The following is a 69929-nucleotide window of genomic DNA, read 5'->3' on the forward strand; positions in this document are numbered from 1 at the left end:
CCCACAGGGCCAATAAGTCTGGGCAGAGTCAGGTACAAGGGGTGGGGGTGGTGAGCAGAGACAGAGCACCCCAGCTGGCCTTGCTCCGACCTACCTCACCCCACACTCTCAGACTGGTTGAGAGAGTGACCCTCAAGATCCATGGCCACCGCCCCCTTCCCCCATGAGAGCGATGTCTATAGGATTGAAGACCCTGTCCGTCTGGAGTTGAGTGGGATTGAGATGTAGCCCCTGGGGTTTGGGGCACGATACCCAAGGATGCTATAAAATCATTGCCATTGATCGAATGGGCCTATGGTCCTGTGATGGATCATGAAGTTCACCAAAGTGTGGTGAAAGGAGGGGGGCAAATGGAGGGGGTGAAGGGAGGCTTATCTTCCCTTCACCTAATATCTGGGTGGGTGGGGTGGCACTTAGAGAGAAGAACTAGAACTCTGTGCTCAGTTTCCAGAGAAGGCCAGGAAAATGGGCTGAAACAGCTGACCCACATCAGCCGCAAACACCTGTTGAGGACAAGCTTGGACCCCATCACTGGGGACCGTGGGTCCTCAGCTCAGAAAAGCAATCTGTGTCTCTCCCTAAGACTTACTCTTTACAGGCCCGGTGCCCCTTCCAGCTGGTGGAAAGGAATGGAAGATCTCCCTGCTTTCTTCCTCTTTTTCCTGGAGCTCTCCTATCTGAGAAAGTGGCTTCTTTCCCCCTTTCTCCCACACACGGAGCCTGACTGCTGGCTTGCCTCTCAGTGGGATGGTTAATAAGCCCTTGGGTGACATTAATTGCTATCAGGCATTAGGGGCTTAATGAGAATCATCTTCCTTGACGACCAGCACCTTCCATCCCGAGGTCCTCCCAGAGCCCGGCCAGCCCTCCCTAGCTGCACCTCAGAGCTCCAGACAGATGTGGGGGTGGGGGAGGGGCGCGAGAGGTTCTCCACAGGCCCCAGTTCTAAGCTGAGGCAGCAACAGCCAGCAGCCAGGGAGGAGGGAGGCTTCCAGGAACGGTCCAAGCCTATTTTCCAAAAAGAAAATGTCACTTTCCTGGATGAAAAGGAAACGCACAGGGCCAATAAGTCTGGGGCAGAGTCAGGTACAAGGGGGGGGGGCAGAGACAGAGCACCCCAGCTGGCCTTGCTCCGACCTACCTCACCCCACACTCTCAGACTGGTTGAGAGAGTGACCCTCAAGATCCATGGCCACCGCCCCCTTCCCACATGAGAGCGATGTCTATAGGATTGAAGACCCTGTCCGTCCGGAGTTGAGTGGGATTGAGATGTGGCCCCTGGGGTTTGGGGCACGATACCCAAGGATGCTATAAAATCATTGCCATTGATCGAACGCCTGGCTGACGGTTGACGGTTGACTTGTCGGGTCTGATCTGGGTTGCGCTCTAATGGAACCGGCCTGACGGTGGGAAAGAACGCCACCCCAGCCACCCCTCCCCCTCGTCAGCAGGTGCCTGGGTGAGTGTGCAGGAGGGGCAGTTCTCCGCCCCCCATATCCCTTTAAAGGCTTGCAAAACAACCTGTAGGAAGGCGCGTCCCTCCCTCTCCGCCCCCCACCCCCACCAACGGACGGGTTTTTCCCCAGCTGCCCCGGGATCCATCCCAAAAGAAGCCGAGAGGGCGAGCTCCCGCGCGCCGGAAGGGCTGGGCGTGACAGCTCGGCGGATTCCCAGCCAGTACCCCCAGAGAGACTCTGGGGGTGGGGGTAGGGTGCCCCCTACCCGCGCCTCTGGCAGAGCGGCTGTAAAGCACCGCCCGCGCCTGGCGAGGAGTGTGCTTCCTTTGAAAAGGGACATCGGTGGCTGCGGTGGCGTCTACCCCGGGGGAAATGCAGCCACCGCAGCCGGCCGGCCCTACTCGGGCCCCAGCGCTAGCCTACAATGGGGAAGAAAAATAAAACATAAAAGAGAGGCGAACAGAATCGCGAGGTCTGCCGCGGCCCGAGTCTCATTAAGGAGCCGCGCGCGCCCCCAGGCTGGGAATGCGGAATGGACACGTGGACCGGGGAGGGGGAAATGGCGTGGGAGGGGGGTCTCCGAAGCGCGCGAGTCGTGGGCCGCGCGCTCCAGGCCCACGTGACCACGGGGAATCTGGGAGGGGAGGGGAGGGAAGGGAGCGAGCGCGCCCCGCTCGGCGCCCGCTACTGCCGGGGTGGGCGCTGAATCCCGGACGGGGGAGGAGGGCGGGCGGGCGCGAGTGTGTGTGTCTCTCTCGAGTCATTTACGGCGGAGCAGCCGGCGCGAGCGCCGAGGAGGCAGCGGCGGCGGCGGCTTCGTGCAACTGTGGCTCCCTCCACCTCCTCTCGCTTTTTGCTCCTTGATTCTTCGCCCCCCACACACGTCCATGGGGAGCCGGCCCCCCTGCCGGCACCTCCTCTCGGCTCGGCCCCCTAGGAACCAGCTGCCGCCTCCCTGGCCGCGGGCTGCGCGGGCGCCCGGTGCCCCGGCCCCGGCCCCTGGCGTGGCGCCCAGGTCTCGCCGTCCGCAGCCCGGGCTGGCGCGGCGCTCCGCTCTCCCAAACTGACTCGGAGAAAGAGGAAACCGATGCTCAGCTGCACCAAGACAGCGGGCGAGCGGGCGTCCAGGGGCAGGGCGGGGGCGGCAGGGAGACGGAGACGTCGGAGACTCTGAACCCCGCAAAAGTTCAAGGTTTGTGCAGGTTCCCCCCGGGGGAGGCGAGGAGCGAGGCGGAGCTGCGCGCCCCTCTGCTGAGACAGCGAGACCTGGGAGGAGAGGGGGACGGCCGGGAGCCGCCGCGGGCTGGCCGAGCCCCCTCGCCATCCTACAACGGCTGACAGCCGGGAGGCTGGAGTCGGCGCCCAGGACAGGGAGGGCGCGGGTCCGGCGCATTAGCCGGCTGTCCCGCTCCCCCGCTTCTCCAGGCCGGGTCTCCATGGGGCAGCCGGTTCCGGCCGCACCATCCGCGCCCCAGCCGCGGAGCCGCTACCCGAGCAGGCGGCGCTGAGCCAGCTTGCGTGGAGCCCGGGCCCTGGTCGAGACTGGAGAGCGCGCTGGAGCCGTGCAGCGAGCTCTGCGAGGGGACGAGCCGCGGGCCGCCCGCCTCGGGCATTTTGTCCCGGCGTCGCCTGGGGTGGCGGCGACCCGCGTCGCCAGTCTCATCACTGCACGGAAACTTTTCCTGCTCCAGATGGATTAAAGTTGCCTGGATTTTCTCTTTCTTTGCGAAAGAAAGCATTCATTTGCTCCTAACCTGGGATTTTTATGCTGGGGCTGCTGCAGGGCGCTTGGAGGAAGGAAGCCGCGCTATCTATGTGGGGTTACTACCGACACCGAAGAAACTGGGGCTTGCGCCGGAAATCTACACCCTCGGGCGAGTTCAGATTGGAGCTGGGCCTCGGGACTGGGGGATCCAGCACTTGGCTCTAGGCAGTCTCCGAGACGCCGGTGGCCACTGGGCTCCGGGACCGCACGTGCGGCTCCCCCCTCGCCGCACAGATCCTGCAGGGGGCACCAGCCCGGGGAGGTGGAGGCTCCTCCCGCCCGGAGCTGCGCCCCTACCAGCTCCGAGGGTGTAGCCGGCGGCGCCTGGGACGCCCCCTCCCCTCAAAGTGTCCCCGAATTGCACTCCCTGGTCCCCAGAGCTACAGCAGAGACATTCGGACGCCACGGCCACCCTGAGTTGGATGTGACCGAACCCAGCCTGGGGCCAAGTCATCGACGACTATTGCCCCTTCGGCCCCTTCCCTCTCCCGCTTCGGCCATGGCCCCAAGGATGTCGGGCCGCGGCGGCGCCGCCCTGCTCTGCCTCTCGGCGCTGCTCGCCCATGGTAAGTGTCGCGGCGCGGACTCGGAAGTGGAGATGCGGCGGGCGCCTCTGGAGGGGGCACAGGGGAGACTAGAGAAAGGCGAGCCCCCACCCCGGACTCGCAGCCGCTGCTCCCAGCCTGGCATCTCGGGCTGCAGCTCGAGTTACCTCCAGCTCCCCCAGCCCTTTGGCGGGAGCGGAGGCTACGAGCCCCGCCCTGGGGACCGAGCCCGGCCCCGGAAAAGGGCGGGGGGGGGGACACTCCAGTGCTTTGCAGGTTAGGAAGAAGGGTCCAAACCCAAGAGTCTGGGGGTGTGTCCGCCCACGGAAATCTGCGGGGATCCAAGGGATCCGCTAGATCGCGTCCGGGCCGCCCCTCCTTGCACTCCCACCCCCGCAGCCGGCGGGGCTGGGGGCCGTTTGGGTCCGCGGGGATCTTGTCTTCTCCGCGCCTGGTGCGCAGGCTGGTACGGGGCCGCGCCGCCCGTCGCCTCGCTTCCTGCGGCGGTCCTCGGGAAGGGAAGTGGACTGACAGGGGCCCGGGGAGCCGCGGCGGCTCGCCGCTCGCCGCTCGCCGCTCGCCGCCCGCCGTCCTGTGAGCTGCATCTAAATGGCCGGCTTAGCTGAGCCCGGAGGGCGGGGGTCTGGGCCACGGGCGCAGGCCGGGGCGGCGGGCGGCGGGCAGCGCGCGGAGGGAGCAGGCTCCGCGCTCTCGCGTTCTGCAATCTGTTGCGTCTGCTCCCTGGGCTCGCCCCGGGCTCCGCGGGAAAGGGGGTGGGAGAGGGAGGGCCCGGGGTTGGCGCGCTCTGGCAGTGGGACAGCAGGAATACGGGTAGGGGACAGAGGGTCTCTGAACAGCCCCCCATAGTGGGAACTCCGATCCGACGGGAGGAGGCTGCAGCGGGCCTTCTGCAAGCTGGAGGCGCTCCAGGAGGCGAGGGTGCTGACCGATTGGGGAGGGCGAGAGCTGGGGCGGAGGAGGAGAATGGAGAAGAGAGGCCCTCTGCCCCCTCCCAACCTGAAGCCGGCAGACCTGGGACACATTTCCCTAACGGGCGTCGGCAAAGGAAGCTTTGTTAACCGCGTGTTGAGTGGTGAGCCTGGACAGGCTGGAGAGGGACTTAGATGGAGAGAGCAGTGGGCTCTGCGCATTGATGGAGGACCCTGGATAGGTCGCGCTCAGCTTTTGCCCACATCTGCCCAGTCCTGAGGAGCCTGCCCAAGCTCTAAGCTCCCCTTGCACAGGCCCACAGCCTCTAACCAACTGCCCCTCAACCTGACCAAGGCGCTTTCTCAAGGTGGAAGAATAAAGAAAGGAATCGGCTCCCAGAATCTAAGGTCCTGGGGCTAGGAGGGGGTGGGGAACAGGCTGACCTCCCTCTAGGGTGGATTGGTTCTTCCGGCTGGGGGTGACCCTAGAATGGGAGCGGATTTGAGTTCAGTTCACCAGACCCAGCCAAGCTCAGTTCTTTATCAGAAGAATGGGCAGGGCAGCAGGAGCGGGTGGGAGCAGGGCGAATGCAGCTGGGAACCAGAAATCTCGGCTCCCTGTGCAAGACTTAGGGCGGGGAGGAGGTGGGGTTGTGGGCTCCGCACTTCTGCGCCCTGGAGCTGCAGGGGCTACGCCTGGGACCGGGCCCTGGTCAGCAGGGTGTCTGGGTGCCTAGCTGGAGGAAACTGAGCTCCTGCGTGGGGCTAGGCGTGGTTCTGCCCCCCTCTGAGTCGTGTGCCTTGTTGCCCACTTTCTGTTCTAAACCCCAGCCATGGCCCCACTTGGGGGCAGCTCAGGGGCTCCTATTAGGTTCCCACTGCCCAGCTTCCCAACCCGTCAAGCCTGGCATTAAAGATCCTTTCTCTTCCCTCCTGTGCCAGAATCCTGCCTGCTTCCTAAGATCCAGCCCCGTAGGGCCTGGCTGTCCTTGCGCTTGCTTCTCTGGAGTGTTAGCAGTCTGCTTCATTTTCTCCTTAGATGTCTGTGTCTTCCCTGTGCCGGGTTAGTCCCGGAGTGGTGGAGGCAGACCCGTGGGCTTATTCTCCACTGTCCCTCCATGCAAACAGCTCTTAGCACGGTGCTGGTACTCACAAGACCCAGGGCTGGTCCGGCTCCCCTTCCGAGCTCCTTCCCTAAGTCCCCATCCCATGCCTCAATCTCCCCTTCCTCAAGGAATGGTACCAGCAGATGCTCAAAGCTTAGGGGATCCCCCCCCCAGAGATGGATAAGGCCAGAATCACAGAAGTTCTTCCCCTCACCCCCCAATAAAACCTATATTCCCTGGACCTTCCACCTTCAAGGCTGCCTGACAGCCACCCACCCAAACCATTCCTCTGTCAAGAAAAGGATTTTGTTACACTTCAAGCTAGCTTTTGGTTGGGATCTCTGGGCTCTTCAAAGAAGCTGGGGTTGAGGAGGGAGGAGTTGTAGGGTTTGGTTCTCCAGCAAGCTGCTGAGCCCACAGGCTTCTGACCACACAGCCAGACTGAGCCAAATAGCCTGGGTTGCTCTCTGATCGACTCTGGTGCCATCGGGCAGGGTGACCTTGGGCAGTCTCCCTCATGTCCCCCAACTTCCACAAGCCGTGTGGCCCCCCTCCGTCCCCTTTCTCACTTTCTGCTGGGACTACTGGGCAGGTACCATATGTGAACAGAGCCCTGCTACCTTTTGGGGCCCAGTTCAGCCTGTGGGGTGGGAGTCCAGACTCCCCTCTCGGTCTCCAGGCTTCTGCCAGAGAACATCTGAAAAGGCCACTTTCCTGCATCTGGTCTTTGGGAAGGCTTTCTGCTCCATTTTTAGTGTGAATGGGAGTGTAGGGGGGCAGGGTGCTGGTGAAGTCTGTGGTGGAGCCGGTAATGTCAGCCTCCTACTCGGTAACCTTCACTGGCTCTCTGCTGCCTGTAGAATCAAGGATCCATCTTTGGCCTAGAGAATCAAAGGCCCTATACAATCATATCTCGACCTGCCCTCAGGGGCGGGCACTGCCTGCCCGGCATCATCCATGCATCTTAGGAGGTATCCCTCTCCTCACCTTCCTGCTTCTCTGCTTTTGCACACAGCAACCCCACCCGCACCCCAGAATACCAGCCTCCAGTTCTTACCCAGCCATCAAAACCCAATTCCAACCTCATTCCCCCCAGGGAGTCTGACTCTCTTCCCCCTTGGCTTCCCACCAGTGGCCCCCGCCCTGTAACAGAAGCAAGTGCTCTTTGTGCCTCCTTCCCAGCACTCCCCCCCCTCCAGGGCCACAGTGTGTGCACACACGCGCGTGCAGGGTGTGCGTGGGGATATTCATGTGTGCACCCCCCTGGTGTCCACATCCTTGCATTGAGAGCAGGTGCCATGCATTCTTTATTCTTGCCCCATTCTGCAGTCTGTGACACATGGTAGGCGCTCCGAAGAAATGAATGGCGGTGGGACGACAGCTTCGTATGGAAGGAAGGGGGGCCTTCCTGTGGCAATTGAAAAGGGAGTTCTGGGACATGGGGCAGAAGTTGGGACAGGGAGGAGCTAGGGAGAGACACTGGGAAAGAGCAAAGGAATGGGGCAGAGCCATGCCACACCCTCTTGTGGGAAACATACAGGAAACGCACATCTGGAGTGACATGAGTAACATCGCTCCCCAGACGAATGTAGGGTCCCACGGCATTCTGACTACATGACCTCAGATGGATGTGTCCTTACAGGCAACCTGGCAATCTCGAGTTTCCCTGGTGGCTTGGGTCCATGCTCTCCCCACCCCACTGATGACCCAAACTCTGGGATCCTTTTGAGAGGCAGAAGGGACCACAGCAGTACAGGGTCAACACTGTCCCTTGGGACGTCCCCTCACTGCTGGGAGTGAGGAGAAACGCCCCCCCTACCCCCCGCCCCTGCAAGCACACACACCCATCTTCTCGCTGGCCACATGGAGTCCTACACCACAACACAGCCCGGTTACATTTAAGACCAGTAGGTGGGGATGTGTTATAAACTTGGTGGCAGAAGCTTTATTAGATCCTGAGGATAACTCAGTGCTTGGCTATACGGGGTAAGGCCACATTAGAACATGAGTGGAGGACGTGGCCATCTCCTAGACCCTTGCTGGGGGGCCAGTCTAGAATTGATGGCCCCCAGACCTGAGATGGGCAGTGAGTGCCCATGAGGCTGCAGAAATACAGAAGCTTAGAGGCACCAACTCCCACCACCAGGGTCCACCTGCCCACCTGGGGCAGGGACTTTGGGGGCTTACGTGGTGGGGGTAGTGGAAGGCCTGGCTTTGCTGCCCTGCATATGGTGATGTTCATCCACAATCGGAAGCTGAAAGATGCACACAGAGCCCCACCTCAACCTTCATGCAGATGAGGGTGTGGGCGCTGGGAGAGGGGAGGGGACTGGCAAGGTCACCCTGCCAGTGTGTTCTGGAATCAGAACCAGCACCAGAGCCCAGGGGTTTCCTGGATTGGTAGTCGTCTCCAGGCCACTCCGCAGACACCCCTGCCACCTCTGCTATCCCATCTCCTGAGGGCTTTGTGCAAAGATGCACTTCCGGCCTCAGGCCAGCTTCAAGTCCCAACCAGTCAGGGTAGGCAACCACCAGGGGTGGTAATAGGCCTTGGTGAGCACTACAGGGGAGAGGGTGGGGCTCCGGCCTTGGTCTTCAGCTCTCTTTCATGAGCTCAAAGTCCAGTGGAGGAGACCAGAAAAAAGCCCCGTTTCTGAAATTTGAGGCAGTTTGAAATTGGAGTCCCTAGGAGACAGAAGACAGGGGCTCAAGTCCTAACCTTGTCATCCACTTGCTGTGCAACTACGTAAAGCCATCTTCCTCTCTGAGTTCTTTCCTCCTCTGCCAAGGAGGAGACGGTGCCCAGCATGCCCCCTTTCACATCTCTTGTGATGGTCGAGCCGGCTGTTCCGTCCCTTACGTGTCTCTACCCGACGCGGGGCCCCCTCCGCGGATGCCCACAGCAGACGCTAACAAGGGAATCCGTTTCTTTCTCCCCATTCCCTCCCCAGGGTCCTCCTTACTTCTTCCTTGCCAGCACTTAGCACAGAATTTTAATAAGAGATTAATGAGCCAGTTGTGGGGCATTGTGTGTTTTTTTTTTTAAGATGAATTTCTTTTTCTAGATCCCTTTTCTGTCTTTTGACATGAAACGTGGGCCCCTGACCATCAATTCGGCCAGCTCTCCCGTACTCCAGCTGTCCCCAAGGATGGGGCAGTGTGTCAGGGAGCGCCAGCATGGGGCTAGCTACCACACTGGTCTCTGGGAGACAAACGGCCAGCCCTGGGGAGGGAGGCACCGGGCGGGGGAGGCCAGCACAGTAACAGACAGGGGACAAGCTGCTCTGAGGACACAGGCGGAGAGGCCAGAAGTCATGTTCTCCTTTCTTCGGTCATGTCTGCCCCTTTCAGCCCCACCTCTCCTGGTCCCCCATGCCCACATGTCCACCCCCATGGGCTGGATGGAGTGGGAGACAGACGTGCCTGCCTGGTACTCAGGGCTTGGGGCGGGAAGGAGTGAATGCGAGAACAAGGAACTCAGGGCAGAAAAAGGTTAAAAAAAAAAAAAAAGTAATTGAAGAAAATCACTTTTTGCCTAAATTATCTAGAGGATTACCTGCTTTTGGCAAGTTCTGCTTTTTATCAGCCCTTGAATCCCTCCTACATTCTCCTCCCACGTTCTTGCCCACACCTTTTTGGCCGGAGAGGATGGACAACGGGTTGCTGTCTTCTCTTGAGGGACTCCTCCTGTTCTGTCCACACTGGACCGGACGCAGGAAGCAGGATGTGGACTTGCTGGTGGATTCTACAGCTTGCGTCCGTGTCCTAGGCCCATACCTCGGGGCCCGCAGAACCCGGAGACCGGTGTGCCCAGGCTTACCTGGATAAGCGGGATGACAGTCACGAGAGTCGAGGCTTCCGGAGGCATCTCCACCCAAGAATCCAGGTCTGAACTGCGTCAGACCTCACACGGCAGGCCCCTGGCCGCCAGGGCCCCCGGAACCCTGAAGCCCTGCGCTGGGGCACAATCCCAGAGGGGGCCAGCCCTCACACCTAATGAGCCACAGCCACACTGAGTGCCAACCTCCCTGTTTTTCTGAGGGAGAAACAGAGAGAAGGGAGAATGGTTTCTGCCCCCCAGGAGTGCCCAGTATGACAAGGGGGACACAGTTTCATACCAGAGAGGCCCCAGTCTGATGGGAGAGGCACAGCCCCAGCCCTCAGAGGTGGCCTCTGTCCCCTTGCATGGTGACAGTCTGACAGTGAGAGACGAGAGGGCCCCCTCTGCCCAGAAGCATAGGGCCCCACCTTGCAGGCCTCGTCCTCCACTCCCCACCATCCCCGGGGCTGTTGGAGAGCATGGCGCTGGGCCAGGAGTGAGTATATTTTTGGTGGCTTGGTACAGATGATACAGCAGACCTGTCATGGCAGAGCAGTGTCACTGGGAGCTTGCGGCACAGGCACACACTCCCGTGCACACCCACACACTCATGGGCACAGCCGGACACACTTGAAAGCTTGAACGGCTCCTTGGAGTTCAGATCCACCTTTTCTCTGGATCTCCACAGCAGATCCCCATTTTACAGAGAGCAAAACCGAGGCTCCACGGAGTCCTCGCCACACCAACTCTTGAAGTCACATTTTCGGACCCTGACCACGGAAGTCTTGCCATTTACCTCCCCGTCTCACACGTACAGAGGATAAGCAGACACGGACAGACAGACACGTGGACCCATACACCCGAGTGAGTCCCTCCTCCTCTCGAGCCTCTCTCTCCCTTGCTCTCTAGGCTTCTTTCAGTCCCTTGAATGAATGGTGCCCCTCTGTGCATGGTGTGGCCTCTCACCAGAACACTGTCCCTTACCTATCTCCTAGTCAGCCTTCAGGTCTGAATGTAACCACACCTCCTCTTGGAAGCCCACCCTGATTCTCAGGTGGGCAAAGACCCACTACCTTCTGCAAATCATTGCCGATTTGCCCTATGTGCAATTGCGTTGCGTGACCTCCCTGCGGGCCACTAGCCTGAGTGGACCTGGACGGTGTGTGGCCTCCTCCCTGCTGCTGTACTCCCAGGGTCTACTGGGACATCCAGAGTAAAATAGACATCCAGTGATTTGTCAGATGGGTCAATGAGTGTACCCTTGTGCACATACTTGCACACGGAGACACCTTCCCTGTCACTCCGTGAGTATTCAGTTGGTGGTTACTGTGGACCAGGCACTGTTCCAGGCACTTCCCGTCTTCAGGGAATATAGCACATTCTCTGCATTCAGGAGCCTGTATTCTGGTGGCAGACATGGCGGAAGGCAGACAGCAAGTAATACATACATTCAGTAGGTGGATTATGTGTTAGAAGGCAAAGGAGGCTAAGGAAAATATAAACGGTAGGGTAAGGGACATTGGGAACGCCTGTGTGTTGGGAGGGGGTGTGCAGTACAGAATGAATGCTCTCACCTGATAAGTGTTATTAAGCACACTCACAGGGGTGGGGAGCACACCAAGTATACAAATATTGCCAATGGCAGCCTAGGGCAGGAGTGGGCTTGACCATTCTGACACAGCGAGGACTGCCTGAGGGAAGGAGGCTGGAGGAACTGGACCCCGTGAGAAGAGGAGGGTTGGGGAAAATGGGTGGGGGAGAGGGAGGCTCTTGTAAGAACATTGCCTTGTAGGCTCAGTGAAAGGGGGAGCCATAGCAGGGCTTAGAGCAGGGGTGACCTGAGCTGACCCACTGTTGCAAGCTTGCAGAGCTTCAGAAACTGCAGGGTCAGGGACCGCTCGCTCCCCACCCCCCAACCCAGGGCCACAGGAGGGGGCCTCTGTCTGCTCCCTTTAGCCCACTGACCCTCACTGTCCTGGCTGTGGCCTCCTTTCCCAATGCCCATGGCCCATGGGCATAAGGCCCTTTCCCAATGCCCAATGCCCATGGGCATAAGGCCCATGGCCACCCCATGGTATGGGAAAGGAGCGGGACACACCGGGGCCCAGCTGCAGCAGAGACCACCCAAGGAGAGGCCAAGTTGATGTCCAGCCCCGCCCGGCCAGTCATGTGGCTGTCCAGGCCTTTTCCAATGGGCGTGGACCGCTTGTCTATAAAACAGGGCTGCAGCCCTGGGTGCTTCCTCGGCCTCTTCTTGCCCAACCACCCCCCCCATCGCCTCCATGGTGGGAGCCAGACACCAGTGTCTTCTTCTCAGCTGGGGGATTTGGGATGCTAAGCTAGCTTTGGCTTATTTCACAGATTCTGATTTTTTTCTTTTAACTAATTATCTCCTTTTGCAAAAAAAATTCTCTTCAGGAGCAAGGGGGGTTATAGGTGCTTGTTTGGACAGCGATCTTACACCACTGATTTGGGAAGGATGACAGCCAGGATGTGTGCAGGGAAAGCAAAACCCCATTTCCCTGGATCCCTGAGTGCCCTGCAGTGATTCCAGATTACCTGTTGCTTTGACCTCTGCCTGTCCCTGTTTTATGTCTGCAAGTGCTCGGTCAGGGGCCCCCTCCCTCCACCACAAGCCCCCTGTGCACTGCAGTGCAGCCCACACCTCTTAGGCAGGGAGGTGACCTGAGCCAGGGTGGCGGGGAGGGGGAGGTGTGTGGAACCACACCCTCGCCAGCCCTGTCCTCTGGGGAGAGCGAGATGGTATGGGGCCTTTGTCCAATGGGAAGGAACTCTTGGATTGAAAATAGGAAAAAATTACCATTTTCTCAGCTGCCAACACAGCAGAGAAATGATCTCAATTTTCTGTGGCTGTTCTCGGCAGGAGAAAAACGGCCAGCCGCCTGCCCCATGCATGAGAGGTCTGAAACGCAGGAGAGGGGAGGCTGGAGCTGGCGGAGGTGACGAGGTGAGCAGTGGGGGCACTGGCATCATGCAGGAGACTAGCCTCCCCACTTGGGCCCTGCAGCCCTCCTCCAGCCCAGCCCCCACTGACCACAGGCCTATGTCAGGGCACCTATGGAATTACCTGATTACCTCACTTCTGTTAACTGAGCACCTGCTATGCACCACCCGCTATGCTGGGCACCAGGAATCTTTCCCATGGATCCAGGAGTAGACTTTGTTCTGTTTTTGTTTTAGTCCTGATGTTCATAGCTCTCCTCCTCTACCCTTACTCGTCCCTGCTCTGGACTCTATAACCACCTTGTCTGGCTTTGCCCCTTCCTGTGTGACTCTGTGCCTTGGTTTACTCATCTGCAAAGGATTATGAAAGTACCCAACTTCCAGAGTTGTAATCATAATTACATAAACGAGTCCGTGTTTCATGTCAGATACTGAGAATAGTGCCTGGCACATACTAAGTGCCCCAGAATGATGGCTGTCAATGCCACTGTTATTAATATTCCTAGTATATGCCAGGCACTGCGTTAAATGTAAAAATGAAGAAAATATGGTGCCTGTCCCTGGAGGGGCTTTTAAGGGGGCGCCCCAGGCAGATGAGCTGTGTCTGCACAGACTGTGCTACAAGGCGGTCATAGGTGCATCAGGAGGGATGAAGAGGGTCATGGAGGGAGAAATCTCATAACTATTCAAGAAATCAGGGCAGGCTTCACGGAGGAGGTACCACTTCAGGAGGCCTTAACAAGGTTTGAGTTCTGCCCCGAAAACTAATCAGTCAACATCTACTATGTGTCTGTTACCCTGAGGAGGACAGAATTGCAGGACAAAAATGGCTCTTGGCCTACAAATTCAGTCCAGCGAGGGAGAGCCAAGGCTGCCTGGGAAGGAGTAGCAAGACAGGGGCTAAATGCAGGGTATATGGTTGGTAATTCTTTACCTGGATGCTCTTTTGAGACCCCTCATAACTTTGATCCAATGTCCATGGAGCACTGGGGAGCTACTGAGTGTTCTGAAGTGAGGGAGTGATGTGATCAAAGCAGGGTTCTCTGCAATGACTCGGTTGGGGGCAATTTACAGATTGGAGCAATGCTGAAGGACACTGTCGAGTGAGGACACTGGGGATGGGAAGTAACCACTAGCCATCATAAGACCACCACCGTATGGCAAAGAGTCTACCCTTAGAACCAGAGAGACAAAGCTAAGGGCTGGCTCTGCCACTTGCCCGTGACCTGACTTCTTTCTACTCCTTGGTTGCCGCCTCTGTTGAGATCTGACAGCAGATGTGAGGTCCAAAGCCTGGAGCCTAAACCTCAGTGTTTGGAGCTACCTTGATTGTCCTGACAGCTAAGACCCAGGGAGCCAAAAGGACTCGCCTAAGACCCACAGCCATTTCTGACCTCCTGGGGGTCCAGGAGTGTCAGGAGTCCTGGGGAACTTGGCCTAGTAGGAGAAGTGAGAGAGACAAGATCTCCCTCAGTATTTTCAACAAACACCCAGCCTCCCTCCTCATTCCCCAGCCCAACTGGCAGACAGAGGCCAAGGGGTCAGATCCCAGGGGTCACTGCCAGCCCTTGGACTCCGGGAAAACCTCAGAAGAAACCACATCAGCTCAGAGACCAGTGGTAGGTTTTTAAGGTCACGCAAATGTAGGTTGGACTCTCAGCCCTGCGGCAGTACAGCTGGGTGACCCAGAAGCTTTTGCTGGCCTATCTCCCTGAGCCTCAGCTTCTCCATCTGCAGAATGGGCGTAATACTATCACTTCTCCGGGGTGGGGCTACTCCAAGGGTTCAAGCATGGAAGTGCCCAGAACAAAAGCTGTGGGCCTGCCGGAGACCTCAGTAAATGTGGTAGGCTTGGTTTGTGTCCTTCCTTTCTTGCCTGAAGCCAGGTCTCGCTGCTGGGAAGCACAGGTTAAGACGGTGCCAAAGGCTTCCCGGAGCTCAGCTTCCCAGTGGTTGGGTTGTTTTGTTTTGTTTTGTTTTGTTTTGTTCTGGGTCTTATTTTTCTTACCCTTGATGCCTCCTAGCAACATGCTGCCTGTTTTAAACACAGCAGTGGCCAGCAGCCAGCCCCTCGCCTTCCCTCCCTCATTTCTCTTCGTGTCCTTAACCAGGAAAGCAGCCACAGACCTTGGGGGGGCCCCATTCCCACCCCGGGGCACAGGAAGCATTCCTGGGTCCCGCAGCTGACCCCCCTGCAGTGCCTGGGTCGCACTGGCTTGTGACTGCATACGTAACTTGCATGGTAGTTCTGAGCCGTGGCCAAAAATCAGGTCTCGGGTTATAAATGCGGAGCCCGGGGCGTTCCTAAAATACTTACTCTGATGCATCCTGCTGCCCAAAGCATGTGCAGACTCTTGTCCCAGAGCTGCCTTGTCTCCCTCTTGGGTCTCACGATTCTTCTGCAGACTGGAGGGAAAAAACCAAACCCACCCTGTAGGGGAGTTGAGAGCAGGGTCCCTGAGCTCCTTCATCCTGCCGGCAGAGTCGGGATTTGGTACAGGTCACTGTGACTGTTTCTTCTTCATCATGAGCCCCTAGCGGTCACCTCCAATGACCCAAACCACCCACGGGGCCCCTGTCTCCCCAGCCTCGTGCCGTGTCCCTCCTCTGCCTCTGGGCTCTTTCCGCCAGCCACCTGCCTCGGACAGAGCCTTCCTCCCGCTGGAATTCAATGCCCAGGTCGCTGAAACCAGGGCTTCTGTACTGGATCAGGGCTGCCCCATGGAAATAGATCCCCAAGACACCTGTGTAAGTTACATTTTCCTAGTTCTCACATGAGAAGAAGTAGAAAGAAACAGGTGAAATTGATTTTAATGTATTTTAACCAATATATACAAAAGGTTATGATTCCAATATATTCCAAAATATATTTAACCAATGTATACAAAAGGTTATCATTCCATTTAATCAGCATAAAAATTAGTAAAGAGCTATTTTACGTTGTTTCTTTTGACTTCTGTATTAAATCTTCGAAATCTCTTATGGTTGACTCCTGTAGGAACACATGGCAATCCCAGCACGCCCCATTTCGGTTGCTTGGTAGTGGAGTGGAGAGTGAGTGTGTGTGGCTGGCGTCCTGGACAGGCCGGGGCTAGGTGCTCCCCAAGGACGCTACCAAATTCTCCCCTGAGAGCTTCCTTTGGGGGCCTTGGGGCTGGTGGGCTGGGCCACTGGCCTTTCAAATGCAGTCCTAGGAGATTCCCTGCCCACTAGGAGCCCACCCAGCTCCTCCCCAGCCCTGGCTACAGTGTCCCATCCATGCAGGGGCTCCCAGTTGCCTCCCAGGAGCCATTTTCCCTCCTGCTTTGTCCTGAAATCATATAAACCATGTGTCAGATCAAGTCACTCTCCTGCTCAGAGCCCTCCACCTCCCTGAGAGGGAAAGCCAGAGTCCTTACGGTGGGTGACAAGCCTGGCGTGATCTGTCCCTTTTCCTGGCCATATCTTCTTTCTCAGCGGCTCGCCCCACCCCCAACCCTGTCCTCCACTGTCCTCACCAAGCCTCAGCGACTCAACCCTTGCTGCCCCTCACCTGGCCTCTTCCCCCCAATACGTGTGACTCAATGCCCCCATCATTTGAGGCCTCCGCTCAAATGCATGTCCCAGAGTGGCCCTCCCTGGCCGTCCCCTAGCCACACTAGCCCTGCCCACACCTCACTCTGCCCCCCATTGTCTCTCTTCACCTGACATGATGTGTAGTTATGTGTCTGCTGGATCAGGGACCGGCACCCTCCTTGGGATGGGAGCTCCTGAAAGCTGGGTGCCGGCTGTCCTGTTCACTGCTATACTCATTCCCAGCACCTGGATCAGTGCCTGGCACACGGGAGATGCTCGGTACCTATGTGTGGAATGAAAGAAAAGGTTGCGACTTTCCCTCCTCTCACCTTTCTCCCCAGGTTGCAGCTGGGATGAGAGATCTGGGAGTTAAATGGATGACATAGACCAAAGAGCAATTTCTCCCTCCCTCCCACGTTCCCTTCCTTCCTGTCCTTCCTTCCTCCCTCCTTCCCTCTCTCCCTTCCTTCCTTCCTGTCCTTCCTTTCTGTTCTTCTTTCCTTCCTGTCCTGCCTTCCTTCCCACACTCATCTGCCGTATCCTAACTTTGTGGTCTCGGGAAAATTACATCACTGTTCTGTGGCTCAGTTTCCACATCCATAGAATGGGAGACCAAGAGTACCCATCTCATAGGGTTGCGGCAATGAATACATTAATGCACGTAATCCACTTGGAGCAGCACCCGGCTGGTAGTTAAGTGCTCAGGAAACGGTAACGATACTTGTGTTCAGCCCATGGTTTGTATACCTGCTCGGCACCCAGCTCTGTGACCAGCAGTGGTCATGCAGCAGTGACGACACAGTCACTGGCAGATGTGGGACAAGGATGCAGACACTTTCTGTGCAACAGAACCCGAGCCAAGGTAGCCAAGTGCAGGAGAGCGGGGTGGCAGAAGGACCTCCCCTGGACTCTGGGGGGCAGCGGCGGCGGCAGCAGCGGCGTCCTGCCATTTTGCCACAATCACTGCCCAAATTTCCGTGACCTGGTGCGTTGAGCCCCTGGAGCAACAGGGGTGTCCATTCCATCCTGAGCCGCGCCCACCTGGCTCCTGCCGAGTGCTGGACAGAGCCCAAGGGAGTGCCGAGGGAACCTCCTTGCCATCAGCACCTACATCTGAGATCACGGGGGTTCTGTGAGCTGGTGCACGTGATGGCCCCAGCTCTGTCCGGGTGCCGGGTAGACAAGAGGTGCCAGTTATATTATCACCCTCACTCCTGAAGTACCAGCAGGCGGCAGAGTCTCCACGAATGGCGTCCTACCTGCTGCGGGCTCTCCGTCCGTGCCTGCAGAGCACACTGAAAGCCGGGCCCTCTGAAACACCATCTGCATCCTGGCACACGGGGGCCATTCAGTGCAGTGAGAGCCTTAACTTCAGAGCGCCTCGGGTCAGGGGAGCTAGATGGGAGTGTCAGGCCCCCCTCTCATCCTTGAACCATCCCTGTTTGGAGAGAGAGCAACATCGAGGGTCCAGAAAGGGACAGATCACACAGCGATCGGGCACGGCAAAGCCACGCCTAAGACCCGGGTTCCTGATGCCCAGCCCAGTGGGCTTGTCCTTGTGTCTTCAAAGGTCTGGCATGAGGGTATTGGAAGTAGGGTCCCCCCGCCACGTCCGGCTTCCCCAGCAACTGTATCTGGGGGATCTGTCTGTCTCAGCAGGCACGGTGTTTACTGGAGTAACCAGATTCCGTCTCCAATAATCACATCACAAACAGCATGAAATGGGAAGTGTGGGGAAGGCTTTGCTACATGTGCGACCCGTTTCCTTATTTTCCCTCCAAACGCCAACTCCCCCCACCCCCCACCGCTGCCACATCACACGCCCACAAGTGGACGCCCACACACGTGACCTGCACTCCCCAGGTATCCCAGTTTGGGCCTCTGGTCCCAGCCCAGCGTAGGTCACTTAGGTCCCTGTTCAGCCCTCGAAGAGCAATTTTTCCTGTCGGGACCGGGGTGGGGGTGGGGGGGACAGGAGGAGGGGCTATTCGTCACCCCTGATGGTCACCACCGTTCCCCACCAAGACCAAGGAATGTGGTGCCCCGGACAGTTCCAAAACGGCTAGCACACTCTCTATCACCTTATCCCAGGTAAGCCCAGCCTATGAAATGGGCCATCCTGATCCCCATTATACGGATGAGGTGGGGATCAGAGAGGAGAAATGACCGGCCCAGGTCACAGATGGGGAAGTCTGCCTCTTCCTCTGGACACTACCTTCCATTCCCCATGGGCCCTATCTCCTGAGTCTGTGGCTCCAGGTCTAAGGGCCTCTCTTTTCGCCCCGATATCATAGAGAAGAGCCACCCCCTATCAGCGTGGTTCCAGAGCTGTCAACTCATCCATGCACACACCCCAGTTACCAAAGGGGAAACTGAGGCACAGAGTGACGGGCTCATCCCCTGGGCCTGGCTTCCCTCCTCATGGGTCTCCGCCCTCTGCCTGACATATGTTCCCCACTCATCCCTTTCCTTGGTCTGGGGCTGCTGCCTCGGGACCCCCCGCGGGAGATTTGTCAGAGTAGAAACCCTGCAGGCACCCTCCCCTTCCCCACACCCGGAGGAATCCAGATTCTCCTTGGCAGCCCTGAGAAGCTGATCTGCATAAAACCATCCCCGGGCCCTGCCTTTAAAAGTCTTCATCTTTTCTCTTCTCCCTAAACGGCCCCTAAATGATTTCTGTAAATTGCTCTAAGTAGCTCAAAAAAAAGAAATAATAATAACTCAGCGAGTGGCTGCCTGACCAGAATGCGGATGGCTTTCCCCCCCGGCCTGGTCCCCGCTCCCAGCTCCTTCCTGCCCGGCACCCAGACAGAGCACCCATCCACTCCTTAACCCAGGAACGAGGAGCACGGCCTCAGACCCAGCCTTGCCTCCTCCCTCAGGCAGGAGGCTGCCCAAGTCAGGGGCATCCCCCATCAGAGAGAGAGAGAGCCCCAGGAAGGGATGTTCTTCCTTCCCCTTCCCCATCCCCACCCCCAACAGGCTGGGGATTCTCCCAGGATGGAGCTGTGCCTCCCTCATCAGTCTTCCAGAGAAGATAGTGAGTGCCTCCATCGTCAGATGAGAGGTTTTCCCAGGAGCAGGGGCACTTGCCCCATGAAGCAGGGGCTTCTCTCTGGGTGGGGCTAACTTCCCCTGTTCTGCAACCAGTTCTTTGTAGAACCTCATTTCCTTCAGCCCACCTTAGAAGCTTGGGCCCGGATTCCTAGACTGGGCTCCGTGTCCTTGACTCCAATCAAGCATTCATTCATTCATTCATTCACTCATTCATTGTAGAAAGCTTTCCTAAATACCTCCTGTATGCCAGACACTGACTTTGTGCAGATCTGGCCCCTTTGCGGGGCTCCTCTGACCAGGGCCCCCTGGCACAAGCCTGGCTCTTCTGGGGGTAGGGTATCCAGCCAGAGGGCCAGCTGAGCTAGCATCGCCTGGGGGCATGAGCCCAGCCTCAGCCCCTGGTCACCGTCATGACCTCCTGGCCTCTTGGCTGTGTGGACCAGAGAGGGATTCCTCTTGGGGAACAGAGGCCAGAGGCAGGAGGGAGGTGCTTCCATGGAGACCCTGGCCTGGACCGTCGTTCCCTCCATAACCTCTCCCCAACCCTCCTCACCCCAAGACCATCTCCTAGCCACAGGGGGCTGAGATCAAGCCAGGAGTCCTTGATCCTACCAAACCAGGCCCTAAAATGGTGGCATGGACTTGAACAAATCTCTTCTCCTTTCTAGGATGTGACAGAATTGGACTCAATCAGCAATTTTTTTTTTTTCTGGCAAGGGAAATACATAGTCTATACTCTATATTACATAGAGTGTATGAGTTTCATATTATACAGGTGTTACACAGTGCAGAGCTACTGGCTAAATGGAGAGTAGGGTTGTCTCCTTGAGGGCTTATCTGCCTCATTTCCCCCTGTTGCTCTGGGGCAGCCTGGAGACTCCCCCGTGAGCCCAGCTGGCAAGACAGGGGTCTACTTAACCCAGCCCTGAGCCCCTATCCACTCTGCCTGGGTAGTACTGTTCCCTCTACCTCTCTGCCCCCCCGATTCCCTGGGTCCACACTCAGCCTCCCAGTTGAGGGTGAAGCCCATAAGAAGACAGGGCTCTCTCCTGAGCACCCAGCACCCCCTAGGGCCCTTGAATGAGTCCAGCCTCTGATGAGAAATGCAGGCGTGAGAGCCCCTCAGAAGGCAGCAGGTGGGGCCAGCCCCAGGACAGCCCTGCCCGCCCCTGATAGGAGGCGGATTGTTCCAGATGGGATAAAGCCCGTTTGTCACCCTCCCTGCACTCTCTTTGATGCGCAGAAGGAGGAAGGAGGAGAATAAACACAGACACAGCCCTCCGCTTCCTCTCCAATTTAATTGGAACCCAATTAAGTGAGTAATTGTTACAAATGTGAAATCACCTTCCACGGAATTGGGGATATGATCCTGCACTCGGCATGAGTCTGTGGGACACAGGCTGCGGCCCCGGCCCTGGCCCAGCAGCACAGGGTTTCCAGGGGTTGGGCAAGTGGGGACCCACAGGACCCCTGACATACACCCCCCAGCTGGGAGAGATGCAGGGTCATCCCAGCCAGCCCCCTCTGCCCGAGCACAGCCTCTGGCCTCCAGCCTCTGGTATCCCATTCAGTCAAACTTGACCTACCCAAGGTGTGGAATCCCCATCCCAGATCCCACAGATACTTGCTTATCTGACTCCAGGTGTATGGAAGTAAGTGTCAGCACTGAGGCAGGGCCGTGGGTCCCCAGAAGATATGGGAGTGAGAAAAGTGGGGGGCAGGTGTGAGTGCTGGTGTCTGTGGGTTCAGGTCTAGGGAAAGGGGAGACAAAGAGAAATAGAACAACTCAGGCAGCAGTTCCAAATCTTGGCCCGCACATCCAGAAGTTTAAAAAAAAAGAAAAAGAAAAATTGCTCGTACCTTGGTCCCAGCCCTAGCAATTCTGAAGCCACAGGTCTGGGGTGCAGCATGGGCTCCCAGGTGATCCTTGAGGCTCATTACTAGAGCAAGAGGGGAGGGCTGGCAGTAGGGCAGGTGTCCCCTTCTTGGACCCACCGAGACCTGCTGACCTGTGTGGCTGGGGAGGGGCCAGGAACCTGCATCTTATAAAGCTTCTAGAACCGGGATGGGCTCAGGGAGGCTGCTGCCATGCTGGGGTCCTGTGCGGAGGGGACTTGGAGGCCTTGAGGTCCAGAGGCTGGGGGTGCTGGGAAGGAGGAAGAGAGTAGACAGTGATTTGAAGAGGACTTGGTTTGAGTTTTTCATCTTCTCATTCTCTCACGGAGTCCTCTGTTTCAGGGCCCAGAACTCAAGTGAACACGGTGAGAACGCTTGTTCAGTTTCATGAGACACATCATGGGTGTCCAATAAATATTTATGGGACACGTTATAGGCGAGATCCGTTTGGTGGGCTCGCCTGGGAACAGAACTGCTGGGGATAACACCAGCTCTATGGAGGAAGATGTTGAAATACGGTTCTAGGTTCTCATACCCCATTTCCAGGGAACTTCTGACAGGCAGCCCACGAATACGTTGGAGTGTGTGGGGGTGTTTGTGTGTGTATGTGAGAGAGAGAGACTGTTCAGCTCCCTAGCATGGGACCCACCTTCGGGGCCTGCACTGACATGGGCTTTGGCTACCCAGATTGACCTCTGTGGTGCATTTATGGAGAGGGCAGAGAGGGGTCAGAGGGAGGAGGGCCTGAGCGGTAGTTGAGGAGTGAAGCCAGAGAAGGGCTGAGGTGTCCGGGACAGGCAGAGGGGACTGGAGTGGCCAGGGCAGAGCTGGGGCCCAAGGTGCCGCTGTGAAGGACACAGACGTCAGGGTCCTTTACACACACGGCCTCCATAGAGTGTGCAAGGACAGGTCCGGCAGATGAGAGATTCCAAGCAGAAACAGCCAGAGACAGGGAGCTGTGAGAGGGAGGCTGTGAGGTCCCGGGAGCCCCTGACCTGGAGCTTCGGTCCAGGCCCAGCTCACCGTGGGTCTCTAACTGTGTTTGCTGTGAGAAGAGAGAAGGGACCGTCCCCACCAGGGAGCAGGCCCAAACCAGAAGGGGGCTGGAGTGGGGAGGAGTGTCTTTACTGCCCTCTCATGACCCAGGATTTGGGCAGTGACAGCTGACCGGAGTCCTGGAAAGAGTGTCACCAGACACCAAGGAGGGGTCTGGCTCACAACCTTCTGGAGGTTTGCAGGAGACCCCGGCTTGACCATCATCCCAACGTCATTAAGGAACTCTGTGGAAAGCTGACAGAGAAGCAGAGGCTGGGCGAGCGGCCTGGTCAGGGCCCTCCCTCCCCTGAGCCTCCAAAATACAGGAGTGGGGCAGCATCTCCAGGGAGGAATGAGGATCCATCTGCGGGCCGGACCGCCCCGGGGCATCCATCTATCTCCAAAGGGCAGCCATAGAACTCAGAATGAGGGACTTGAGAGAGCCCTCCCACCCTGGCTCCTGAGGCTGCCCCAGTCCAGCCCGGGCTGTCTCTTCTGAAGCCGGGCTCAGCTCCACAGGGCGCTCTGACCTCCTGCCGAAGGCTGTCTTTGTCCCCAAAGTCCCAGCCCTACTTCCTGCTGACTGAGGACTCCAGAGAGGCAGCCATTCACAGGGGAGGTGACCCTGTTGGCCTTGGGGGAGGGGTCTTCCCCTGACCACACAGGGTGACAGTGATTAAACGTACCAGCAGCTGGGCCATCAGGGCCCTCCCTGCTGCTAATTTGGGTCAATTAAGCCAATTTGTCTTTGTCGACTTGAAGTCCCTTCTCTGTAATGGCTGCGGCCCCTCTGGGGCTTCCAAGGGAGGAAGCAGGGCAGAGGGAAGGAGGAGGCAGTGCCCTGGCCTCGGTGGCCTTTCTCCCACCCCCATCCCAAAGCCCCAGGCTCAGGGACATTCCTGAACCTTGTGACCCCTCCTGGTGCACTTCCTGACAGCCTCCACAGCTGTCACCCCTGCACTTGCCCCAGAAGGTAGGTCAGGGAGGGTTAATCCCTGCTCCACAGATGAGCAATTAGGGGTCCTCCAGGGAGGAGACGGCTCCGATCTAGCAGAATAGAAGGATCTAGGCCTGGCGTTCGGAGCCTGATCGCGCGCTCCTCTCCCCACAGCACTGGGACTCTGCAGCTTCCTGAGGGCGCTCGGTCTGTGCCCTTGCAAGGTTCCCAGGAACACCGTTTGGAAACCACTTCCCCACTCTATCAGGCTCCATTTTCCCTCAGAAGAGGGAGGTGGGGACAAAACCAGGGTCTCCAGCCAAGGAGAGAACAGCCATCTTCTGGAAGGGACACTAGTGCTGCCTGGAAGCTGGGCCCTGTGAGTGTCCGGGCCTGGCCTCACCCACGAGAGGGGTGGGAGCAGCAGCATTTGAGGCGAGCACAGGGCCAGAGACCAGGTTTCCCAGACCAACATGTAGGTCGAGCTGTGGGAACTGAGACAGCCCCCTTCACTCCTCTGGGCCTTAGTTTACCCTTAGTTGACCCAACTTCGGGCCTGAAAAGGAAGGTAAATTGGGCCCTACAGCTGTTGTATTTGACAAGTCATCCTAGAAGGGGTGGGAGGTGGAGGGGAAGGGGCCCTTCTCTCTTCCATGCCTGCAAGATGGAGTGCTCCCTCTCGGCCTCCGCTCTGTAGAGGGGAGAGCCGGCGGGACACTTTGCCACACTGGCGGGCTGGCAGGGATGAGGAGGGGAACTTCTCAGTGTCCCCTGAAAGCCACTACAGCTCACACTTCCTCTGCATGGACTCAGTCTGGGCCTAACCCTCAGGGAGGGCGTCGCCCAGGGCACTGATTTCCGGGGGAGGTGGGCAGGAGAAGGGACTCTGGAAGCCACACACAGGGGCACCGTCCACCATGGAATGAGTTGAGCTTCCTTTGGAGACCATACCAGATGGCCTCCTTCACCCGCCTCATGACCAGAACCACTCATACCAAGGGCGGAAGATGGGGAAGCGGGTCCAGGTGGGCTGAAGTAAGGGAACCGTCTGTGGAGAGAAGAGAGTCATCTCTCAGGAGACCTCCCCAGAAGGGCTGGTGCGGAACACCAGAGGCAGCTGCACAGGGCCACGTGGGGACATGGCCTTTCAAGGAGGCCTTCCGTGAGACCTGTCGCCTAGCCTAGGCCCGGCTTTCCTGGGATGGAGGCAGACCAGCTGGCCTGTGCGGGGCCCAGCGGTAGTTTCTTGGTGCGAAGCTCATCTGTGAAGTCCTCTATGGGGCTGCACCTTTGCTGACAGGAAGTGGGTGGGTGAGGGTCAGGGTACAGGATAGTGACAAAGGCAGGAGACCTTCACCTCCCAGGCATTTTCTCCTGGGTCACTACCTCTGTGGATAAACTAGTTACATGTGAGGGACCTCAGATGCCCCAGTCTGTGAGTCTCGGGAGGCCGAGTGACAGACTCGCAGACCACCTGAACCCTTGGGGCAGAAGCTGTCAGGGCTGGAAGGGGCCCGGGGAGGGACCAGCTTAGCCCTTTGTTAGTGTTTCTGGGAGAGAGACCGAGGCCCAGAAAGGTCACAGGGGAGGAGAGAGCTCAGTGGCCAGCACGCCGTGCGGATGTGCTCCATGGAAGCCACCTGACAACTCCCAGGCTTAGCCAAGTGCGGCCTTCCAGGTCATATTAAATAAACCCCACACTGGGGTCAGTACCATGGGTGGGGAGGGGGTGGGCCATGCCTGCTCCCATACAGACATCCGTTTGATTGTGGGTGCACCCAGGGCAGGGTGGGTGGTCATGTGGAAAGGACTTTGGCCCTGACCTTGGAGGGAGTCCACAAGGGGCCGTTCTCTAGGTGTGATCTGTGGCCCCATCCTCCTCTGGCCAGCTGTCTCCCCTGAGCCTCCCTCCCCCGCCGCTGACCCTGCCTTCTCAGCCTCCTTGGGGCCCATCTCCTTCCCCTCCACCCTCAGCCATGTGCCCTGGAGTGCAGCCCTCCCTCTAGGCTCTCTCAGCCATGCTCTGAGCCCTGGGTGCCAGACCCAGCCACCCAGCCACCTCTGCTCTGGATATCACTCGGCTTCCTCCCTGAGGTCGCCCACCGGCCCAGTCACCCTCTGAGCTCCACCTCCCTCAGTGGAGCTGCCCTGCTTCCGCCCAGAGGCCAAAGTAGGGAAAGTGCCCATCATCTAGACCTCTCCCTCTCCCGCCTCCCCCTCCCTCATCCAGCCTGGGGTCTTGTTGGCAGTGCTGCTATAAAGTGACAGCAGTAGTTGTCACCTGCCAGAGCTTACTCATGACCTGGCATTTTTTCCCAAGGGCTTTGCACATATTAACTTATAGAATCCTCCTAACAATCCCAGTGGGTACCAGTGCTGTTCACATTTTGCAGACAAGGAAGCAGGCCCAGAGAGGGTGGTGATTTGCCCAAAGCCACACAGCAGCTGGGGTGTGGAGTCGGGACCAGGCTCAGACAGACGGGCCCTTGAGTCTGGGCTTCACAGAGACTTCTCAGGAAGGGTCCCCCCACCCCCACTTCCTCACTGTCACCTTACCACCCAGGCCCCATGTCTCTCCCCTGGACCACCGCAACTGCATCCCGTGTCCGAGAGGCTGCCATCAACATGAAAATCTGACCACCTCACCACCACATTCCCGCCTTAACTAGCTTCCCTCTCCCGTTGTCCATGTGCAGGATAGAATCCTCCAAGCTCCTCACGGTGGCATCCGGGGCCCTGATCTGGCTTCGCCCATTCTCCTGTGCTTTCACCCACCTCTCTGCCCTCTCCTCCCGAACATGTGCTCTCAGGATGCTCCCCCATCCGGATGGCCCTCAGTGCCTGAACTCACCATGCCCCAAATGTCCCATGTGGCCCAGTCCTGGCTCTTCCTGGCGAAATCATAGTCAAGCTGCCAGCTGAGGAGACGGCTGAGCCTCCGGGGGGGACCCCATGATTCCCTGCTCTATACACCCCCAGCAGCCAAGTTAGCTCCCTGTGGTTTGTTCCCCTTAGCATCCAGTGGTGACCTCTCTCGGCCCTACCTGGCACATGGAAAGCCTTTGAAGGACTGATTGAGGAACAAATGCATTTTCAGGAAGATAAAGTCCTGAGTCTAATGAGCAGGATTTATGATGAATAGCAATGACTAGCATTTATTCCTGAGCAAGCTCCTACCTGCCGGGCGCCATGCGCGAGCCTGCGTGTACCCTCCTGTCCTCACGGCTGCCCCGTGAAGCATCCAAACTATTGTCAGCACTTTAACGCACAGGTGACTGAGGCTCAGAGAGGTTGAGCAGCTCGCTCGAGGTCACACAGCTGGAGAGAAGCAGACCTGGGGTTCAGAGCCGGGTTTGTCTGAGTCCAAACTTGAGCTGCAGATCCCCACTGCCGGCAACCCTGCTGCCCAGAACTGCCCAGAAAAATGGGGCAAGACTGGAAGGGCCAGGCGTGCGTGGGCAGCACTGAGAGGATGCGCCTGTCCTCAGCGGCCTGAAGAGCAGCTTGCATTTCCGTATGTAATCAGCCATGAAGTCCTAAGTGAGCAGACTCTGGTCCCTTGTCCCTGACTGTCACACGGGCAATTGGGGCCCTCCGAGCATGAACTATATGATGAGTGAGGCTCAGCCCGGCACTAGAACCACATGGCTCTTCACGGCCGAACCCAGCGATGGTATCTCTTTTTGGGAGTCAGGTGTGCCCGGCACCCCCATCTCCAGGGCCACATGGGACAGGAGGGGCTGACCCTTCCAGGCAGCCTCCTTGGGGGCCCTTCCCTGGTCATCCAGAGCCAGCCTAGAGGAGGCATCAGCTTCCCCCCAATACACTCTAGCTTCAGGGCAGCCTGACCCTGTCTCACTGTCCCACCTGGGCTGTAGCCCAACAGGGAACCGCCCTGTGCCTGCTCTAAGCTCTGGGCTTGTCCACCGGCAGGAGAAGGGCTGAGGCGACCTTTCACGGGATTCCCTGCGTCTAGGAATGATTTTCAGTCAACTCCTGCCATGATAAAGCCACGTAACAGACAAGCCCCACCCCTCCAGGTCAAGGTGTGTGTCTTTCTCGTGAGTCTGTGGGGTGTCTGGGGTTTGGCTGTTCTGCACTGGGCTCGGCCAGATGGACACCGAGCTGCAGTTTGGGCCCCCATCACTCCACATTTCTTGCATCTTCTTTGGATCAGATGCCACTTGGGGCGTATTTTCATGCTGAAAAGGCCCAACCGTGCAAGCCCATTTCAAGCCTCTGTGTGTTTCATTCTCTAGAATCTCATTACCTTAAGCAAGCTGTGGTGATCAGGAGGTGGGGAAGGCCACCCCACCTCCACAAGGCCATGGCGGGGTACAGGGCACTGAAGAACCGAGACCAACAATTCCACCTGTCAACCAGGGAGAAACTGAGGCAGACTCAGAGCTGGAAAGGGGCCCAGAGGTCACAGGCATAGAAACTAGGGCCCAGGAACAGGACAGGACATGCCTAGGGAGGCATGGGACGGATGCCGCCTCATACTCTGCATTTGTGCTTGTGTCCCTAGAGAGAGGGAGGGGCTGGACCACCTGGGGTTGGGGGCAGTGTGCCACCCCAATCCGGTGACCTCCCCTAAGGAGCTTGAGTGTCTCCTGCTGCCATCCCTACAGCCCTCCCTGGCTGCACCCACCCTGCATGAAAGACAGCTCCCCACTCTGCATCTCCCATTCACCCCTTCCCTCTCACCTCCTTTCCCTTACTCCTTCCTTTCTTCCTCCAGCTTTATTCACAGTTCCTAAGAACAGTAGCCTCATGGAATCTCATGGTTGGAAGGTCCTCCAGGCCAACCCTCTGCCTGTCCAGAAGTCCCTGTGGGAGATCGTCAGCCTCAAGTGGCTGGGATCCTTCCAGGGTTGGGAAGCTCACTACCTACACAAGGCAGTCCTTTCCATTGCCGGACAGCTCGGACCCCAAGAAATTACCACCTCATTTTTTTTTAAAGATTTTATTTATTTATTTGAGAGAGATTTATTGAGATCACAAGCAGGCAGAGAGGCAGGCAGAGAGAGAAGAAGAAGCAGGCTCCCTGCTAAGCAGAGAGCCCGATGCGGGGCTCGATCCCAGGACTCCGAGTTCATGACCTGAGCCGAAGGCAGCGGCTTAACCCGCTGAGCCACCCAGGCGCCCCTACCACCTCATTTTTAGTTCCAAGTCTGCCTGCCCCAAAATTCCATTCGCTGATCTTAGTCTAATATTTAGGAAAACTTACTTGTCCTCTGGGGCCTGGGGATACAGCAATGAGATGAGAGTCTGTCCTTACGCCCAAGGGACCACAGACCACAGGAGAGGCGGGCAAGGGTACAAGGTGATGGGTGTTCAGATCAGGAAGTCATGGTTGTCCTTGGGTGGTGTCCTAACCTTCCTGCTTCCTGGAGCCACAGACAGATCTCTTCCTCTTCCCTCTCATCCTGAGGTGCCTTGGTGCTAGTCAGACCTGGGCTTGAATTCCAGAGTCATGATCTGTTAGCTGTGACCTTGGGCATGGCTTAGCCATAGCGCCCTCCTGTATAACCCTGGGCTATTGCATACACGGCCTGGTGGGAGAACAGAAGGAAGACTGCATGAAGGTCTTGGCACACAGACGGGCTCCACGAATGGCACTGTCATCCCCATCGCTGTTCGTCACGCGCCCCAAGAGGGAGGCAGCAGTTAGCACATCCTCACCGGGCAAGTTCAGACTTTGACCTGCAGAGCGGGACTTCACACTGAAGCGATGCCACCTGCCCTTGTGTGGCGTCTTCTGGAATCTGAGGACTGTAAGGAAGCTCAGAAAGGGCTCGTTGAATACCCCATCTCGGGCTTAGAGTCAGGAGGGTCTGGGCACTAAAGACAGATGCAGGGGCCACTGATGTCCTCATCCCCATCCGTGTCCCCCACAGCAGACACAGTTCAGCATTGACTGCTCAGATTCACGGTCACCCTCGACTCAGGCTCCTTCACATGAGGAGCAGGAATTCCTCAACCAGTCTTGCCTTGCAGCAGCCCACGCAGCTTCCTAAAGGAGGCATGTTCTAGGTGTGGGTGGGGAGAGCCCTGGGCTCCATTCTGCTGCCCTCCCAGCAGGTGCTCGGGAGACAGCGGGCGGGACTGGCTTTGAGTGGACCCAGTACAGGGACCGGGCAAGAGAGGAGGAAGCAGAAGGCTGTTGTCAACAGAGGGGGCCATTAGGTGAGCTGGAGGCCAGGGCAGGTGCCTGCCAGGGGTCTGGCCCCTTAGTCTGAGGATGCCTGGAGCCCAGGCTGACCTGACAGGTTGTTGCAATAACATAAACTCGGGAAATTCTTGGCAATTACGGCATTTGCTTCTCGCGCCATGCATCAGCCCCTCTGAGCCGCAGCGTCATCCAGGTCCCCTGCTTTTGTCCTGCTGTCTTGAGTGTATGCTGGAGGCAAGGCGTATGGAGGGGGTGCTGGGAGACCACCTCATGGCGTGACTGTCCTGCTCCAGAACCCTAGTGGCTTCCCATCATCCGAGGCATGATGGGCAAATTTTTAAAAGCTATCGTGCATGTGAAAGCCTCTGTGAAAATCCCTGACTAGCTTCTGTAGTCAGGGAAGCTACTGAGGACCCTGTAACACCCCCTCTTTGTGCTACCCTGGGCCTTGTAGGGCCTCGGACCCATCTGCAGAGCCCCAGGGCTCCAGAGTATACAGCTAGAAAACCCCTGGGATAAAAGCCCCAGATTCCTCCATCTGGCACCCAAAGCCCTTCGCCCCCCTCCATCACTGCCCCCTGCCATCCTCCCCAGCTCTCTGTTTCATGCCACCCAGCCCAGAGCAACCTAACCCCAGGCCCCATTTGCCACCCTGCTCCCTCCGCCTGGAAGCCCCCACCTTGCCAGGTCCCATCACGCGCCTGAGTTGATGCGTTTCTCCCATTCGTGGACACCCCTGCTCCTCAGTCCCTCCTTCCCCGCCCCCACCCCCGGGGCATCTGGCTCCCCCCCCCTCCCCCAAGCCTTGCAGCACTTCCTACCTTTTAGCGTGGTTATTTATGTACCTGTCTGTTCTCCCTATTTGCCAGCAAATTCCTTATGGACAGAAACTATCTGCTTTATCTCTGTCTCCCTGGCAGCTCCCAGCAGGGTCTGGAGCAGAGAAGGGGCTAAGTAATGTGTTGAATATCTTTACTGAGTACTCTAGTACTGGGCAGTCAGGCTGCAAGGTGAAAGGCCCAGGACCTGCCCTCAGCAAGGCTTCGGTTTAAGAGAAAGCAAAACCTGGAAAACAAGTCACCATACAGAGAAAAATGCAGAATGATGGATGCAAGCAGCTCAGAAGTGCCTAACCCAGCCTTGGGGGTGGTCAAGGAGGGCATCACAGAGGAGGTGACACTTGGGAGAAATCAAAGGACAAGCGACACCTACCAGGCAAAGTGTGTGGGGAACAGCATTGCAAAGGCGCAGAGGCAGAGAGCAGGGCTGGAGTGGCCCAGACCCAAGTGTGTGGTGTGGGGGGTGGGAGATGACTTCAGAACAGGTTGGGACACGCAATGCAGGGCACTGTGGAAATGAAACGCTCCTGGGATATTGACCCAGAGAGCAGGATAGAAAGCATCCCACGAAGAGGAGGAATGGGCAGCAATGAGACTGCATGGTACATGCGGGAGGCGGGAGCTGGGAGATCTCAGGCAGGGTTTTTCTCCTCTCTGAACCTCAGTCTTCTCACCTGGAAAGTGGGTGGTTCCAATCAGAGAGTCTTGAAGACCCCTGACCAGCCCTGGATCAGAAATGCCCATGGAGCATCAACTAGATGACTGCCCGTCAGTTAGTCAGTGTGGGGCCAAGAGCAACCAGGTACCAGGGGGCCTGGGTTTGGAGGGGCAGTGAGGGTGGGGCAGAGCAGATCAGGAGGGCTCCTCGGGGGTGATAGGGAGCACCTGTGAGCAGGGGTCCGTGAGAGCACTCAGTATGGATTCCCTTACCTACTCTTGACAACACCCGTATATAGGTGGGTTTTGTTGGCCCCATTTTGTGGGTGAGGGAGTTGAGGCCCAGAGATTAAGTGGCTTGATCTCCCCGCAGCTGGCAGGCAGCTCCCGTCACCCAAAGTCCCACCCTCCACCTGCCCCGCACCTGGGAACCTGGGCCAGGCCCCACAGTCGCCCTGCACACGTGGTCATTCTTCTTTCCGGGCCCCGTCACAACCCCGTGGGGCAGAGAGGGAAGGGACGGTTAACCTCCTTCTTAAGGTGACTGGGTATGTCATTTTGCCCGGGACTGAGGGACTGTCTGTACAAAACCCATGACAGTCTTAAGCAAACCAAGACAGAGGGGTCACACTGCTCCCCTGCAGGAGGTGGCCTGAGGCCCAAGTCACTCCTTGCAGGGGGCAAAGGCCCTGGTCCCCAAATTGGCCCCACCTCTGGCACACACACATGTTCTAGCTCAGGGGTGGCTTAAGAGGGGGGCCTCCCCTGCCCCCAGCCTCCCAGTTCCCGAAGCCCCAGCTGGGGGCCACAGGAGACTCTGGGAAGGCACAAGACAGCTACCACTGAGTCAGGGAAACCCAGCCAAGGCTCAAAGCCTCAGGACCATCTTGGGCTCCTTCTCCAGGTCCCGAGGCCCAGACTGGCTTGGAATGTGCTCTGCCCCTCTGTAGGCAGCTCTCTCCTCCCCAGCTGGAAACCCTAAAAGGGGCTTTGTCACCCAGGGCTCAGCCATGCAGCCTCAACTTATCCCCCCCCCCCACCATCCTGCTGTTCCATCCAGGGATCCGGAGTCTGACTTCCCAACCCTGCTCTGTAGCGAAATCTCTGGGACCATGAGCAAACACCTTCCTGTCACTGGGCCTCAGTGAAAACGGGATCAGAGGAAGGCCCACTTCTCAGGACTGTGGTCAGAACGTCAGAGATGGTTCACGTACAAGGGCACTGTGGCCGAGCCGCCGAGCCCTGAGTTCATGGTAGTGCCCACCCCCAGGGCGGCTCTGGAAGGAAACGCAGCTCCATCGGTCAGTACGCCGGGTCCCCAGCTTCCAGTTCCCAGTGCTCCCCGGAAGTGAGGCCAGGGCCAGAGCAATCAGGAGGTCCACTGGGGCCTGACCCCAGCTCTGGGTCCTGGGGCCAGAAGCCTCTTAGCCTCTCTGAGTCGTGGTTCCTTCCCTGGCAGAAATGGGGATGTTATTTCCTGGGTTTATTGTGGGGCCGGAGCAATACACTTAGCCCAGGGTCTGCTCTCCGTAAAGCAGTCCCGAGGTCTAAGCCGGGCCCCCCAAGGTCTGAGCCAGCCCCCACGGCCAGGAGCTTGCCCTGCCCTTCGAGGCCCTTCTGAGCAGGGCAGTCCTGACCCGCACACACCGGGATGGAGTGGGTTGCAGGGGTGATGGAGATTTCCCCAGCTGTCCCCGAGCCTCCCCCTTCCCGAGGCCCAGCTCCAAACCCGCCCCTACCCACCTCAGGCAGACGCAGGCTGGAGCCACACACACACACACACACACACACACACACACACACACACTTTCTTTTTCTGTTGTTTGCAGCTAATTGTTTATTAGGAGATCCAGGCGCTGCGCCAGTGGGAAGGCTCAGCTTGCTTCGCTATAATTAGGATAATGCACATTAGTCATTTAGTGTAACTCAGAGAACAGCCCCTCCCCTGCGGCTCCCGTGGCAGCTCCCAGGCCGGGCTGCCCTGTGTCTCCCACCCGTGCCCTCTGCCCACCTCCCTGCCCTGTCCTCCATCCCCACCCCCAACCCCCCCACCCCCAGGCACCTGCCGGGATGAGGTGTTCCTCCCTCCCCTTACCCCTTCTCCCTCTCCTGGTTTCTTTCTCTACCTTCCCTCTTCTCTCCTGACTCTAGCTTTCTCTCTCCTTCTCCCAACCACCACCCCCCGCAAACCCTTCCTCTTCCTTGCCTCATTTCCGCCGTCCCCACTTCCCAGCCCTCCTGGGAGCCAGAACCAGCTCCCAGGTAAGGCCAGTAGAGGTGGTCAAGCCTGGGTTTCCAGGCTTTTGGGCAGGGGCAGTTCGAGTGTGTGGCGTGACTCGTGGGGGGCCCACCTCCCTCAGGCCTGCTTCCCTAGAGGGTGCCCTACTTATAGCTCCCTTCCCTCCTCCCTGCCCGAGGCCCGAGGACCGGACTGGCAGAGCAGGGCTCTGTCCGCAGAAGCTCCCTCCCCAGGAACAGGGATGTTTGGAGTGATGTGGGCTTAGGGTTCTGGGGGCCCTCCATCTCACATGGCCCAAGGTGGGTAGGGGGAAGCTGGGAACCAGGGGCTATTCCAGCAGTTTCCTTTTGTTCTGAGAACACAGCCATTGGGAGACTCCAGACCTGGCCACATAGGAGCCCCCCCAACCCCTCTTCCTTCACACTAGAGCCCCCACCCAGCCCTTTCCACCACAAAGGGGACCTCACATCAGGCCCATTACAGCTGGGCAGACTGAGATTGGCCCTCGCCCTAGGAGTTGAGGCAGGGGGCAGAGGTGAGGATGGGGGTCCCCTCCGGATTTTCAGAAATCAATAAAAGAGCTGTTCCCCAGGGGTGAGGGATGCTTGCCTGGAAACACAAGGCCTCCTTGTCCTCAGCAGCCTGTCTGAGCCTCTGGTCCCCATCCTGAGTTCACAGATGCAGACAGACTAACAGACACACGCTCCCAGCCTCTAAGGGCAGGCCCCCAGAGCAGGCACTGGGATGGGGGTGGGGACAGGATCCCTGGGCATTTTGGAAGGGACCAGGATTCTGTCCCCAAAGCTGATTAACCCCTCCTCTCCAGGACTTACCCAGCCCAGGAACCCTACCTCTGTGCTCAGTTTCCTCCAGCCCTGGGGTCACCATCTGGACTCCCCGAGAGGTCTGCTTCACCCCTTCCCAGGCTATCCCTTCTCACCCTCTCTCTCTTCATGAGCCCTGAGGCTCTGTACCCTCCGGCCTGGCTGGTGCAGTTTACAGCTTTCCCCAGACAGCGCAGAGGCTAGAGAGGAAGGGAGTGAGTGGGCCCAGCCAGGCTCTCAGGACCAGGAAACCATTCCTGGAGTCCCTCCGCTCTGGCTCCGAAGCTCTAGGGCTAGCAGGAAGGTGACCCTGGGGTCAGCAGGGAGCCAGGACATAGGACCCCTGGCTCCAGGGGTCTCTGACCTGCTGTACAGTTCTTCCCTCCCCAGGCTCAAGGTACCCAGGAGCAGGACCCAATGGTCAAGGCCAGCAAGGAGGGCATCCTAGCGGCAGCTCCTTGGGGGTCATGGCTGCCTGAGCCCCTGGGGCCCTGGCCCTCCTTTGGGCCTCTGGGAAGCCCCCGACTTAGCTGAGCTTGATTCTTCCTCTCCTCTGCCAATGGTTCCTCCTCCCCTCGATTCTTCTGCCTGCGTCTCTCTGATTTCCCTCCTTCTTCTAGAAGATGATGGGTCACAGCTGGTGGAGGGAGGGATTTTAGGCTGAGGGAGCCAAAGGGGTGGCCAGGTCAGGATAGCTGTCCCAAGACAAGAGTGGGGCAGGGTGCCTGTAGGGGGATGACTGGTACAGACCCTGTGTGTGGGCCTGTGTGTATGTGTGTGTGTGTGTGTGTGCCCATACATGTGTATACCTCAGCAGACACGACCTCCCAGGACCCCCAGTCATACATTGGTTCATGGCTCTGTGCTGGGTGCCAGGGATAAAGGAAGCAATCGCGCAGCGTCCGGTGACCCCTGGTCACAGCAGCCGAAGGCTTGGGCACAGGGAGGAAGGGAGCCAGTCACTGGGTTTGGGGGGAACCCCAGGCCCCGCCTCAGGAGGCTGTGTGGTGTCCCTCCAGTGATGAGGACGGTAACTCTCAAACAAAAGCTGACATTTAAAGAGGCTGATGTGCACAGCGTGGCTGAAGGGCTTTATGAGTCCGCTTACAACCCATGCATTTCCTTTTTGGAGCCTCCAGGTAGAGGGAGGGGCTGCTATGACCGCCCCCCACCCCCAAGACAGCTGAGGAAACAGTTAGAGGTGTGCTCAGCTGCTGCTTACCCAAGCTCACACAGCTGATGAAGGCAGAGCCCATTTCAGGGGAGCCTTCTTTTTTTTTTTTTTTTTTTTTAAAGATTTTATTTATTTATTTGACAGAGAGAGATCACAAGCAGGCAGAGAGGCAGGCAGAGAGAGAGAGAGGGAAGCAGGCTCCCTGCTGAGCAGAGATCCCGATGTGGGCCTCGATCCCAGGACCCTGAGATCATGACCTGAGCCGAAGGCAGCGGCTTAACCCACTGAGCCACCCAGGCGCCCTCAGGGGAGCCTTCTTGACCCTCTGTTTTGGGGTGGGGACCCTGCCGTCCCTACAGCGAAGAGACAGGGAGTTCCCGGATAGATGCGGGAAGTAACCTGGTGGCCCGTCACCGGTGCTTCTGGCAGTGAGAAGGCAGTGGGGCACTGAGGCAGAGTAGGGGATGGGTGCTTCTCTCCCAGCCCCTCCCCCCAGCTTCTTCCAGCCAGGTGTCGCAGAGGGTGTTACCATACAGGGAAGCTGCCTCCCAAGGATTTGCAGCCTCCAAGGAGGAGAGCAAGAGCCACCTGGGGGCTATGGGCTTCTGGAAGCTTCGATTGCCTCCAGCCCACCCTCCACAGCCCACGACAGGAGTGGTTAGCTCTTGTATGCACCCTGGCTGCTCCCAGCACACGGGGCCTCAGCATGGGGGGCTCAGGAGCCAGGCTGGGAGGGAGACAGCCCCACCCTGATGGAGCTGCCTTGGGGAGGGCATAGCGAAGTGGGGGAGGGAAGGGAGAGTGGGGCTGGCGGGGAGTGGAAGGCGGACAGCTCAGGCCCACAGGGAGGCACCCATCCCTCTACTGGGCTGCTCCTCAAAGAGATGGTTTAGGGTAGCCCCAGCCTTGGGTGCGGACGTCCTCCGCGGAACAGCCTATACGGCATCCTTGTCGTATAAGAAAGACAGACGCGTCTCTCCATGATGAGGAGAGCCTCGGGCTGGGCGTAGTCCCCTGCTGGCTCTCTGGCCGGCATCTTCGTGTAAGACCCAAACTATTTCCCAGGACGTGGAGGCACTGTCCTAGCGGATCGGGCAGGGCAGTGTCCGGGGCCCACCGGGCCCAGCTGTCATTTCCTCTTTACTCAGCTGACCTCTGCCTGGTCCAGAACCCACCAGACTCCCCCCACACATGGCACCTGCCCGCGCTTAGGTCACCCAGGTGGCACGCAGGGCAGGGACTATCTGCTTCTCCCTGGTGAGACCCAGAGAATGGAAGACATGGGCTGGAGGTCACACAGCAGGCCACTGGCTGGTCTGCCTGAGCTGGATTCCAGGGCCCCCCAAAACTTGTACTCCTTCCAGCCTCGTGCTGCTTTTGAGCTCCCTGGGATGCTCTGCTCCACACACCTATCATCTCTCTACTTGTCCTTTTTAACTTAACAAACACTGACAGAAGACTGCTGTGAGCTAAACAATACATCAAGTGCTAGAGAAAAGCAGGTCGGCCCTTCCCTTCTCAGAATGAAATAACCAATAAGTGTTGAATGAATAAACGAATGAACACTGGGTACGAACGCTGTACCAGCAATTTGCTTATTTAGTCACAACAACGTTAGGAAATGGGTTCTAGGATCCTCGTTTTATAGGTGTGGAAATTGAGGCCCAGAGAGGTTAAGTAACTTACCTAAGGTCACACAGCGAGGAAACGTCAAAGCTGGGATCTGAGTGTGAGTTTGTGTGGCTCCCCAACCACACAGGTTCTTTCTTTCTTTTCTTTTCTCTTTTTTCCCCAATTTCCTTTAAAAAAAAAAAAATCTTGGAACAGCTTCAAACACTTTCCTTCATTTTTTTAATGACATTTATTGTTTCCTCTCTTGTTTTACAAGCAATGCATGCTCGTTGCAGACAACTGGAAAGTACAGCAAAGCCTAAAGTAAAAAAAATAACAATCACCGAGAATCCCCGCCCCTCAGACATAACCACCATTAGCATTCTGATGTCTTTCCTCCCAGGGTCTATATCTTTTTATGTAAAATTGGTATCACACCGTAGAGCCAGTTTTATACCCTTCTTTGTTTAGTTCAAACTATTTTGTGAGCATTTTCCCTTCTGAGTCAATATTTTCTTTTTTTGAAAACTAGACCTGTAATGGCTACACACATCCGTTCTTAAGCATCTGCTTTTATTTAAACCCTGCTTTTGGACACTTAGGTGTTTCTAATTTTTTACTGAGAAACATAACATTGCAGTGAATATCTTTTTACATAAATCTTTGAGCTGATGTCTACACACGGGATTCCCAAAGGGGAGCCGCTGGGTCAAGGAGCATGAACGGTGTCAAAGTCTTGAAAGCACATTTTGAAAGTGCTTTCTGGAAAATTGTCTTGTGTATCCTCTGACCGTAGGGTATGTGGATGCCCCCATTCCTTACAGCCCTTGCTAATACTGGTATCACTAAAACACAAAAACTGAAAAACCTTCCTCAAGACAGGTTTTTTCCAACCAAGGCACCCCTCTCCATGGTACCTGGTATATTGGTTCATGATTCCCCATTTTGCTGATGGGGAAACGGGGCCTCAGAAATGGCAGGCTTGCCCCAGTGAGATCTAACCCATTAGCCAAGGAAGAGCAGAACTGGAAGCCGGGCACCCCTCCTCCTGGCCAGAGCTGTCTTCCAGGCACCCTCAGAGGGGAAATTCCTCCCCTGAAGCTCTCCTGGGCCAGAGAGGTTTCCCCTAAAGTCCCAGCCCTGCTATGGGCCTAGAGCTTGACCTGCGGGGGAGGGGGGGTGGTTTCACTGTGCAAAGCCCATCCCTGGCCCCTTGACAGCAGACGCATGGACCCTGGGATCCTGGCCATCTGCAGCAACTGTGTCTCTTGCTGCGTCTTGTTCATTTCTTCATCCATTCATAGATTTGGTGCTTGTGTGTGCCAGGCCCTGTTCTAGACTCTGGGTCCTTCATCATCTGCTGTCAGCAGTGCCAAATTACGCCGTACAAGCCACAGCCTTCAGCATCTCCCAACCCTTCCAGCCTAGCACTGTGTTTTCCAAACCCTGTGATAACAAGGCCTGGGATGCTTGCTAAAGATACAGATCGTCGGGTCTCTGCCCTGGCGAAGGGGATGGTGTTAAGCCTAGGTCCAGCCCTAGAGTCGATTTGCGCTTGTTTTGTTCGCTCCTGCTGAGTCTGACGTTCAGGCAAGTTCAGAAGCAAGTGCCGAAGGGTCCCCTGACACTGACCTCTGGTGGGGCACACACACGCTCACACACACAGGTGAGTAACCAAGTCTGCTCAGAGCACAGCCCAGTGCCCTCGGGCCCTGCTGACACCCTGCTGTGTCCCTCAGCCTCAAACTCACCAAAGCTAATGACAATCTTTTTTTTTTTTAATTCTGATTTGCCAGTGATTAGTTTTAATTTTGGGACAATTAGAGGTAGAAGCAGGAGGCATCTGATCTTGATTAGGTAGAAGCAGGGAGATGGCCAGAGGCACCCCCCCATCTCTAGCCTGCCTGGCTATAGCCTCCAATCGGTTTGAGGGGGGAAAGGGCAGGGCTGTGCACCTGGAGAGAAAGTGAGAAGGTTTCCTGGGGGTGCCCAGAGGCCCCCACTGTTCTCCCAGACACCAACAGCCAGCTGAGATGAGAAGGGAGGGCCTCTGTCCAGCCACTGGCCCAGCACAGGTGCCCCAGGCCTTATAAGACAGTAGAATCAAGATTCGTTAACCCGGTGTCTGCCCATACCCCAATCCGGCTGGAAAGACAAAAGCATAACTAAGCAGGTGCCTCCTGGTATTGGGTGTGGCCTAAGAAGGGCACATGGGCCTGCCTTCGGGGAGCATTCCTAGGAGTGACAGATGAAACAGTTTGGTGATCAATTGCATGTCACACATACCAGGGTCGAGCTCCAGGTCGGTCACAGCCCGAGCTGGACAGAGCCAAGCAGTAGGGAAGCACAATCCAGGTGGCCGTGGTGAGAGGCAGTGCCAGGACCAGGCACAGAAGGATGAGGGGACCCCACACCTCATCTCCTGCCTTCTTCTCATGGGTGCTGGCGGGTCCAGTCCAATGCCCTTGGACACAGGGCCAGTGAAGCCTCTATTCATGCCATCATGTCTTTCTGGAACAAGAAAGGAACGATGAAGGCCACTGCCTCTCAGGGGAGCATAACCCAGAAGCAGCCCTGGGTTGGTGCTCCCCAAGGGGCTGGGCGGGGAGGGATGGGAGTGCAGGCTGTGGCACCCACAGACACCCCGCTCTGAGCTACCCCACTGGGAAGAGCTGGGTGTACCTGCCGGGTCAGGTCAGCCGGAAAGGATCACATGCTAGGTGTGGTGTCAGGAAGAGGCTAGGAGTGCCTTGGCCGCCATCCTTATCCCTGTGCACTCTCCCAGCCCATCTTCATCCCCGGTAAGGTGTCTCTACTCCCTACTGGGGAGACTGAGGCTGTGAGGGGCACACATAGCCAATCCCCTGTGTGAGTCTGCTTGGGCGGCCCTCGCACAGCACCACAGGCTGGGGGGCTGAAACGACAGACTCTTGCTTCTCAGTGCTGGGGCTGGAAGTCCGAGGCCAAAGGGTCAGTGGGGAGAACTGCTCCTGGGCCTCCCTCCTTGCCCCGCAGCGGGCCGCCTTCTCCCGGCATCTTCCCGAGGACTTCCCTCTGGGTATTTGTGTCTTGATCCCCTCTGCTGGTAAGGACACCAGTCGTACTGGGTTGGGGCCCACCCTAATGACCTTATGTTACTTCATCACGTCTTTGCAGGCCATATCTCCAAACACAGCCACTTTCTGAGCTCCTGGGGGGTCAGGCCTTTCATGAAGGAGTTGGGGTGGGGGGGTCACAATTTAACTCATAACACCCCTTATGTGCCTGAGAGGATGTGGAGAAGCCCTTTCTGTGAGAAGCAGAGGATCCCGGGGCCAGGCCCAAATGCCTCAGGAGGCCCGAGGCTGTGTACACAGAGAAGAGCCCGGCTGTTGCTCTAGCAGGGAGGCCGCTCCGAGGGGAGCTGAGGCGGGACAGGAAGACAGAGTCAAGCCTGGTCCTCAGGGGGAGCTGGTCCAGAGCACGAGAGCAGGAAGTAGGGGTCTGGAGGGCAAGTGATCTGGGGAGCAAGGGGAGCAGGGTGAGGGGCCATGCCTGTAGACCAGCTAGGGGCAGGTGTGCAGCAGCCCATGGGAGCAGCTGCCCCTCTGTTGGGGGTCCAGGCTGTCCACCACTCACACCCCTACAGCACCTCTCGCCCCCCACCCCCTGAGCCCCCCAACCTCAGATCTGTGTAGATCTTCTCCTCCCCCACCCGCGGTCCTTCAGGAAACTGTCCAGCAGCTCTTCCATCCTCAGGCTGGGCCTGCTCCAGGCCGAGATGCAGGCCAGCGTGCACACTTGCGCACACACACACACACAAGCATGCACACACCTTCCCACAGAGCATCCCTGAAAACCTGATCTGTCTACCAACGGCTCCATAGGTCTCCCCTTCGGCCCCCGCCACCCCCAGAACACTTCTAGAGCCTCTCCCACAGCCCTGGGGAAACCGAGGCCCAGAGAGATCCAGCAGCTTCCTTCAGGCTGCAGAGTCAGTGAGCCCAGGAGACCGGGGGTTCGTGCTGGAGTCTCAGAAGCCCTCACCGCCCCCACAGAGGAGGCTCAGGGCCCCTGAAGATAGAATGACTCACGGTGGTGACTGGAGGGGCTGTGCTGTGTCACGACGACATAAATGCAGACACTGTAGCGCCCTAATACTGTCTTTTCTGGTTCCCCTGTCTGAAAGCAAGCTGGGTTTTTTTGTTTTTTTTGTTTGTTTGTTTGTTTTGTTTTTTTAACACAGACTGCTCCCCCTTTCAGAAACTCAGCCTCCTTATCCGCTGCTGCCCAGCGTCGGGACCCCTCTCCCTCAGTGCCACCTAGTGTCCCCTCGGATGCTGCAGGAGACACTCCTACCCCACATGGCACCCCAGTCCATGGGCAGCTCCTTCCAAGAACTCCGTTCATTCACCAAAAATCCACTGAGGGCAGAGGGGTCCATGCAAACATGGTCTCCAGTCCCCTCCTCCATGCCCCCATCTGCTGCCCATCTGGTGGCTTCTGCCCGCGCTGTGCCTCCCAGGGGTCCAGATGGCCCACAGGGAGCTTGGGAGAGTGAGAGGGTCAGAGGGGACTAAGTGCCACTTAGCAGCGTCTGGGATCTCCCAGGGCGGGTAAGCAAGGCAGGGACAGTGGTTATGATCTCTGCGGCCTGACCCGGCCTGGACAGGGAGCGCTTACAGCTGAGGCAGCTGCCCTTCCACAACCCCAGCGGGACAGGCATGGCCACCCCTCCCCATCCCAGCCCTGGCCATCCCGCCATCAAGAGCAGTGCCCTCCTCTGCCCCCTTGGCCTCTTATCTACTCTCAACATCCCTATAAGGGGGCCGATATCACCATCTCAATTTTAGATGTGGGAACCAAGGCCCAACATGGGAAGTAATTTGCCAGGGAGTGTCACAGGGAGAAACTTGAACTTGAGTCTTGAAATCTTTGTTTGCCTGCTTCTCGCTGCTTCCAAAGCAATTGGCTGGCTCCTTGTGCCCTGGCTCAGATTGTTGTCCTGGACCCCAAATGTGTCACTTGGGCCAGCCTCCCAACAATGGCGAGGGTCAGAGACTCCTGGAGTAACTGTGGGGCAGGGATTACTGCCAGAAGGGCTCCCCCCATCTCTCCAGACATCTTCCTGTCCTCCTCTTGAACTCAGCTACCCACCTCTAGCCCACAATGGCAGCCAGCATACCCCACAGGGTGCAGAGCATCCAGGGGGAAAGGTGGCCCAGGAACAGAGTTCTCCTGGGAATGGAAGAAGCAGTCTGGTGGTTAAAGCATGGGCCACACCCCCATGGGCAATTTCCCCAGCTGGCCCCAAGGGCTACTCAGAGAGATCCCTGAGCAGGTGCATGAGAACAGGTGCCACTCCTCTTAGAGCACCTGACTCCAAGGGCCTATGCCCTGCCCCAAGCCAAATGCTTCTTTTTCTGAATGAGGAAATTAAACCACAGATTAAAAAAAAAAAAAAATAGGACATAAACACTAGAGCCACCAGAGTCTCCAGAGCTGGGAATTTTTAGTTCATTGCCTTTATGAGGAATTGGCGGGGAAGGTTTGTAGAACTGTCAAGGTTTCTTTGACAGTGATAAAGTGACAAAGGTGCATAAACTTCAAGTAACCACTATAGCGTTGATTGGGAGTCTCCTTGCGACGGGGGTCCCCACCAATCAGCCACACTTTGTGGAAGGCTTGCTCAGTGCACAGCGTCATAGATAACTAACTTCCACACAAGGCAAGACGAGAGGTTCCCTCAGAGAAGGAACAGCCCAGGAATTGAGGTCATATCTTGGAGGACTTCACGGAGGAGGTGGCATTGGCACTGGACCGTGGAGGAAGATTCCAATCTGGATGTGTGCAGTTAGGAAAGGAGTGAATTTGACTTAGAGGACATGGCAGGAGCCAAGGAGGGGAGATAAGGTGGCATTGGCGAGTGCTAAAGCCAGAAGATGTCCAGTCACGTTGGCAGTGGGAAATTGGGGGGGAACAGTGGAGAAAGGGGAGCCTGAAACCCCGTTGTAGAGGGTCACAGTCCAGCTCAAGGTGAGTTTGGATTTTGTTTTGTAAGCAAAAGGGAGAGATTCTTTCCTAATATTTACAGGCAGTGACATGGCATTGTATAATTTATAGAGTGCTTTCTTACTTGATTCTCAAAAACAGAACAGTAACAGCACCACATCCTTTAAGATCAGCATTGTTATTATTACCCTGATTTTATTTTTTTTTAAGATTTTATTTATTTCTTTGACAGAGAGAGGGATCACAAGTAGGCAGAGAGGCAGGCAGAGAGAGAGAGGAGGAAGCAGGCTCCCTGCTGAGCAGAGAGCCCGATCCGGGACTCGATCCCAGGACCCTGAGATCATAACCTGAGCCAAAGGCAGCGGCTTAACCCACTGAGCCACCCAGGCGCCCTACCCTGATTTTAAATATGAGGAAAGTGACTCAGGGGTCCATGGCAAGATCCAGAACTGCTTCTCAAACCTCGAACCCCCACATGTTGGTCCTTCCTATTCCTTGACAGTCTCCAGCAGGAGTTGGGCCGGCGGTGAGGGGCCAACAAGCTCCCATCTGTGTCCAGGACGAGCACATCACTCCGCTGCTGTGGAGGGAGGGGATGCCGGGGAGACGATTACGGGGAGACGGGAGACCCAGTCATGCCATGTGTCGTTGTCCTAGCAACAGCATCCAGGCCAGAAATGGGGCAGGGTTCCGGGGATGGAAGACGAGGGCAGCTTGGGACACACCCCAGAGTCAACAAGCGGAATTGCTAGAATTTGGCAGGTTCCTGCACGGATGTGGGGACCAGAGACGTCAGACCTAAGGCCCACGTTGTGTTTGGGAGACGGGGGTCAAATTCCCTGAGTGTATAGTGCATGGTGGCAGGGGGAGGAGTGGGAAAAAAGGGATCTCCAGGGGCCCTACACACTCTTGGGCAGTTGGGGCAGGAACAGCCTTGGCTTTGAGAGTCAGGTGGCCCCGGGTTCAAATCTTACTCCTGGCCCGTCGCTCAGGTGACTTGGGTAAGTTGCTTAAGCATTCCACACCTTGACTGGTGAGGTACAAGAACAGGCTCTCAAAAAAGAGAAATTATTTATAGAAAACAGAACAAATCCAAGAAAATGGTAGAATACCTGGCTGGGAGGGTCCATCTGAGCATTAAACAGGCCAATGCCTGCAGAGTGCTGAGTAGCTTGTAACCCCCGGAGCCCCCCGCCTTCCCAGGGCCACACTCCGCGCGCAGCCCTTTGTGCACACTACTAGTAAATCTTCACAACCACATTTCCAGGCAGAAGCCCATTTTATCCTCATTTTACCGATGAGGATGCCAGGGAAGAAAGCCTCTAAAGCTTCACCATGCTTTTGGCAGCTATTAGGCCTACCCCTGCCCCCCATGCTGGGGCAAAAGAGGCAGTGGTGAAGGGGGAAGCGGGGGTTGGAGCTGACGCCCCCTGCAGGGGTGGGAGGCTGGGGTGCCCAGAGGTCCCAGCCCAGCCTCCACTGACCCCTCCGGGCTCTTGCCTCTGTCTGTCCCCAGCCTCCGGCCGCTCCCACCCAGCCAGCCCCAGCCCACCGGGGCCACAGGCCAGCCCCGTGCTGCCAGTCAGCTACCGCCTGTCGCGGACTCGGCTGGCCTTCTTCCTTCGGGATGCGCGGCCCCCGCCGCCTGCGGTCGCCAACGGCTCCCTGCAACGCTCCGAGCCCTTCGTGGTGTTCCAGACCAAGGAGCTGCCCGTCCTCAATGTCTCCCTGGGGCCCTTCAGCACCAGCCAGGTGGTGGCCCGGGAGCTGCTGCAGCCATCCAGCACCCTGGACATCCCTGAGCGCCTGACCGTCAACTGGAAGGTGCGAGCCTTCATCGTCCGCGCCCGTGTGCCCGCCTCGCAGCCCGTGGCCCAGGTGCTGTTCTATGTGGCTGGCCGCGACTGGGACGACTTCGGCGTCACCGAGCGACTGCCCTGTGTGCGTCTGCACGCCTTCCGGGATGCCCGGGAGGTCAAGAGCTCCTGTCGCCTCAGCGGGGGCCTGGCCACCTGCCTGGTGCGCGCCGAGCTGCCCTTGGCCTGGTTCGGACCCCCCGCCCCCCCCGCACCGCCCACCACCCGCCGCAAGTCTCCGGACGGGCTAGACCCCGAGGCCACCGGGGAGAGTCAGCAGGCCGAACTCTACTACACCCTCCATGCCCCCGACGCGTCGGGCGGCTGCGGGGGCGCACGTCGGGGAGCCGGGCCGGGGTCCGGCGCCCGTGCGGAGAGCCCCACACAGCACCCACTGCTGCGCATCGGGAGCATCAGCCTGTTCCGCCCGCCCCCCAGGAGGGCCCTGCAGGAGCACCGGCTGGACAGCAACCTGATGATCCGCCTGCCTGACCGGCCCCTCAAGCCTGGGGAGGTGCTCAGCATTCTCCTCTACCTGGCCCCCAACTCCTCCTCTCCCTCCAGCCCCAGCGTGGAGCATTTCACACTCAGGTAGGGGGCTGGTGGGTTGGGGGCGGGTTCTGCCTTCCCTTCAGAGGTCAAGTGCATAGTTCGCTGCCTTGTAGGGGCGAGCCCCTCCCTGCCTGCCTGGCCAGCATCCTAAGCCCACTTCTTCCGTTTATCGCTTGGGTAACTTCAGGAAGACACCTTATTTACTTGAGTCTTGTGTTTTCACTGGCTTAATGACAGCAAAAATTTCTGCCCAACCTCTGACCTCTGTAGCTCAGGGAAACGGTCAAGGAGAAATGTCAGTTTTCACAAGCGTAGGTATGAAGAATGAGAGAATGGGGTTGGAAGGGCCCATAGATGTTAGCTGGTGCACCTCTCTCATTTTACAGATGAGGAGACCAAGGCCAAAGAGAAGAAATGGAGATCAGAGAGCAGCCCGTTGACTGGGAGCCAAAAGATGAGCAGTAGTCTGTCCATGTGTCAGGACATTGGCCCAATCCTGGAGTTGGGAGAAAAAAATTTCCAGGAGTCCCAGCCTTTTCTACACCCTGAACAGGATACAGTTCACAAACTCAGAAATACTTTAAGTAGGTCGTATCAAGGGCCCCACCAAAATATCTCCCCTGCCCCAGGTATTATGCATAGGACCCAAAACATTGCCATTGACCTCCAACTTCTTTGAGTTAAATTTTGCCCTCTCTCCTGAGGGTGCCACGTTATAGTTCAGATATTCCTGGGAGGGATAGACCTGATTTATTGATACCTGAATGTGAATATGATTTAAATCAGTCATCGCAGATCTTGGGCTGCATTAACAGGAGTAGAACATGTAGAATTCAGGAGGTGGTCACTGTTCTTCTTTAGTCAGTATTAATCAGAGCACAGCTGAAGTGTTGTATTCCGTATGGGCCACAATGCCCATGTGTTTAGTGTCCAGAGGAGGGTGACTAGACCTAGTTGCAAGGGCTGAACCCTAACTGCAAGGGCTAACTTGAAACTATGGCAAAAAGCAACAAAGAAGACTCAGGGAACACCTGCCCCCGCTTCCACTGTCTGAAGAACTGTTACAATTGAAATGAAGGAGAGTTGTTCTCTCTTGCCCGGGCAGAACCCATGACTGTTATACTTCAGCTAAATGTGGGAAAGGGGTTTCTAGTCCTTAGGGGCTTTCTAAGAATGGAATGGGATGTGTGCAATAGTGAGTCTCCTACCACTGAGGTATGCAAGTAGAGGTTTGATAAAAGCTTGGCAGAGAGATATGGTAGAAGTGATTGAAGCCTCCACGGAGGGTTGGAGGTTTCAGCTATATACCAGATTCCCCAGGTTCATCTCCAGCATTGAGTCCAGGATAATTTAATGGGGAGAATTACTCACCTGCTCCCCCTACTCCCAGCCCCATCCTGAGGTTGGGGGGCAGGATTGGCCAGACAGGCAGTCACTGGGCCCTAGGCTGACTGTCTCCCTCTCTTTTTTCCACGTTGTCCCAGGGTGAAGGCCAAGAAGGGTGTGACCCTTCTGGGCACCAAGTCACGGAGCGGCCAGTGGCACGTGACCTCGGAGCTGCTGACTGGAGCAAAGCACTCAACAGCCACTGTGGATGTGGCCTGGGCCCAGGGCACCCCGCTGCCCCCCTGGTAAGCACCTTTGCCCACCTCCTTGCCAGACGGCACTGAGAAGGGGTGGGGGGGACCCTTGATGGAGGAAGTCAGGCTGGCAGGAGGGCCGGTGCTCTGGTGCTGGGTACTTTAGGTCCAGACTGGGGCACCTAGGGTGGCCGGAGAAGGCTTGAAGGCCCCAGCAAGCAGGTTGCCAAGGTGGGCTGAGGGGCCCACAAGGGGTTTCAGAGCTTCCGGGCTGCTCGCAGCCCTTCCTCCCGGGCTCTACTTCCCACCCTGACCCTGCAGGGAAGGCCAGGGGCCACTGGAGATCCTGCAGCTGGACTTTGAGATGGAGAACTTCACCAGCCAGTCGGTCAAGAGGAGAATCATGTGGCACGTCGACTACCGTGGCCACAGCGCCCTGCCTGACCTGGAGCGGGCGGTCACCGAGCTGACGGTCATCCAGCGGGATGTGCAGGCCATCCTGCCCCTGGCCATGGTGAGCGGGGCAGCGGCCGGGTCCATGGACACGTGTGTGTCATGGGTGCCTGTGCGTGACCAACGTGTGCCAGGCTGAGCGTGCATATGGATCAGTGCATGTGTACGTGGGGGCCTGAGCCCAAGTGTGTGACTGTCTCCTGCACCCAGGCGTGCCTGTGAGGGAAGGGGTGTGTGCATGTGTGTGTGTGTGTGCATGCGCACGCACACTCACTGGAAGCAGGCGGCACTCTGTGCCTGGTACAGGAGTAGGATTGCAGATACGCAGGGAGCCAGAGGTGGGAAAAGTCACCCATGGAGAGGCCACTCAGGAGAGGCTTCCTGGAGGAGGGGGTCATGCAGTTGAGCCTTGAAGGACAGGTGGAAGGAAGGGCTCATACAATCAGAGACGGTGAGGAGGGTGCTCTAGGCAGGGATCCCGTGGGCAAAAGTGTGGGGATGGGAATGGGAGTCGTCTGTCCTAAGTTACAGTGCATGTGGGAAGGGTGCCATGAGGTGGTGAGGCTGGAGTGATTGTCTCCAAACAGCCCAGGGCACCTGCAATGGCCAGAGGGACACTGGGCCAGCCCAGGGGCACCTGGAATGGCCAGGCAGATGTGTTGAATGTGACTCTGAGAGGCATATAAGTTTTCAAAGAGAAGGTGGTTGGGGCACTGGGGAGGGGCTATTTCATGGCAGCGGAGGGAGGTAGACCAGAAGGCTACAGCAGGAGACCAAGCGAGTAGAGCATCTGAGAAGATGAGTGAGACTGGACAGCTGCATCTCTGCACATATGTGTGCAGGTGTCCCCAGGGGAAGGCCGTGCAACCGAGGGGTAGGGTAGTCAGGAGCCTGGGCTTGGCTGGTGTGTCCTGGGAGAGTGGAGGAACACAAGCACCCCTCGCTCAGCCGGGCCCCACCCTCCCTGCAGGACACTGAAATCATCAACACGGCTATCCTGACGGGCAGGACGGTGGCCATCCCGGTCAAGGTCATCGCCATCGAGGTGACTGGTCTCGTCCTAGATGTCTCTGCCCTAGTGGAATGTGAATCTGACAATGAGGACATCATCAAGGTGGGTTTCCTGGAGATGGGGGCCCCCTGGAAAAGGGCCTCAGACCTTCAGGGGGAGCAGAAACCCAAGCCAGAGGGGAGTTCGCATGCCAAGCAGCCCCCCGTGGCAGGCAAGAGGAGGAGAAACTGGGGGGTGGGGGGGTGGCAGGAATAGTTTCAGGCATCCATGGCTAGTGGGGTGAAGAAAAGCCCCGGGTACTGCTGGTCCTGGAGGGCTTCCTGCAGGAATATGAAATATGGCAGGCAGAGAGGAGCAGACAGACAGCCTGAGCCCAATCCAACACATCAAGTGATGACTGAACCCCTGCCCGGACAGACACTGGGCAAGGCAACAAGGGTGGGAAGGGGGCCTCTCGAGGACGCGCCCTGAACCCGGTGCTAGTGCCCGAATGGAGGAGATTCAGCTCAGAGATGAAGCCCCAGAAGCATGTGAGTTAAGGTTATATAAGGAAGGACCTGCTCAGGGCACACACACATCCTCCCCTCAAATCCTCCAACTCCTACAGGCCCCTCCCACAGCTCTCTCCCGAGAAAACCACTCCGGGCCCCAGGTCCTCACAGCCCGACAAACAGGACAGCCGTCTGACTCAGGGGACCCACCTAGCTTGCCGCCTCCCCAGGAAGGCCTCCAGATTGACCCCTTCCGACAGCAGTCACAGGCAGTGGGACAGGCTGTGACGCAGGAGAGTGGCAGTCCTGGTGCCGGTGTGGTGGATGGGTGAGCTGTTTATCGGGCCAGCCTCCAGCAGGTGCCCAAATCAGATGATCAGGAAAGGGAATCTGTTCCCTGAGCCTTTAAATAGCTCAGGCTGAAGGAGAGCAGGAGGAGTGGGCCGTGGGTGTCCTTCTCCCTCTGGCTAACTGGGGTTGGAGTGTGTATGCTCTGTCTCTCCACACTCTGCCCCAGATCCCCCCAGGTCTGGGGAGCTGGAGCCTCACCTCATCCCTCCCGCATCCAGGAAGAATGACCCCCTCACCCCGAATGAGCAGGAGCAGATGGCTTGGTGCCTGGGCTTGCCCAGGCCCGTGGAACTTTCCAGGGCTGGCAGGCTGGGACAGGAGAAAAATGGACCTGCTTGCAAAGGCCCTCATCCTGCCTCTGCCCCCCAGGCTCCGCCACTCTGGCTGCAGAGGGGACCAGAGCAAAGTCTTGACTGCTTAGATACCAAAGGGAATTCACAAAGACTCAAAATGGAATTTGTTTCCACTCTCGATGGAATGCACTCGGGTTCTATATGAAGTTTGCCAGCACTCAGAGTGAAATTTGCCAGCCTTCAGAGGGAGTTCTCTGCCTCCTGAAGTGGGAAATGAGCATTTCTGGCGAGGCTGCTGTCCCACGTCCTATCACCCCCATCTGAGATGATTAAGGGAGCTAGCAGGAGTTTGTGAACAGCTAGGGGCTCATGAGAGATGAGCCAGAGTCCTGGCACCCTCCCTGGCCCCCAGCAGAGTCTTCAGAATGTCACGAGCTCACCAGCCACATGATCAGATCCTCCCCAAATGCGAGGGTGTGCACCCATGGGCGTGTACCAGCAGGAACACCTCAACGCATTGCACATGAGATTTACTCCAGAGTGTGCCAGGTACCTACTGGGCACACTTGACGTATACACCCACCCGGATCTGTCCTGCAGACTGGCACCGGTGTCCCTTGAGATGTGTTCGGCAGGCACGTGCCCACCCAAGGAACCTCTAGGAATGCAAGTTGGGGTCTTGGTAGGCACGCATTCGTACAAGCTGCACCCACTGGTGGCAGCCAGCCACCTGTCTGTCCTGATTTTTTCCTCTCTCCATCCCCTACCTCCACCCCTGGCTAAAACATTCCCTGCCTCAGAAATTAACCAGCTGCTTATTTTCCGGTGGTCGCAGGGCCGGGGGGCCGGGGGGAATCATGAGTTCAGGACACATCCCTCTCTACCGTGGAGTACGCCACCAAAAGACACCCATGCCAGGGCACAAGAAGTCATGTTGGGACGGGGAGCCAGCTTGGGGGGCCCTCAGCCTTAAGGCTCCTCTGAGGTGTGGTCTGCGCCATCAGAAGCAGCCTCCTATAAAGGCAGGTGCATGGTCACCCCTTGCCCGGGAGCAAAAACCTCCCATAGTAGCCACTGAGAGATGATGATCTGTGAAGAAATAATGGGAAGAGGGACACCCAAAGCTAACACCTCTCTCTTTCCCCCTCGCCAGGTATCCAGCAGCTGCGACTACGTGTTTGTGAGTGGAAAGGAGTCGCGCGGGTCCATGAACGCCAGGGTCACCTTCCGCTATGACATCCTCAATGCCCCTCTGGAAATGACAGTCTGGGTCCCCAAGCTGCCCCTGCACATCGAGCTCTCGGATGCACGCCTCAGCCAAGTGAAGGGCTGGAGGGTGCCTATTCTCCCCGACCGGAGGTACAGCCCTTACACACACTGGATACTCGGGATACTCACAGGTGGACACGGCCCTGGCATGGGGTCTGATCCACGTATGTGTATGAGGCCCCGGGTGTACACAGGCTGCTGGTCGGTTAGGCAGTCAACAAACATTTACTGAGCAGCTACTGTGTGCCTGGCACTGATGGGTGCTTGAGACATGGGGTGAGTGTGACCAGTGCCTGACCCAGCCATGGTCTGGGTTCAGCAGGGAGGCTGTCCTGTACATGCCACAGGACATGGTGGACCCAGGAAGCCCTCTGTGTGGCAAATCAAGGGACACAGAGGAGAGAACTACCTCTTCCTCTAGGATAAGTCAAGGCAGGCTCCTGGAAGAGGTGACTCTTGGCTAAGTTTTAAAGAATGAGTGGAAAGGAGTTGGCTGGGAAGACAGGGTGAGAGAGCAGCCAGGCCAAAGACAAAACCTGTATGTGGGTGCCTCAGCCTGTGAACGCCAAGGGCACACTCGTGTGTACCAATCCAGCCATGCAGTGACTCACACCAGGATCCCTTGCTGGGGGGCACCTCATGCACCTGAGTGTGCATCTCAGGGGCATGTACTCCATTCACCCCTCACTGCTGCTGGAGGGAAGAGCCAGCAGGGCAGAGGGAGGAAGAGGGGTAGGCAGCGAAGTGGGGAGGGGCTGGGCTGGGGGAGAAGTGGTGGTCAAGGAAGAGCTGGGCTCAGTTTAATTACTCAGAGATCAGGAAGACCCAGGCCGTGTGGATCAGAGCCTCTCAAACTTGAACGTGCACGTGGTCGCCCAAGGAGCCAGTTAAAGTGCCGATTCTGACCCAGTGGGTTTGGGAGGGGGTTTGTGATTCTGCCCTGGGACCAGCTCCTGGGCCAGCTTTGAGTTCACGAGGGCGTAGTGCACTGTGAAGTGAGACAGGCTGGGTTTAAATCCTGATTGCCGTTTCCTAGCTGGGCAACCTTGGACTACTTAAAACAACCTCTCTTTGCGCCCCGTTTCTTCATCTGCAAAATGGACACGTTAGCATGTACCTCAGCATGGTGGTCAGGATGGGTCAGGCCAGGTGAGAGAGCCCTCTGTGGATGGATATTCTGGCTTCTTTTCCACAGCAGTAGCAAAACGCTAACCATGTCCTTGGCTCGCTCTCTCCAGAGCCTGCTCTCCGGACCGCGAATCTCCTGGTTTTCGTATCTTCGGCAACCTGGATAGGCTGAATTTCCCGATTCATCCAGTCCTGCCTCCCTTTTGCTTACTGGTGCTTGGCTCAGTTTACCTCTCTCCTCTTGGGTTTTCCTATAAGCAGCAGCCGGAACCAGGCCACACATTCCACACGCTGCTTGGAAATCTCAGCCAAATCTCCAAGTTCATCCCTTCCAAGTTCTGTTCGCACCCAGCTGTAAGGGCACCCCCAGCCAAGCAGTCTGGCACTCTGAGCAAGGAGTGCCTTTGCCCCAGTTGAGAGCGGAGAACAGGGCTAGGCGTGTGCTCAGTGCTGAGAAAGAGACCGCGCTTGTCAGGGTCCGACGCCGCTGATTTCCAGGCTTGGGTAAAGACCCGCAGAGGCTGGGGGTGCCAAGGGAGGGGCAGGAAGTTACCTTGCTGGGAGAGAAAAGGCTGGGGACACCTGGCTCCCGGCTGGTCAGAGACAGAAGGAGTGGGGCCGGGGTCGGGAGCCGGGGCAGAGCCCGCAGCCCGCACGGGTGAGGGAGTGACTTGTGCAGGTCGGAGGCCGGTGAGGAGCCCTGACCCCCGGCCTCCCCACTCCAGGTCAGCCCGGGAGAGTGAGGACGAGGACGAGGAGGAGGAGGAGCGGCGGCCGAGCGCTAGCCGTGGCTGCACCTTGCAGTATCAACACGCGACTCTGCAGGTCTTCACGCAGTTCCACACAACATCGTCCGAGGGCGCCGACCAGGTGGTGCCCATGCTGGGCCCGGACTGGCTGGTGGAGGTCACTGACCTGGTCAGCGACTTCATGCGGGTGGGGGACCCCCGAGTGGCACGGATGGTGGACAGCAGCACGCTGGCGGGCCTGGAGCCGGGCACCACCCCCTTCAAGGTAGGCACAGGGGCACCGTGCGGGTAGAGAACACAGACGTCCCAGGAGGGACAGGGATTATGTCCCTGGGATCAACCCCGGCAGGCCCCCCAAAACACACTCGCTGCCGCGTGCCCTGCTCCCCCCACCTCCTGAAACCCCACCGTCAGAGGTTAAGATCCTCTCACTTCTCCTTGGAGAACAATCTCCCTGCAAGACCCGGCGACATTTACCAACCCCGTATGGCTCGGTGTGGTCCCTGAGAGCCGGTCTGGGTGAGGAGAGGGGGCTCAGGAAAGGGAATTTGGGGACCTAGGAACTCAAGTCTGACCCTCCTCCTCTACAGCTGGGTGCCTGGGTAGAAATCTACCCTCTAAGAGATGGTGAATAGTGTGACCCACGGGCTACAAGCCGCCTCCAGATGCATTTATCTGTAAAGCGGCTGATTCATCATTGAAACATTGGGAGCTGTCTTGTTTTTAAAGATCTAGACTTCCGGTTTTATAGACAATGAATCTGGCAACCCTGGGCCTGCATTCCCACCTGGCACTAACTGGATGGAGTCAATACCGCATGAGCACAAGTTCTGTTTGCCACAGTCCCCACCACTCCCTTTTGTCTCCCCAAGATCAATCGCTATTTATCAGTGGGTGGGGCTATTTTTTACCCTAGAATCTGCCCACCTCTCATCTGTGTTCCTGCCTGGCTCCTGCAAGCCCCTGAACCTCACTTGGCCTCTGGATCCTGGTTCCCAGCTGTAGCCCTAAAGCAGGGCCCAAGAGTCCAGCCTCCCAGTCTGCCCTCCCACCCCCACCCCACGCTCTGGCCCTCTCTTCCAGCAACACTGGGATTCCTTTGTGGCTGGGAATCTTGGGGATGCTGCTTTCCTGGCCTTGGCCCACCCCTGTTCCACTCTGTCTCAGGTGGTGTCCCCACTGACGGAGTCTGTGCTTGGTGAGACGCTGCTAACAGTGACGGAGGAGAAGGTCAGCATCACACAGCTGCAGGCCCAGGTGGTAGCCAGCCTCGCCCTCTCCCTGCGTCCCAGCCCAGGGAGCAGTCACACCATCCTGGCCACCACGGCTGCCCAGCAGACCCTCAGCTTTCTCAAGCAGGTAACCGGGTGCCCAGCCTGCTGGCCAGGGGGCTTGCAGTGTGAAAGGATGAAGGCAATTCCAGTTTGTCCTTGTGCCATGAGTCCCCCAAATTCAGGCTTTAATGGAAGATCTGTCCACTATTGGTGCCCAGCACACCTGGCCCACCCCATTCCCCTGCCATCTGCACAGGGAGTCCAGCCAAGATCTCGCTTCTGGCACCTGCCACCCCGAGATGTTCCCGCTGAGGGCTCCCCCTCCCGGATTCTCAGACAGCCCATCACATCTGCCTCCACCCCTAGGAATTACCCTCACCCATCTCTGGAGCCCCAGCTGCAGCCCCCAACAGATGCACCGGGGCGCAGGACCGAGGCAGAAAGGTGACAGGCAGGAGCACAGGGAGCAAGAAGGCAGGTGTCGAGCACTGAGCCAGGAGTCCCCCTGCCTCTAACTTGCTCCGTGACCCCAGGCCAATCCCTTTTCTCAGGGCCCTGCTTCCTCATCCGTAGGAAAGGCAATTCTCAGAATGTTTTAACAGAGGAGAAGGCTGGGATGGGATATGTGTTCTCAGTCTCCACATGTCTAATGGGAATGATCCCAAAGTCAGGCATGGCATGGAGATATGGGGTCACTCCTGCAACAAAGGGGCCTCGAGGTCGACCCAAGGCAGAACATACATTCAGCTTATCAAGGGGAGAAAGACGACTGGACAAGGAAATGCTTAGGGCAGTAGCATGCCCCTTACCTGCCCACAACCTCCAGAGAAGGACTTCTTGCTCCCACAGTTCTTCCTAAGCCCTACCACCTGCCAGGAGCAGTTCCAGGGCTGGGAATACAGCTGGGACCCACCGTACCACAGTCCCGGTCCTCAGAGAGCTCAGCATCTGCCCAGCACCTAGCCGGGAAGCCAGCCAGGACTAGCTCTCTGACTCCCGTTTCCTTCTTTCTCCTCCAGGAAGCCCTTCTAAGCCTCTGGCTTTCCTACAGTGATGGCACCACTGCCCCCCTCTCCCTCTACAGCCCCCGGGACTACGGGCTGCTGGTGAGCAGTCTGGACGAGCGGGTGGCTACGGTGACCCAGGACCGGGCCTTCCCGCTGGTGGTGGCGGAGGCCGAGGGCGCCGGGGATCTGCTGCGCGCAGAGCTCACCATTGCTGAGAGCTGCCAGAAAACCAAACGCAAGAGTGTGCTGGCCACGACCCCCGTGGGCCTGCGGGTGCACTTTGGGCGGGACGAGGAGGACCCCACTTACGACTACCCGGGGCCCAGCCAGCCAGGCCCCGGCGGGGGCGAGGACGAGGCCCGGGGAGCCGGCCCCCCGGGCACCGCGATACCAGCGGCGGAGGCCCCGGGCCCCGGCACTGCCAGCGCCGCCGCGCCGCCCACGGAGGACTTCTTGCCGCTGCCCACCGGCTTCCTGCAGATGCCGCGCGGGCTGACGGACCTGGAGATCGGCATGTACGCGCTGCTGGGCGTCTTCTGCCTCGCCATCCTCGTCTTCCTCATCAACTGCATCGTCTTCGTGCTGCGTTACCGGCACAAGCGCATCCCGCCCGAGGGCCAGACCAGCATGGACCACTCGCACCACTGGGTGTTCCTGGGCAACGGGCAGCCCCTGCGGGTGCAGGGGGAGCTGTCTCCGCCCGCGGGCAACCCGCTGGAGACCGTGCCTGCCTGCTGCCACGGCGACCACCACAGCAGCGGCAGCTCGCAGACCAGCGTGCAGAGCCAGGTGCACGGGCGGGGCGACGGCTCCTCGGGCGGCTCGGCCCGCGACCAGGCCGAGGACCCTGCCAGCTCGCCCACCTCCAAGCGCAAGCGGGTCAAGTTTACCACCTTCACCACGCTGCCCACGGAGGAGCTCGCCTATGACTCGGTGCCCGCCGGCGAGGAGGACGAGGAGGACGAAGAGGACCTGGGTTGGGGCTGCCCGGATGTGGCGGGCACCACGCGGCCCACGGCACCCCCAGACCTGCACAATTACATGCGCAGAATCAAAGAGATCGCGTAGAGGCGCTGTCCCCCGGGGGGGGGGGGCTCTGTGGGGGACGTGGCTGGGACCCCCGCTCACACTGACGCAGGCTGGCCGACGTGGATTTTGTACTCCCTGCCCCTGCAGCTTTGCTCCGTGCTGGGTGGCCACCTACCCTACCGGGTCCTTCCCGCCACCTCACCCCATACCCGATTCTGCCACTCAAGGTGGAGGGCTCCTTCCTCAGGAGCTTCGAGGAGGAAAGCAATCCTGGGCCTAGTTCCACTCTTTCCAGACCTCCTCCCATCTTAGACAACCCCCTGCCCCAAAAGTGAGGTATGGAGGCCAAGCTTGGGGTGAGGTGGGCCACACTGTGCCCCTGCCCCCGTGTCCCCTGTCTTCCCCCTGTGTTGGGGGGGCTTTGGGGGGTCTTGTGTCACAAGCTGCACAAAGACTTTTCTCAAACCACTATTCAGGGATTTCTGTCCTGCAGGGTGGGGAGGCGGCGGCAGCCTGCCCTGCCGAGGATCTTGCTGTGGACAAACTATCGGTGGTGGGGGGCGGGGGGGACACTTGTAGCATCTGCTGGCTTCTGGGTGCCCCTGGTCCCTTCCCAGGACCTGGGAGCTGACCCTACAGAGGGGTCTTGGGCCAAGCCAGGCACCTTCCTGAGATCTCAGGACTCCTTCCTCTGTTCCAACTGGCTGTGGGCAGGGGCCTCAGTGGGGAGGAGCCCTGGGTCTGCCCCTCGCAAACCATACCCCAGCACTGTGGTCTGGGCAGCCCAGGGACGCCGGGTGCCCCTGCTGAGCCCACAGCGAGGTCAACACTGCGCCTTAGCCCCACCCCTCCTGCTCTGCTGACCATGCCTTCCTCTCCGCAGGGACAGCCAGCCACCCTACCCCCAGGAAGCAGAATCTGGTGGGAGGGGGAGAGGGTACCAGGGGACATGCTGTGGAGGACCTTGGGACAGGCCAAGGCATCAGGGAGCCAAGCGTCTCCCCACCCCTCCCAGCCCACAGCCGCTTCTCTCTTGGGTTCTACCCACCACTGTGTCTGATTTTCTTAAATAAATGGGGGTGACCAGACTGAACCGGAGCAGCAGCTCCTGGAGAAGAGAAAAGTGCATAGTGCCTGGCTCTGTCTTGCCCTGGTGCGTGCTTGCACACGCACATGCACACGCACACTGTGGACACACTAAATGGCCTGAGATCAAAACACGGCTGAGCCGGGCCACAGGCCTGCTGCCGCTCCGACATTCACATCCCTTCGGACCCTGGGGCTGAGCACGTGCTGACCCAGAAAGTTCCCCTACAAAGAGGTACCTCCTCTAGGAGTTGCTCTCATTGATTCGGGAAGGTAGGGCAAGCCTCAGGGCTTCCAGAGAAAAGGCTGGGGTGGGGTGGGGAGTTGAAAAAAGATTGGTGTCTGGATTCCTTTCCCCCTTCAGTCCCCCCACCCCCAGCAGGTCCCTGCCTGTCACTGTCACACTCAGGGAGGCTTCCCTTCTCCATGGAGGAAAGCCGGGGGTGGGGGGTGGGGGGTCTCTATGGCAGAGAGCCAGGCAGGAGAGAGCAAAGGCGGCTGGGTGGGCCTCTCCCTCTCAGGAGGACTAGCAAGGGCTAGTGCACAGCCCCTGGGCACATCTGGACTGTGTGTTTGCTCAGGGCCTCCACAGCCCTGGGTTGCCACTCCCCAGAACGGGCAGCAGTGGGTGAAGATGGGGGTGAAGGCAGGAGGCCTGGCCAGAGGCAAGAGCCCGACAGGCTGCCAGGCCAGCCTCCAGGGGCCCAGCCAGGTGGCTACAGCCACCGAAATCTGTGCCTCGAGGTACCAGGGACAGGACTAGGGCTGCACTGGTACCTGCCCCAACATTGCTGCCGCCCAGCATGGAAGGAAGCCTGCCTTCCACAGTCATCTGCTCAACGGATCACAGCAGCCCTCGGGTTGCTGTCCGGACTGAAGCTCCCAGCACAGACCCCGTTCCTAGAGGTTCTCAGTAAATGGAATTTTTCGGGCCTTCATGTTCAAGATCCATTGGTCTAGTCAACACATTAGGCTCCTACTATGCACCAGGCCCTGTCGGGGAGCATGGAGGCAAAACCAGGGGCCTGTCCCCCTAGGACCCCAGTCCTGCTGGAAAGATGGACGAGTCAGCTGCCCACGATTATCTGGAATGATTGATGCCATGTATGATGTTTTAACCTTGGTTGGTGGGACACAAAGGAGGTGGGAGGGGACATTCTCAAACTGAGTTTGCTAAGGATGGAGCCAAAGGCATTTTGGGAGGCGAAGCCGGTGGGCATAAAGGCCCGAAGGCCGCACACCCCATGCCCCGTGCTTTTTTTTTCTTTTTTCCTTTTTTTTCTTTTTTTTTTTTTCCCCATATCTCTGCACATGTTTCCTTTATTTTTCTATGCATATATTTCTGGAATAGGAGTCACCGGTGGTAAAAGAAGCACGAAATACACATGCAAAGTTGCAGAAGCCAGAGGCAGTGTGCTGAGTTCAGCATGGACGGGGCGGGGGTGAGGGTGTCAGGCTCAGACTTGAGGTTTGGGCTATTTCCCTCTGACCCAGTGACCAGAGGAAAATTCGGCGGGGGGGGGCAGGAGAACCAGTTCGGAGGATGCTGCATCAGGAGGGACAAGAACCAAGGCAGCAGGAGCAGAGCTGGGTGGACCCCGTGGCATTTGGATGTGGAATTGCCAACTCCTTGGTCCCGCATGGGGATGAGGGGGAGGGGACACGAGCCGCTGCTCAGCACCGAGCCCTCCTGCCCAAATGAACTACAGAGACCAGGTCACTCCAGGAAACCAAGGGGACGCCGCTGTGATGGTGTCTGTCAGCCTCCACACTTTTACACACGGGGGACCCCAAAGAAGGGGACCGTTGGCCCAGAGTCACCCGGAGAACTTCATAACGGAGTCAGAGCCTGGCCTGCCTCCCCTCCCTGTCCTGTAATCCGTGCCCCTTCCTCTCCATTCCTCACCCCCCACCCCTCGTCCAAATGCAAGAACTCAGAAGCAATTCCTGGAAATGGCAAGTCCTGACCCTCGTGTAGTTCAAGAAGGAGCAGGCTTGGAGGGAACGAGGCAGGACATTAAGTTAACTGCCCCTCTGGAATGGCCCTGGCACTGAACTCCTCTTTAAAAATTTGCCTTCAACCCCGAAAACGAATCGAGGGACCTTGTAAAGAATAGTTATTGACAGAGAGCTGCTCAGGGAGCACTAGGACCCCAGGCCCATGAATCAGCTTGCTAGCAAAATGAGATTTCTCAGACAGCCAGGCCTGGCAAAGGCAGAGCTGGAGGGATGGAAAAAGCACCTCGAGCCTTTGCCCACCCTGGTGCTCAGCTCCCTGCCCACCACCTTCTCCCCTGCCAGCAACCTGTCCGCACCTGCCCTGCATGTGCCTCCATGCCTGTCTTCAGCAAGTCTTCACAGGTGCCTACTAAGTGTCAGGCACGCTGCTCCCCTGAAGAGAAGGCTTCGGGAGTAGAGGGGGGTGGTCTTGAAGCCAAACTGAGATGGCTGAAAATGCAACAAATGGGCCAGAGAAAGGAAACCCTCACTTGAAGGGAGGCTACTTCCTAGAACAGGTCAGCAAGGACTCCCGGAGTCGGACAGTCCATTTGCTGTGTGACCTTCAGCCAGTCTACCACCAGCTCTGGGCCCTCATTTCCCCATTTGGACAAACATGGAAATCACCCCTGCTGGGCAGTGTCCACTGACCTCCCTCATGAGGCCCCACTGTTTCAACACCTGTATCCCTAACAAGAGTCTAGAGAGGTAGGTATTATTACTGCCACGTTAAAGACGTAGGAACATGTAGAGGGCGAGTAGCTCACCGATGGTCTCCAGCTTGGAAGTGACCCAGCGGGCAGCTACAAAGATCCCCTCTTCCTGCTGCATCCTTAAGCAACAAAGCGGTTGGAGGGGGATGAGGATGCACAGATTTGGAGGTTGAGAGGGGCACAAGGAGGGGTCTCTCGAGATTTCATGTGCTCAGGGATGGGGGCAGCCTGTGGGGCCACCACTGAAGGCACAGATCATGGATAGTGTGTGGGGACAGACAGAACAGAAGAGGGACCATGCTCCCTCCTACTGAGAGGATTCCACCACTTTTCTCATGACACAGAACAAATAAATAGCAGACAGCATCAGGATTCAAACCCAGAGCACAGGGCTCCAAGTTCCAGATCTTTCCACTGCCACACAGCACCCCCCACTCGGGGACCTGGAGTTCAGAGGATCATTCTTTTTTTTTTTTTTTTTTTAATTTATTTTACAGACAGAGTAGGCACAAGTGGGCACACAAGTAGGCAAGAGGCAGGCAGAGAGAGAGAGGGAAGAAGGCTCCCTGCTGAGCAGAGAGACTGATGCGGGGCTCAATCCCAGTACCCTGGGATCATGACCTGAGCCGAAGGCAGAAGCTTTAACCCACTGAGCCACCCAGGCGCCCCTCGGAGGATCATTCTGATACAGAGGTAAGAACATGGGGCTGGGAGTCCAGGGGCTGGGTGTGGGTTCTTGCTTGGCCACTGCTTGAGCCCCACGTGTGAACAAGCCAGGACCCTCAGCTAGAATCCAGGGGCTTCTCCATGGTCAGCTGAGGGACGCGAGTGCCTGCACGTTTGATGGTTTGTGTGTCTTTAGGTGTGAAGCCCTGGGCACCAGCCCACCCTGCCAGGTCATACCTCCCCCTAAACCCCGCCACCCTGCCCTTACGGAGATAGAGCTGCTGTGGGGCAGCAGGCAGGGTAACAGGCCTCAGTGGTCCTTGGCTGTTCTCAAAACTTTGCCAGCTCTGCCACCCTCTCCTGGATGCCACCATGGGTTTGGATTTGCCACATTGGGGTGGGAAGTGCCCAGAGGAGCAAAGGGGGGGTGGGAATGGTAACTATCCCTGTGCGTGCTGGAGAGGCAGTGAGTCTCGGGGCTAAGACAGAGCTTGAAAGGGCCCCTGCCGACAGGGAGCTCCGGGTAGGAGGGGAGAGGCCAGATTCTGTTCCCTGGGAGCTCCCAGTCTTAGAGAAGAGAAACAGGCCCTGCTCTACAGCAGCTCCAAGTCTGAGGGCGAAAACAAACCAAGCTACCCTTGACAAACACCTTGTCTGATTAGAGAGACGGATCATACCCTAAAGAAAGGACACCATACATCAGAGGGACATACAAACAGGGGCAAGTAAGCCCAAAGTACTCGGTGCAAGCACTTAGCTCACAGAGCAGAGAGAACGAAGCAAATGTGGAAGGCAGGCAGGAATCCAGAAAGGCAGCCTAGAGCCAGGCTGTCCATGGTGCTGAGGGGAGTCATGAAGAAGGGTCTACCAGATGGCTGGGAAGTCAGACTCCAGCCTTAGGAGCTTGAGAGGCAAGGTGGATTTCTCTTGGCTGGACGGAGAGAGCTCTGCAGGCACTGGACGAAGAGGAGCAGGTGTGAGGAGGGGAGGAAGTGACAGTCCCTTGGGTGACGCTGAAGAAGCCCTGGGCTGGGGAGAGTGCCACTGTCCAGGTGTGGGAGAGCCTGGGGAGAAGTCCTAACCCTTCCTGCCCCTCGAGGGGGAAAAGGAGCCTGGTGCACAGTGGGGAGGCCTGCATCAGGGCCAAGAGTCTTGGCTTCCAGTCCCCTGGGCCACCCCCTCACAGTGTGACCTGGCATGGGTCTGTAGCTCTCCTCTCTGAAACAAGGGGTGTGGACTAGATGTCATCAGAGGACCCTCCCAGGGCTGTGCCTTTGTGCCGTCCCATCAGAAGCCCAAAGGTGTCCCATGTGCAGACTCATATACATACATTCAAACACAGGCCTCACGGTGCCTGGCATCCCTGCCCTGGGCACTAAGCATGGACCTCAGGCAGGAGCACTGGGACTGCTCCCTCCAGGAGGGGTCCCACCCGCTAGGAGAACTGACAGTAAGCCCAGAGAACAAGGGAACGTGAGCAGGGCCCTGGCGTGGCTCTCTGGGTCCCGTGTTTAGCACCTAGCCCTGCAGCCCAGCGCTTGCCCTGAAAGTGGACTCCCCTTTCAGCCCTGCACCCTGGACCTCTCAGGGAGGAGAGTGGGAGAGAGTTACAGAGAGTGAAGTGTCCCCCTAAGCCTCCCCTTCTCTGCCCCCCACCACCTCTACACATAGTCTTCCCTCCCCGAGAGCTAGGACACTGCTCCCAGGCCTCCTCCCTCACACACATTTGCCCACTCCACAGGGTCTTCCTGCCTCTGCCCTCCTCCTTGCTGCTCTGGTCCAGATTCTAGTCCCCTGATGAGATGGCTTTCTCAGGATCCAGGGAAGCGGTGGGCCCAGGGGACGGGAGCTAGACAGGGGTTAGCCCTCTGGGCAGGGACGGCTTTTCCCAGGGAAGGGAGAGGGGAGGCGGGGGGAGCCCAGAGCACTGTCAGCAGCTGGGATCCTCTGGGAAAACTCCAGATATGCCAGAGCCATGAACTGACCCTCCACCCCAGCAAATGCTGCTCCATGAACAGACACCACGAAGCCCCAGAAGCATCCGGTGACTCCACTGCTGCCTCTGTCAAAAGATGAGGAACCGGGCTCCGGTGAGTAGCTGGGCAAGGAGAGCACACAGACACACACGTGGGCACACGCGCCCGACGTGCGCACAGAGCACAGAAGTGCGTGCCCTCTGAGCACCACTGCTCACCCACATGCCCGCCAAGCTCGCTGCCCCGAGCCGCATGCATGCACACGCAATACACACACACACACATACACACACACGCGCGCGCGTGCGCGCATACAAGAACATACAGGCCAGCACCCGCGTGTGCCCGCTACAGCCCCAGCACGGCGATGGGCAGAGGCGGCTAATGCTTGAGCGCATAATGGGACAGAGCCGCCCCAGCCCCACCGCACCACCAGGCAGGGCGGCCCAGAGTTACGGAAGGAAGGTCAGTGGGCCTCGCCAGAAGGGCCCTGGTGGAATGAAGACAGGCCGCACTCTGGGCTCTCCTGTACCCAGGGGATCTCTGCAAAGAGGCGCTACTGCCCATCAGCAGAAATAACCCTGGGAGGGGTGGTTGGCTGCATGGGACCTTGTTGGAGTCAGGGTGGGTCAGGAGCATATTTACCCCATACTTAAAACAATAAATAAATAACTAGTCTCCCGGCACTCAGAAGCGGTCCCATTTACATGCAAGCCATCACTGAGTTAATTACAAAGATTCTTATCTGTTCATTAAAGCAGACTGGAGGGCCCTCTGTTTGGAAACAGTGCAGGTTAAGGGACTATGTTATTAACTCTAATGAAATGATTTATTTTGGACGGGTGCCTGGTGAGGTAGAACCTAGGACCAGAAGCCCTCGTGGTGGGGGGGGTGGCGGCACACACCCTGGCTCTCTAGGCTAACATTCAGAAGTCATGAAGACCCCTGTGGGGAAAAGGGGACAGAGATCTGGAGAGGTTAACACCTTTCCTGTGGATGGAGGGAGCCCCGCTGAGACTACCTGCACAGGAAGGGCACCCCAAGTGACTTGGGGGGTCACCCCGGCCAACCTGACTTTGCCATGGAAAGCCGCGGAAATTGATTTCTCCCTGAGCTCAGTTCCCTGTCTATGAAATGGGGATAAGATAGCGCTCACCTTGCAGCGTTCTTGAGAAGATGAAATGAGTTATTACATGGGAAGAACAGAAAATGTCCAGCCCGTAGCTCACACCTCAGGAAATGCTAGCTACTATTTTATCATTTTCCAGGGAACATGGATTTCCTAAAGTGATAGGACACCTGATCTGAGTCTCCATACGATACCCCTCCTTTTATTTTTTCCAGCTTGGTGTTTAGATGTGGGACTTCCCTCTTGGACGGAGCCTCCTCTCTGGGGGTATTTCAACAATTTGGAGGAGAGGCTTGTTGTCCCTAAAAGAAAGATATTGATGTTTTGCTAATCTGGGGGCAGGAGGGGTTCAATCAACTGGTCTGACAACCCAAAAGAGATCTGAATCCGGGCTGGTGTCATAATTCCTACATTTAAAATCGTCTTCGGGACAGACTCTTTACTGATATTCATTGGAGCTATTCTAAAACTAGGAGGTCTGAACTGAATCTTTTGTGTGTGCTGGGAGAAGAAAGCTGGAGTGCCTTGATCTTGGTCCAAGTGACATCGTAAGGGATAGGAATGCTTGGAGAGAGCGGGCCCTGGAGCCGAGGCCAGGGACACTGGGCTCAGAGAAGCAGGGTCTTGGTTAAGGCAGGCCAAGGAGCAGCCTGCCGGACTACACCGACCCCGCTCCCACTCCTCAGCCTGGCACAGGGCACAGAGGACCACCGTGGGCTGTAAGCAGGCAGGCAGGCAGAGATAGGTATCTGCAGGTTGGAGATAAGGCCTAGCCTGACAGCAGGGAGCTTATCTCACGCTGGCTCTCTCTGGGCTGTGCTCACAGGCTGGCTGGCCTGCCGCCAGGGCTCCCCTCACCATTCCCCATCCCTCTCCCCTTCCGAGGCCTGAAGACCAGGCCCCCACCCCGAGACTGCACAGGGATAGGGTGTGTGATTCTATTTGGGCTACTCTGCCCGCCAGGTCCCTCTGCTGGAAGGGAACAAATGTGCAGCAAGCTTGCTTCTCGCCCATGGGGCAAGCAGGTGGGGAGACAGCCCCAGCCGGCCCCAGGGACACAGTGGGCGGTGCCTACCTCCCCGGCCCTCCTGTGACCCACAGGCCCTAAGCAGGCCTGGCCGGAGCTGCGCTCAAAGACAGCCTGGAGGAACCCCTACCCTCATGTGCTCTGGCTCACTCCTGCGGGTGCCACCTTGCTCTCCGGTAAATACAGGCTCTACCTTTTTGCCTAGAGGGTTTCCCAAGGGGTAGAGAGGGAGGTCGAACAAGTCCAATAGCCACATAGAAAAGGCCTGAGGAAGATCAAAACTTTCTTCTAGAAACCTCGTAAGGAGAACTCCGTCTGGAAGGAAACCCAGACTCCAGAGAGACAAAGAAGTAAGAGCAGGGCCTGGGGACGGGGAGACACACAAGGCTTCTCTCCCGGTGCTCAGGAAGCAAACTGGGGGGCAGGCAGGGCCACACTAGGAGTGTGAGCGATCTCCTGGGGCCAGTGGGCACCAGTGGGGACTGACAGAGTGGCCCCGGAAGGTCAGGTCTTGGAGAGATGGCAGCAGGGGCCTGGGGCTCACTGAGAGATAGAACTACTTGAGGCATTACCTGAGTCCCAGAATGGGAATGCTTTCCCCAAGGGCTCTCTCAAGACTCTCAAATCCCTCCTTTCAGTTACTTATTTCTCCATGAGATTTCCCACGTGCCAGGCCCGCAAGAGTCCCTGCAGCCTGGGATGGGCACATCATCTAGTGAGAAGAAAAGACTGTGGAAATGACAGGGTTGGGCTGGAGTCTTGGGTCTGCCTTTTCCCTCTCGAACGTCACTTCGATTCAGCATCTCAGTTATCCCACAGGGCTGAAGTTGTCCTCGATGCAAGGTTCTTGTGAAGATCAGCCCTCTTTCCCATACAGTCTAAAGCACACAGTAAGTGATCAATAAATGGGGGGGGGGTAGAATCCGTACCATATCTTTCAATTCCCTGTTCATCATCACTCACAAACACTGGGAGGAACCCATTCCAGTTCTGGAAGAAAACAAGACCCAGAACAGTAGAATGATTTGCCCCAAGTCCTAGAATTTCATGGGAGGAGCCAGGATTCAGGTCTGGGTCTCTGGACCACCGTCCCATCTTCCCAGCAGCCTCATCCCCGAGAAGTCTTGCCCTTTGCGGTTTCAGTGAAATGACAGCCTTGTATCACAAGGTTTAAGACTGTGTAAGGCCTCGGGCGCCTGGGTGGCTCAGTGGGTTAAGCCGCTGCCTTCGGCTCAGGTCATGATCTCGGGGTCCTGGGATCGAGTCCCGCATCGGGCTCTCTGCTCAGCAGGGAGCCTGCTTCCTCCTCCTTCTCTCTCTACCTGCCTCTCTGCCTACTTGTAATCTCTCTCTGTCAAATAAATAAATAAAGTTTAAAAAAAAAAAAAAAAAAGACTGTGTCAGGCCTTCGGACCTGAATGCATCACCGTCCATCTCCCCCTCCTCCCCACCCCGCCCCCGACCACAGCCTCCTCTCTCTCTGTCTTGGAGCCGCGTCTGCTTCTGAGCACCGTCCAGGCCAAAAGCCCAGCATGGGGAGAGAAGGAGCCACAGGGAGGAATGTTTGTCTGGTCTTCCTCTCTCCACTGGGCCCCAGAGCAGGGCTGAGGGATAGGCCGGTGCTCTGTCAGCCGCCCCGTCCGCGATGGATGGGGAACCTGGTAGGACGGTGTCGGCAACACTTGGTGAGATTCATTCTCCCCGCTGCTCCCGGAGAAAAATGGGGCCTCCGCGTCATCCATCTGCTCTGCAGCGAAGTGGTAAACAGGCGAGCTTCTCGGAGAACAGCCTGGAGCGGAGCCCAGCTCCGCGTGCCTCCCGCAGGGGCTGGGAGGCCCACAGAAAGCACTGGGATGCGTTTCCCAGTCGTGGGAGCCCACGGGGTGGGGCCCTCCGGGGAGTCACACACACCCTCAAGAAGCCGAAGTTAGGAAGTCGGCAGGACCACGAGCCCATGTCGTGACCTTTCTCGCCTTTGAGATGGATCCAGGAGAAAAAAAATGGCTGGGCTTCCCTTGTTCCTGAAGCCTCCACCTTGCCTGTGCGGACCCCCGCACTGGGCTGTTCCTCTCCCTGGGTCCCTCTCCGGATCCTACCCAGAGCCAGCACATGAGTCACCTCCTCCAGGGAGCCTGCCCAGATCCTCCCAGCTTTCTTTCTTTATTTCCCGCTGCTCTGAGTATGGATCTTACGAGCAATTTGGCTTTAAGCAGTTGAATAATTCTTATCCCTCTTCTGCTTCCCGTGGCCATATTATTTCTGGACTCTGTCCCTCCCATCTACTCCTGTAGTGAGTTATCTGTATTCCACGGCAGTCGAGGGCTGGGTTAGAACATGTGGAAAATCATGGTTCACCATTTCCCTCCCAGGTCGAAGGCCGTCTCCTGTCAGGCTCTGTCAGATGCTCTTGTCAAGTAGCTGTGCTTTGGGGAAGGCAAGTAGACACCTTGAGTGGAGTCTGAGGCTTCCTTCTCTGGCTCTCCCTGCCCCTTCCTCCCCTCCCCACCCCTATTGCTTCTTCCTACGCAACCTTTCTGGAAGGCTTGTCAACAATCCCACATCCGTTCTCCGTAGGCATCCAAGTGTTTCATGCCCACCCTCCTGCCTTCTGGCCTTGTTTGCTAAGAAGCGTTGCTACTGTGATGATTTCCCATTTAACAGACGAGAAAACGGAGGCCAACCCACAGACCAGTCTTGCCTAGAGTGGCACGAAGCCAAAGCAGGGACTAGGGCTAGATATGGTCTGAACCCTCAGAAGCAATCCCCTTTCCAGGGTTTCGAACCTCCTCGCACCAACAGGAAGTCCACCCCTCCTTTGTGTGTCACCACAAGGGACAGAGACCACTTCTTTGCTCTTTCTCTCAGTCCTCTCACCAGGACCACAACGACACCCTCCTGCCTGGCCTTCACTACAGCCTGTGGTTGCCTCACACCTCCGTGAGGCTGCCCTTGGTCCCCTCCCCCTGCCACACCCAGGTGTCTTTTGGGAGAGTACAGAGATGGGCTGCCCCAGGTGAGGGGTCTTTACAGGTGCTTTCCGTCTGCCTCCTGGAGCACCAAATCCCCCTCGTAACCCCTAGTAACTAGGTTACCCCTAGTAACCTCTGGGGAAACAGGCAGGAAGGCTTGTGCACACACCACACATAACAGGATTTGCCAGAATCTCCCGGTCTCACCCTTGCCTCTCACTGTCCCCAGCCCTTTCGCTATGTGGTGTGCAAAAAGAAAGGCCATGCAGGGAGGACCAGGAGACTGGGGTGCTCTCATTCAGTACCTCCCTTTAGCAGAGATCATGGGGAGATGAAGATGAACACAACCAGCCCAGCCCCTAGCATCTACACACCTGCCATGGGACATAGGACAGGCCCCTCTCTTTCCCCATCTGCTAAGCAAGAGGGCAGAATCTTAAGTTGGGGTAAGATGTACCAATCCTTTAGAGAAGCCAAGGAAAACCATGAATGTATCCCCACCACTTTTCTCAAACGAATTCCCATGCATACAAAATTTCATCAGCTACTTAGGGGGTGGTGGACCCCTAAGGTCCCTCCCATGGACTCCTCCTTAAAACCTTTTCAGAGGACCCTTCAGAAGCCCTTGGAAGATGGTTCCTAAGGACCTTCCCAGCTTCAGCTCTCTGAGATGATTGGCTTCTGCATGCCCAGGTCAGGGCCAGGTGGACAGCAGTCCCCTCCTGTCCCCTGGTGGCAAGCCCCTAGGAAAAGCGAGGGGAGGGGGCCTCTCTCCCCTCATCCCTCACCGGGGGTGTTAGTGGAGCTGGCATGGCCATGACTCACAGAGCCAATCCCTCACTCTGACATTGCCCGACCCCACCCCCTCCTCCAAAGAACAGAATTAAAAGAGATTTGTCCTCGAGCCACGGCGACAGCTCATCTCTCTCCACGCCAGCAGCGACAACTTCCCTGGGCTGGCGGCTCTATGGGGATTGCCCTGTGAGTCTGGGCAGGAGGCCCAAGAGCCCATCCCCCTGGCCTTGGCCCTCCTGCTCCCGGCAGCCCCTCCTGGTTCAGCCCCTCCCTCCAGGCCTCTCCTCCTGTCCCACTTTCAGCTCGGGAACATTTTAAATGGATTCAATTTTTTAAAACCTCAGAAGCAATCCCTCCCCACATTTTTAAAGTTCACGGACCCAGCATGAGGCCCTCATCTCTCATTTGGTCGCGCGTTCATTCAACAAGTGGTCTAATCCGTCACCCTTTGCCCAAGCCTTCCCAAACCCACAAGCTGAATTATGGTGCCCTACTTGGAGCTCTCAGAGGGAGTGCTTCCTTAAGGCTTCTATCCTCAAAGTGAGGACCCAAGCTGCTAGTCTCTCTGTGTCCCCCACTGGACAGTGAGCCTCTTGAGGGCACAGACCGTTTGGAATCATCTGTGTAATCCGTACCTGTGCCTGGCATTGAGCACCTGCTCAATGGCTGACCACACGTGCGGACCGGAGAGCCGCCATGTGCCGGGTACTGTGTAGGCCCAACGGGGCTGACCAAGAATGATGCAATTACAGGGAAGATGGGTGCGAAATCGAACAAAATACTCCCACAGGGGTGCCCAGTACTGCAATAGGGGTGAGCAGCCCCTACCCCAACACTTTGCCTTTTACTCACCCCTCATCTGTGACCACTTTGGCCCCCCTCTGGGTCTGAATCGGGCTTCCCCAGGCAGGCAAGGGGCCCAGCTCACCAATATCCTTCGTCCAGCACACTGGGGCCAGAAGACAGAGCTTAGTATCAGCTCTGCTCCTTCAGAGGAGAGTGGAGAATTGTGGGAAATTCCATCATGGCTCTTCTTGTAAGGGCTGGGGAGTGACTGACAGAAACAGGGAAGGAAAAAAAACATTCTCTTGGTCAGCCCCAACCCTGCGCTTGCTTTGGCCTCGCTAAGGAGAGAATATGATCCCAGATGCCATGCATAGAGCAAATTCACTGCAGAAAACACCTCAGGCCCAAAGACTTTAATTTGGAAGGTGTGCTTTGGGGGGACCTCCCTGGTCCCCTTGATCTCTTCCTTTAAGGGGCTTGCAACCATAGCAGAAGTCTGTCCAGAATCTGGACAGCATAGGAGGTCTCAGCTCAAGGAGCCCCAAGGAGAAGAACCACTCAGACCGAGGCAAGACCCTGCCCTGGGTTGACAAATTATCTTAAAGCCCCAGGTAGCAACTATTTCAGGCCTGCGGCCACGCAGTGTGGTTGCTCCCACGCAGCTCAAAAGCGGCCCCAGACAGTCCCCGAGCAAACGGGTGTGACTGCGCGACCGCTTTATTATAACACCAGGCAGCAGCTGCTGGAACTCACTACATATGAGTTTGCCCCATAAAGAACACAAGGGCATCGCTTGCCAGTCGGGAAGAATACGCTCAGGGCCGGCATCAGACGACCCATGATCCTAAGCGCCCGCCTTCATGATTGCCCGGTGAGGACCCCAGGGACATGCATCTCCTCATCCACGTCGTTTGCTGCAGGTTTCCAAAAGAAACACCACCAGTCAGAAACCTGCCAAGCTTTCTGGGACCTGCTGCCCCACTGCCATCATGCTCCACTTGATGGAATGGGGATCATGGAGAAAGCACGGAGCCGCGGAAACCCTTAGGTAACCAAGAAGAAGAATTAATTAGCTCTTCGAACATCCTCACTTTTAGGTAGCATGAATGCAACAGATCCTTGAAAAACAAATATCGCTTCCAAGTAATGCCGAGTGTCCTTTTC

The 69929-nt window shown here is 57.5% G+C and overlaps 1 protein-coding gene across 1 annotated transcript; it reads left to right on the top strand.

The window, feature by feature from the left end:
• Positions 1 to 3721: 3721 nt before the first annotated feature.
• TMEM132E (transmembrane protein 132E) lies at positions 3722 to 56746 on the top strand. The gene is made up of 10 exons (XM_044250243.1): positions 3722 to 4043; positions 4230 to 4361; positions 44093 to 45023; positions 46469 to 46615; positions 46886 to 47078; positions 47988 to 48131; positions 50318 to 50523; positions 52287 to 52575; positions 53478 to 53669; positions 54604 to 56746. Exons 1-10 carry the CDS (start codon positions 3722 to 3724, stop codon positions 55657 to 55659), a joined length of 3612 nt encoding a protein of 1203 aa, XP_044106178.1. The 3' UTR covers positions 55660 to 56746.
• The last annotated feature ends 13183 nt before the right edge of the window (positions 56747 to 69929 follow it).

This window comes from Neovison vison, chromosome 5 (genome assembly GCF_020171115.1).
Source record: "Neovison vison isolate M4711 chromosome 5, ASM_NN_V1, whole genome shotgun sequence".
NCBI classification, from domain to species: domain Eukaryota; kingdom Metazoa; phylum Chordata; class Mammalia; order Carnivora; family Mustelidae; genus Neogale; species Neogale vison.

Coding starts and splice junctions, on each gene's coding strand:
- TMEM132E (XM_044250243.1), top strand. CDS start 3,722: ATGGCCCCAAGGATGTCGGGCCGCGGCGGCGCCGCCCTGCTCTGCCTC. Junction 45,024..46,468: donor GTGGAGCATTTCACACTCAG/GTAGGGGGCTGG, acceptor ACGTTGTCCCAG/GGTGAAGGCCAAGAAGGGTG. Junction 50,524..52,286: donor CCTATTCTCCCCGACCGGAG/GTACAGCCCTTA, acceptor TCCCCACTCCAG/GTCAGCCCGGGAGAGTGAGG.